Here is a 72089-nt window from a genome sequence, read left to right as displayed (position 1 = left end):
CCTCTGTTCGCACCAGGAAAATGTCTGCAGCAGCTCTGACCCGAGGCTGCGTTCCTATCCAGAGGCCATTAAACGCTCCGGCGCTTCTTAAACACTTGCAATTAAAAGTTGTTTTTGTCCTGTTTTTTGCTTTCACCCGTCTGATAGATTTAAAATCTGGTTCGGTTTTGCCTTAGAAACGCTTTCTTCAGGGTCGTTCTTGAGAAACCAGCTGATGTCGGGTCAGACTGAGCGGCCAGCGCCGCCCTGCTGGAGGCGAGACGCTGCGAGCCGAACAGCCAGCTGGAGTCAGCTCGGCTCTGAACGCAGCCAGCAGAGTTCACGTCAGTTTGAGACGAAGTCCCGACTCAATGTGTCTGATTGCAGACAGCCGCTTGAACAAATACGACGGGGAAATCAGATTAGTTCCCCCCTTTGACTGCTCCTGTATGTTTGTTTTTGTGCTGTTTGCCTTCGTTAACAAGCCGGGCGTCTGTACAGCTTCCCGGAAAGCAGAGACAGAGATCTGGTCGTCAGAGGGAGGCGGTCATGACGAGGGGAGATTTAACTGATTATACCGAAATGTGATCGAGAGTGTGGATGGATGTTCACTGAATAGAGTCGAGTTACATTCATGATGTTTGCTTTAAAAGAAGGCAGAGTATACCCACGTCTCCAGGGAACACCACACCACTGCTGGATATGCTGGAGAATATGTGACTTTATGCTGAGTTTGGATATTTTCTGTAAATCTGACAGGAGGTGGTGAAATTTGAAATGTATTCATTGTTACCAGTTTTGTGGGCTTCTGCTGGAAACTTGTAAGAACTGGTCGGGTTTACATTCTGCCTTTATGAAGCTCAGTCTGTGAGTCAAAGACAGTATTAACAGACGTAGCAGCATTCAGTCTCATACAGTGACATCTAGTGGCCGCGGGTTGTATGTACCCGTACAGTAAAGTGCATTGTTACTTAAATTAAAAAAAAAAGGTGTGATGTACAGTCAATAAGATATCGTAATTCAATGTAATCATTGTTTATCGGCTTGTATTCTTAGCAACAGTGTTGGAAAATTAGAAATTTTGGCGAAACGTTCCAAATCGCCTTGACACAATTTTTCTTTGTCAAAACAGTAAAAATTGTACTTTCTGGTGTTATTAAGTCCTCGTAACTGTGCGTAGTGTCAGGAAGTAGCTAAAGGTTAGCTCTCGTACTTGATATCGGTGCATCGATCATGATTTTGCCGTCACTGTTGCTGTTGCTGAAGCCCTTCCAGGTACCAGGCGCTCGCCGAGAGCCGCCGCTGACCTGACATTCACTGAAACCTGCGTGAAAACGTGACCTTTGGTCCTCCAGAGGCAGGTCAGACCTGACATTTCCCCCTCGCAGTGCTCTCCAATTACCGCTAATCTGCGCCGCCGGGCGCGGCGGGAGGCCGCCGCTGCTCGGGCTGAGCGCACATCGCTCAGTCTGCTGGAACGTGAAGGCACAGCGAGGCGCGGTGACTCAGCACCCGGCGTAACGGCGGCGGCGGCGGCGGCGGCGGCAGCTGCTCGCAGCCCACAGGTAGGCCGGGAACACGGCCAGACTTTGTGTCTGTGAAACTGAGACGAGAACAAACAATGAGAGGAGAAAAAAAAAACAAACTGCCCCGGGACTCGGCTTTCTTTGTTGTTTCATGTCTACAACTTCTTTTCCTCATGACCTCCCTCATAAAAAAATAAAAAATAAAAAATATGACGGTGATAAAGGCTGACATTTTCATATGAATAACCATCTGTTGACACAACACAGCCGCTCCTCAGAACAGGTTTATGTGTTGCAGTAAATCTCCCAGCAGTGTTATGATCCTGCTGAAGCCTTTAACAGGAATCTGTCATTATTACCTGCATTACTTCTCAAGCCCACCCAGGAACATGAATGACAGAACACATCCAGAAACACTGGAATAACATAAACAGTCTCCTCTGGATTGTTTTGATAAACTTGAACCTGCTCCTTCTGGGCTGCTGCCTGTGGAGTCTGCATGTTCTACCTGAGCTGTTCAATCTATTGGTGATTATTTTAAAGTTCCGGGTCTCCACATCTTCATTTCATTTTCTCCTCCTGAAGTTTCGTTCCTCCCTCCCCTCTCATTTCTAGCCTTCCTCTTCTCACCTCTCTTATTCCTCCATCCCTCTTCCACCCTTCGCTGCCTTTTTTTTTTCTCTTCTTTTTTTTTTTAACTCTATCACTTACTTCCTCTCTTCAGTCCCTCCTCTATTCGTCTCCCTCCCGGCCTCTCATCCCTCCCGTCAACCATGTAATTTTTCTCCTCTTAGCCTTTCTCTCCCCTCGTCCCTTTTCCTCATTTCTCCCTCCTCCCTGCATTTCCCCCTCCTGTCTTCTTCCCTTCCTTCCATCTCATGTCACTCTTCCTCCTCCTCCTCCTCCTCCTCCTCTCTCCTGCACCGTTGTTCTGAAGGACAATGACGGTGTTCTCGGCCGCCTTGGGAAAATGTTTGTGACGCTCCGGAGCGCCGGAGCGGCGAGGAAGAGGCCGAAGAGACGGACGGAGCGGGAAGGGGCGAGAGGCTTCTCTCAATGTCACCCTGTAATCCAACACACTCCATCACCCCCCCCCCCCCCCCCCCCCACCTCTTAATATTCCACGGCTCCCTCCAGCAGACAGGTACGGGCATTTTTCTCCCAGGAACGATACTGTCACATTTATGAATGTTCCCGGGGCTGCGGGGCGGCGAGCGGGGAAGCGGCCGAGCCGCTGAATATAAATGTTGTGCTTGTCAGCGTGAGGCTGAGGCCTCGTCCCCCCGCCGCCGCGGATTGAGTTATAGCCGGAGACCAGGCGGCTCAGTAGACCCCCCCACACCTGGATTTACCTGTCTGGGACCAGAACCGATCGTTAGGAGTCTAATTCCCATCAATAGTGACAATTCTGTCACTTTATACCAGATGAAAATCTTCACGTCAATCATTAAGCTTATACACTATTTATGTGGTTTTGCTAATTTATCTGTTTTAGCTTTTGTAGCTACTTTTAAGAGTTTGAATCTTAATAGTTTGGATTCTTATAATCAGAGTTGATTGTTATAATTACAGTTTGAATCTTTATAGCCTATTTTAAATGATTCAGCTAGTTTTCTTCTTTTAATTATTTTGGATTTTTGACAATTTTTTCGTCATCTTAACAATTTTAAAAGATTTTTTTTTGCTCCATTCTTGACAATTTCAAATAATCATTTTTTTTATTTTTTTTTTATTTTTAGCCAATCCTCCTTCTGACACTTTTCCAAAATCAAAATAACAATTCGATGAAAATTGTCCTATAGGGCTGAATATCACGTATAATCCTGACTTTGATGTCAACATGAAAAATGACACAGTGAATGACGTTTCAATGCGCAGTCCATTCAAACTTTTCAAATGTGGAGGCAGGAGGAAGAACACTGTTTTTTGAAATAACTATCAAAGCAAAGAGACTTTAACATCGTCTGCATACGTGTTGATAATAATGATACGTGTTGACAAACACAAAGAAAGTTTGCATGTTCCCACTGGTTTTTCATGGATTATAAATTGTGAGTGTGTCTGTAGGTGTTTTCCGTCTCCAGGGTCTGATCTGCCCTCCAGGTCCCTCGGCAGCCTCAGTTTCATAACGCCTTATGGAGGACGGATGAATAGAAGTTCCTGTGAGGATATTTTGTTTTTCACTGTGAAACTCAGCCGAGACAATTGAAAATGCTTATTTTTCGCTTCTGAATGAGATTCAGTTGAATAGCTTCCTGAATGCACTGAAGATTCAGTCTGTAAGGGCACATGTCCATGATATTAATGCTGACAGTGTGAAATTAAGAAATCGTACACACCCTCAGCCCCCATCTTTGATACATTCTCTGTTATTTCTGCTTCCTCAGACTCAAAAAAACTGAAGAAATCCAGCTCTCAGCGCTCCTGTCTGCTCTAAAATCTTCCTTTTTTTTGAGTCTCCGCTTGCTGTAACCTTTTGAAACAATAATGACTGGAAATGGAAATGGCGTTTCTCCCTCCCAATCCGAACACTCGGGAGCCGGAGACGCTCGGAGTCGTCTGCATCGCAAACCCCGAATGTATAATTTATCAGCTCTTCTGGAAGCTTTTCTGAAACTCTGTACGTGGTTTTTAAAGACGTTCTGATGGAGTGAAACCAGAAAAACCGATGTGGGGAGCAGAAAACTCACTCTTCGCAGCTTCTGGGCTTTGTGGCTCCGGCGGCGTGGAGGACGAACGGAGGCGGGTTCCGCCGCTCTGGGCTTCGCCGCGTCGCGCGCCGCCGCCACATTTTTCAGTAAATGAGCTCCGGGCTTCACTCCTGGCTGCGAGCGTGTGATCAGGATGAAGCCGGCACACGGGGGAAACAGAGACGAGTCATTTATTATTGATGATCCGATCCTTGTGAAGATGCCCTAAATAGACTCGCGCGGTTGCATAAGATGCGCCGAGGCTTCGGCAGCTTTTGTGAATGAGAGGAACAGCGGCGTAACGCCGTCTGACGCCTTCCCTGCAAAACCTCCTGGCTTTCAACAGACACATCCAGGACGGCTGCAAGCCCAAGATCTGCAATAGTCCTCTGCGCTTGTTTCACCAAAGCAGAACTTTCTTCTGAAGAAGAGTAAAAAAAAATAACAAACCTCTGCTCAAGCCTCAGTCTGAAAGACCCGACGTCGCCTGCAGTGTGAGGATAAATGCCTGAAAGTGGCTCCCACTGCTGCAAAACACTGTGGAAAACTTAATGTAACAGGTTTAAGCTCCAGCAGCAGGACCGGAGGATGTAGAACAAACGCCACACGTCGCTCTCCTGTGAAGACCAGCACGAAATCTTAAATTTTGAACTTCTCAACAGTCAGAGTCCATCACATCTTGAAAAGCTGTTAGTAACACACTCATGCAAATAGCTTCCCCTTCCTCTTCCTTTGGCAATTTGATGGTGGCAAACTAAAAAAAAAACTAACTGTGATTAAAATCAAAGGAAATGAGTGATTTTTATTCATGTTTACACAGGAAACGATCTGCTAAACGATATTGGTTCCCCAATTCAATGAAGTTCATTATGTCTTGAGTTTGTTGAACGTATCCTGATTTGTTGTTTCAGTAAAGTAGGGTTTTAAAACACACTTTTGACACGTGTCAAGTCAAAACACTAATAAAAGCTGCGGTGAGCCAGTTGAACAAACGTCTCTCAGTAAGAGAAGCGTCTCTGCTGAAGGCTCAGCCGGTTTTCCTCCAAAAAACAGACACAGACGTTAACCCACTGGACCGCTGTGTGTTAATCTGTTACCTACGAGCTTCAAGACGTGCCCAAAATTCCACATTCATGAGAGCAATGCTCACTCTGATCACGTTATTTGACGCTTTTATTCATCATTTTGGTCCCAAAGTGTCTCTAATGTGATCCAAGCTGACGGTTAGATGTACACTTTGTTGGAGAAGTGCTGTTAAACTGAAGATGTGAGCTACACACACACACCACACACACACACACAACACCCACACACACACATCACACAACAACCACAACAACTGCGCTCATCGCTGTGGATGAATCCGTCTCTCAGAGCAGTTCTTTTTTCACACACCAGTCAGTCGGGAGTTTGACTCAGTCTCTGCTCTGAAGTTTCAAACTTTCCCTTTCATGAAGTTAAAAGAGCTCCGGGGCCTCCGAGGGCCGGTTTTTTTAAAATAAAGCTGCTGTAGATTTAGACGCCTGGCATGAGTTTCTCTCCCTTTCTCTGACAGGAGAACTTGAAGTCAGTGATCTGCGTCTGCGAAGCGCCCTCAGGTCTGCAGCAGGTGAGTTTTAGAAAACGCTCCTTCTCCGTTCTGTGAAGGGAATCAAGCCGACGACCCAAAGAGACAGAACCATGTGAGAATGAGAATACATTTTAAACTTCACATGAAAATAAAGGCTGCAGCCAGCGCCTCCTCCTCCTCCTCCTCCTCCTCCTCCTGTGTTTGGTCCTGATTCTTTTCCTTGATTCTCGGTCAATATGATCAATGATGTAACTAAATAACAGTCTGTTGGTTAATTTCGGCTTGCGTATGAGGGTTCGAATCCCTTCTGACTTAAACTCTTTTCACCTGTCGAGTCATCCTGAGCGACACAGGAAGCGTCCCGGATTTCAGTACCTTCAGACAGTTATTATTCCCCTCATACAGCTGATGTCTGAAGCGTTATTTACAGCAGAACACGTTTCCACACGGCGGATTAAGGCTGAGTTTAAGCAGGTGATGGGAGAGTAGAGGACGGTGGTGTGTGTGTGTGTGTGTGTGTGTGTGTGGTGTGTGTGTGTGTGTGTGTGTGTGTGTGTGACCGCCTGGAGTCACTGACAGGCTGCATGGCGTTCGCAGCTGTTTTCATTACGTGCAGCAGGTTTGATCTGCAGATGTTTTGTTTGGAGCCTCCTCTAATCAGCCTGTTTCCCGTCTGATCAGACTCTTTAATTCCCACCTCAGCCTCTAGAAACGTACGGGTGAAACAGCCTGTAACCGACAACAAAAACATCTTTTATACACTGTTTTATATTAATTTACCACCTACATTAAGAAAAAATTACAACAAAAAAGGATGCAGTCAAAACTGTTGAATTTATTTGCAGCTACACGTCTCAAAAAGTTGCGACAGGAGATGTTTTCTCTGACTTTATACTAAAGAATCTCAGATCTACTGCTCCTTCAGGTGATCCAGAGTTTCCCCGTCCTCTCAGATTCCTCCGGTTTCCGCTGGCCTACCTTGTCTCACAGCGTGTCTTCACCGGACCGCCGCTGGTACTTTTCCAACGGCCGTCGGTTTCCACAGCAACCGGGGACGGAGGGAGTCTGCGGGCCTGACGGCGCCGGGCGGCCGGGATGCCGGCGAGGTCGGAGAGGACCGGCGGGGAGCAGAGGAACGGCTCAGCGTCTCTTCAGTCTGAGACGCTGCGGCTTTCAAGGCAGATTAGACTGACGGCTCGGGAGGGAAACCACCAACAAATCAGCCACCGGCGGCTCGGAGCGCCGCCGCTCGGCTGATTATCGGAGCGAGTCGGGCGCCACGGGGGCCGTTTCTCCTAACCGCCATTCTCAGAGCAGCGATTTGTTTCGATAAATGATCATTTGAGTCGACAGCTCCTTCAATCCAAACCCGTCAAACGGCTGGAGCGGCAGGAACGCCGTTCCTGAGCCCCACAGGTGAACCTGCAAATTAACAGGACAATAAGAGCGATTCTCATCTGGTGATTCTTACTCAGGCTCCGTTAATACGACAAGGTTTTAAGAGAAAACTTGTTTGTATTTCAGGAAAAGTTTTGAGTTGACAGCAGCCTTACACTGGCTTTGTTTACACGTTTAATTCCAAATAAAAATGAATTCTGCCTTGAAACTGCCTTCGTAATGAAAATGATTATTCCGAATTAAACTTAATTCTGATTTTAAAACTGAATTAAATCATTCCTCCATCATGTAACCTTCAGTCCACTTTAACTTGTCCTGTTGTGACGACGCACATATTCCAAGATGGCCGCCCGGAGCAAGCGCTGACTTGAACGGAGAACTTAGAAGAGATGGATATCATGAAAAGAGTGGATGATGGAAGCATAACAATGCAGACCTTTTTAAAACTGCAGCATAAAAGTTAATCGAAAAAAAAGAAGACACAGGAAGTGGAGTTTGTTTACTTCCTGTAGACGTGAACGTGTCATTTCCTCCTCCTGTCCAATCAGAACCCTTCACAACCCCCAGAGCTTAAGAGTAATTAAATATCAGCAAATTAAAAAAACCAAACATTATGTAACCTTAACACTGCCACCAACAACCCTTTTAAAAGTTCTGGATAACCGATGAAGCAGCTGCCAAACACTCACGGGACCGCTCACCTCCATGATTATTCTCTAATATCCTCACAGTGCCCACATCAGAAATTGCCTTTATGTTCCTCAAAAGTTTAATAGAACAAAGTTGAATTATTTGGAATCGGTACAATGAGAAAACCACTTTATAAGTTTGATTCTCTGCAGCTTCTCCAGCATTCAGCGTGCGTAATTACAAAACTCACCCTGTAATTTAACTGTTCGTAGTGATCTTTCACAGCTGCGGTCCCTCTACAATTAACTTTTGCCTCAGTGTTCAGTCATGTCACAGAATTTTAAAAACGCTGCGACCTACAATAGAGACATTATGTTACTTTATGGAATAAAAATGTACTTTTTGTCGTTTTTTTCCCTCCTGCAGGCTGCCTTAGCCTTCAGTTGAGCTGGTTTTAAATAGAACTAATACTTTTCTAATCAAACCTGCTGTTTCTGAACTTCTCTTTCCCTCTGGTGTTCTTCTTATCATGAGACAGTTCTCATGCGTTCTCACATAGGAGCTAATCACTGAGACTTGCCTTTTGCATTCACACAAGTTCGGAATGTGAAGTGAATAAAGAATATCTCTGTAGAAACGCCTTGAAATGACTGCGGTGATGATTGGTTCTACAGAAATGGAAGTTAACTGATGGATGGATCATGGGTGGATGGATGGATGGATGGATGGATGGAGGGATGGACAGACGGATGGATGGATGATGGATGGATGGATGATGGATGGATGAGGGATGGATGATAGATGGATGATAGATGTTGGATTATTGGATGATGGATGGATCATGGATGTTGAATGAATGGATGATACATGGATGGATGGATGGATGTATGATGGATGGATGATGGATGGTGGATGGATGATGGATGGATGATGGATGGATGGGATGATGGATGGATGATGGATGGATGATGGATGGGATGGATGGATGGATGGATGGCATGAGGGATGGATGGATGTTTATGATGGATGGATGATGGGAGGGATGGATGATGGATGTGATGATGGATCATGAATGTGCATGATGGAGTGATGGTTGATGATGGATGGCAGGTATGATGGATGTTGATGGATGGATGATCGGATGGAGATTGATGATGATGGATGGATGTGGATGGATGGATGGATCATGATGATGATGAATGGATGGATGGATGATGGATGATGATGGATGGATGATAGATGGATGGATGATGGATGGATGGATGTATGATGGATGTATGATGGATGTATGATGGATGGTCATGAATGATGACTGATGTGATGGATGGATGGAGGATGGATGGATGATGGATGATGGATGTATGATGGATGGATCATGAATGATGACTGAATGGATGATGGATGATGGATGGTGGATGATGGATGGATGATGGATGGATGGATGATGGATGATGATATGGATGGATGGATGATGGATGGAGATGATGGGATGGATGATGGATGGATGATGGATTGGATGGATGGATTGGAGGATGGATGGATGATGGATGTGGATGGATGGATGGATGATGATGGATGGATGGATGATGGAAGGATGGATGATGGATGGAGTGGATGGATGCTGGATGATGGATGATGGATGGATGAGGGATAGGGATGGATGATGGATGGATTGGATGGATGGATGATGGATGGATGGATGATGGATGGATGATGGATGGATGGATGATGGATGGATGGATGATGGATGGATGATGGATGGATGGAGATGATGGATGGATGATGGTGGATGATGGATGGATGGATGATGGATGGATGATGATGGATGGATGATGGATGGATGGATGATGGATAGCTAGTCAAGCCATTCGGTGCTGAGATCATTCTCTTTCCCGCCTTCGATCACAGCTGATTGTCGCCGACGGCAGTTTTTCGCTCTGTAGTGGAAATAATTCACTCTGCAGACAAACAGCCTCCTATCAGCTGAAAATAAACCAATCAGACGCAGATATTCTGGGCAGTTTCACAACCACGCCAATGCAAATGAAGACCGTCTCCAAGGAAATGGTTCTGAGTTTATTATTTAGCACTCAACAAAAAAAAAAAATAATAATAATAATGGCGAACGGAGGGAAAGAAGCCAGGAGGGCTTGAACAAAAGGTTCCACTCCTTTATTCTCACGAAGGAACAGTTTATTTTCCCTTTTCTAACATTTGAAGATCAGGGTGGATGGATGTCATCTGTCAGATTTAGATTTTCTGTGGTTTCGTTACAGAAACACCAACAGCGCCAACTCCTGGCCTGGCATGCTAACTACAGAGCTTTCAGCCATTACGCTGTTTCAGTGTAAACGGACGTCGCTTTCAAGACGCTGCTCCAGAAGTGTGTAAACAGGTCTTCAGTAGTGAACATGACAAGGAAGGTGAGGCGAACAGAGTCACTGCAGGAAAACCTCGTCCTGCGGCACAAGCAGCGATCCCACCCCCAATCCCCCCCCCCCGCCCAATCCCCCACAACCGCCCCCCTGCTCGGGCCTCCAGACCGGTTGTGTTTTTACATGAAGAGGAAGTGAAGGCAACATGTGACAGCCAGCGGCCTGCAGGCAGCTGTCAGAGAGCAGCGCCATCCACGTCAGAATTAGATCAGACGGAGGCAGCACACACACACACACACACACACACACACACACACACACACACACACGTGCTCAGAGAAGAAAGGAAGCAGAAGGCCAGTTCGAGCCATTTCCTCTCATGCTGAGTGGGCTAATTGGGAAGTAAAGTCGTTAATCTGTTCCCCGGCTCTGGTTGCACCTTCTATAAACAGTCCTCTCCGAGTGTGTGTGTGTGTGTGTGTGTGTGTGTGTGTGTGTGTGTGTGTGTGTGTGTGTGTGTGTGTGTGTGTGTGTGTGTCTGTGTGTGTGTGGTGTGTCGGTGTGTGTGCGTGTGTGTGCGCTCACACGTTTTGTATTTCCACTACAGCTGTCTCTATCCATCACTACCAACCAGGCGTTTGTGTTGGCTGGTAGCGGGGGAGCGTGCAGCGCTTGACAGGTGGGGGGGGGGGTGAGAGAGGGAGGGAGAGAGAACGAAAGAGAGAGAGAGAGACACACGCAGAGATCTGAGGAACACCTCTGCGGCTGGAGCGCTTGGCGGGAACGTAACCCGCGGCGCTGGAACACCGGCTCACAGCACTTTGCTGGCAGTCAGGAATACAGCCTGATGCATCACGGATCGGCGCCGCGATCCCCGAGGCCGGCGCCGGCGCTCGGTTCGGGCGTCTTTAAAGGGCCTCCTCCAGCTTTCTATTGAGGGATCCATCATTTAGTTACTGCTATCTGTGCGGCGGTCAGCCGGGGCCGCCGATCGATATTTCTCCACGGCCGTCCTCGGAGCAGGAAGGCAGGCCGGGTAATGCAATAAAGGAGTGGTTTGTCGACTCTTTCATCTCTGCTTTTGTCAAATGTGATCAAACTCAGTGGCCGGGAGATAAAGGAGTGGAGACGGGCTTTAACGGGTGTGTAACACGGCCTATTCATTTAGAGAGGAGCCTCAGCAGCTGCACGCCGCCAGAGCGCCAACACGGCCCCGTAAAAACCACGGGAAAGGAGGGGAAGTCTGTTACAGGCGACATGTCTTTAGAAGCAAATGCAGCTTAAATTTAATAAGATGAGACAAACTCACGTAGGACATCCTCTCAATCTTCATGAAAACATATGGAAATGTGGAACTGTCCCTCAAAAAGCAGGGCATCTTCAAGTCTTGATAGTTGAATTAAATAAATGAAAAGAGAACCAGCAGATCCTTAAAATCCGTCTCTCCTGATAGGAACTGCTCCCTGACAGGAGCTCCTTGTTTACCGCTGTGTAAAAGAACTCCCCTGTATGATTATAAGCCGGGGAAGGTTCATTTATCTTGTCGGCAGAGTGGAGACAGTCCTGCTATTATTTTATTTTTGTCTTTTATATTCAGAAAGTGCAGATAAGAGAAGCGAGTGTAATGAGACGATCTGGAGCCGCTTCCTGTTCCAGCCCGCCATCAGCCGGCTCGTCTCCCGCTCCCTAAAAGCCGGCAGCGAGCGGCATGTGTTTACGGCGGCTGTCAGCCGGAGTCATAAAACATGTGGACGGCAGGTGTCCCCCGCCGCGGCGGCCTGGACGCCACACCGCCCAACACGTGTCGACGCACAGGAACCAGACCGGCTTGTGTTGTCACACGTCAGAAATCAGAGCGAAATGTTTCAATGATCTCCAGAAGCGGGAAAATCCCGTCAGATTCACCGAGAAGCCGAGTGCACGGCGCGGTGACTCACGCTTTGATCAGCCAGGAACCTGCCGCTGCTTCACGGCCCTCGTTAGATCCAGATCTAATTGGGGGGGGGGGGGGGGGGGGGGGGGGGGGGGGGCGTTGACAACGTGGAAGGATGTGGTCAGCGGCGCCCTGGTGTGCGGTTTGGTTTCTGGGAAGCGGCTGACAGTAACGCTGGGTGACTGCTGCAGAGTGGGGCTGTGTGGGGGGGGGGGGGGGGGGGGGGGCGGCACGTCTGGAGAGAAGATACACAAAGTTCCTCCAGGAGGACGAAGGGCCGTTCACACGACAACGCTTCAGGAGAAAACGCAGAGTCACGTCCGACAGATGAGCTGTTCTTTGCCTGAGATCTCATTTTACTGAACATTAAACGGTTTCTGTTCACTTCTGAAGTGTTGAAGGAGATCAGCGTACCAGTGGAGTGGATTCACCAGGAAGCAAACTCAACAGGACAGGAAACATAAACACAGAATTTCTAAAAGACTCAGAGTTTCTGCACATTTAAATTCCTCAATATTAATAATAAGCTTTTATTTACAATCAAACAAAAAGGTTTTGCCAAATCACACTTGGGCCAGAAGAAGAAGAAGAAGAAGAAAAACCCAAGGATTTTAAAGAAAACAACTTCTCAGTTGTTTTCTGGATTGTGGACACTTAAAGTTGGGTTGATTTAAATTATGTCTCATTTAGAAAGTCTGCTTTTCATTCGCAGTAAAACTGCAGCGTTTTTCAGTGAAGGAAACAGATGGAGCATAGAATTCTGAATTTGTGCCACTTTTTACGCTTGAAAATGTTTTATTAGCCGCTAATGATGTGAACTGAAAGATGACTGAAAACAGCCGGATTGGATTTATGACTTATTCAACTTTTACTCAAAGTATATTTTAGATGAGGAAGTTTTCGGCTTTTTATCAACAATTTAACAGGACAGAAGCATGAGCCTGATATGCTGATTAATCACCGCTGACACTTAGACAGGCTGCAGGATTTATTTCCATGTTTGTACTGAAAGCAGGAAGTGAAGGTGAAGTTGAGGAGCTCATTAAATATATCATTTACCTTCACTGAGTCATTTCATTCAACTTGATATTACAGCAAGTTACTTCAGTATCTAATCACACCCATCTATCTGTTATTGCTTCTCGATCCATGTGTTTTATTATGAGAATTCAGGAGGTCTGGAATGTCTTGCATGTGAGTTTAGAGTCAAAAGCTCACATTGTGTGTGAGCTGATGTGTCTTCTTTCCTTAGAATTTAGCTTTGCCTTTTCTGCAACGTAGCTGCTGCGCATTAATTTGAAGAGCCGTTTCCTTTCTTCTGCTCTTTCATTTTGACGTTCAGATGGGATTCAACGCAGCGTTTCGTAGCTGTGTGTTGATTTTCAGCTCAGTTCGTTAAACGCTGAATAAAACTGGTGAATACTCTGAATTAAAAAAAAAAACCTCCTGAGAATAACTTTCTCCATAATTGAGGGCTCACCTGCACCAAAGCTTCCCTCTGAAAACAAATCTGCTCCAGAAGGAATCGCCCTTCTGTCTGGCTGACAGCTCTTCAGAGAAACTTCAGCATTTCTATTAAACGAGGTGATTTCTTTCGGCGGTTTCTCTTGCTGCTGTGCAGCCGCGGCCTGCTGCCGCCAGTGAGGAGCTGCCTGCAGTTCATTACGGCTCCGGCAGCTCGGCTTAGCCCTGAGCGCTAGCCGCTGATGCTACGGAGACGTTAATCACCAAAACCAGCCGCATTCAGCGCTCAGTCAGTCACACACACACACACACACACACACACACACACACACACGTCTCAGAGCTGCTGGTGTTTGGTGGATTTCAGAGGCGGTCCAGACACGGCTTATCCAGCAGGTCCAGAATGTTCCAGAAACATCCTCCCTCGCTGGAACCTGTTAGCGGAGAAACGGCATTGTTTTCAAACGTCACTTTTGCCATTTGAAATGATTGTGTGACACACTGTTCTTATTTCAGGCTGGATGTTTATTCTGTGCCCCTCGTCTGTTTCCTCCGCGACTCCTGACGTCAGGTCTCACTTTCCAATCTATCATATTCACTGATAAACGATTTAGCAGAGCTCGGTTTATCTGAAGGTGACCTCCTCCTCTCACTCTCTGCTCTTATCAGCCTTCCAGCGGACAGGATCGTCTTTCAGCCTCCGAGCTGCCAGCCAAAGAGAGAGATGTCACTGCTTTCTCTTTTTAAATCTCATTTCAAGATATTCGGTGGGAGTGTTTCGGATTCACGCTCGCCAAATAAAGCTCAGCAGGGCCCTGCAGTTACACACCAGGTCCTGATTTCATCTCTGATCAAAGACGTGCTGAAGAAGTCCTGATAAAAGCCAGAAAGCTCAAAGCTCCGAACATTCACAGATAAATTAGATCGTTGATGATGCAAAGATTTCAGCAGTTCAGTTCTTTTGCTTATCGAAAATTCAATTGATGCTGTTTTGATAAGAAGAGCTAAAACTTTCTTCACTGCTCAAACTCACCTAGAACCATGTTGTTGTGGTCAGGGTCAAAAAGTGAGACAGTGGACTCAAACTACAAAATGGGATGTCCTTCACAATGAGAGATGCTAGTTGAGGTGGTTTCAGCTCTGATCTCATCTCTAAATGAAGGATCCAACAGGACAACATCATCTGCATAAGGTGGAGATTCCACACCTGGTTCCTCTTCGTGATGCTCTCCTGGCCTCCATTGTGCCCAGAACCAAAAGAGCAGCAGCTCTGGACTCACCAACGAACAAACCTGTCTCTGATTCTGTTGAACATGCCAGAGTGAACCCCAAACGAACAGGAGCTGAAAGAATAAAAACCTGTGCAACATTTCTGAAATGCTGCAGCCGTGCATGTGCAGATAGTTCTTATGCACACATGCATTTAATTTAACATTTCTTGAGGAAATTTCCAGTTTTTCATCTCAGATCTTACTGAAATTTAAGTATTTCTTTTTCATTTACATTAAAACTGAGGGAAAACTGTTTTTACTGGATTCACTATTGCAGCTCCTCACAGATCTGTGTTCCCTGAAATGAACTGAACTGCAGTATGAGTCGTGCATAGAGCCGCTCAGTATCAGTAAAACTGTTGGTATGTGATCATATTGTCAAGTGTTGAAATCATTATGGCTTCTGATAAAATAAACTGAAGCTGCCTATAAAAATAACTCCAATGCTAGTTAAGCCAGAACTTGGTGTACTCCCATCAACAGCAAATTACTTCTTCAAATCTCTTGTTTTCGATCACATGGATCGTCCCAACCAAGTAATCAGGTTCCTTTTAACCTCAGTAGCTTCTAAAGAAACCAAAAAATACCAAAAAAAACCAATAAATACTCTATTTTTTAAAGAAGGAGCTGCGATCTGTTGGTATTTTTCAGCATTTTGTGGCGAAGGCACCAGGCCGTAAACACCTCCCTCCAGTGGGAACTGAAACGGGCAGCGTTGTGCATCAGTCGGGCTTCGGATTCTGCGCTCCCTGGTGGGTCGGAGCTTTGAAACAGGCCCCGAGGAAGGGAGAAAAACAAGGTGGCACATTCGCCGGTTCCTGGCTCAAAGGGGGAATTCATCGTTCCTGTGGGAAGCCGTGTTTACCGCTGCCTTATTACTCAAAGCGCCGCGCTTTGAACAGATACAAAAGGACCTGGCTGCCATTTTTATTTCTTTATTTTTTAATAAAAAAACTGAAGCTTCCTTATCGTACTTCCTGCCCCCCCCCCCCCCCCCCCCCCCCCCCCCCCAACAGACTGCATTTCATAGACATCTGAGCGTTTTAATTAACTGAAGCAGTGCCTGGTCCAGAAATGCAAAACAGTGTGTGTGTGTGTGTGCTTCAGAATGGAGGCTGCTGTCAGACTCCAGCCGTCTCCCCCTCTGAGGGCCACGCCGCTGCCTCATCATGCATCATCGATCGGTCGAGGGGATGAAGCCGTCGGGGGACCGCCCATTCCTTTCCCTGCTGCTGTTGTTTACAATCAGTACACACTCTCACACACACACACACACACACACACACAGTCCCCACGCTTCAGCAGCGACGGGGAACACTGAGCTGTGTTTCCTGTGAACAGATTTCACATTTTTTGCCATCAACACTCAGTTTTTCAGTAAAATCTGTGTTTTCTGTGTTTGTTACGACTTCTGTGATTAACCACGGTCAAAATAGTCATTAGCTGTTTTCTGCATCCATCGTGCCTCCAAATGTGATTGATTTAAAATAAACAGTTTTTCTGTGTTTAGCTGTATTTATAGCAACAAGGAAATGTTCAATAAAAAAAAAAAAAGAAAAAATAGCTCAAGTTCTGGAGTCAGTAGATTAAATTAGATTAGATATTAGTTCTTTCCAGGGAAATCCCAAGTGTTGAGGTAGGGAAGGGGGAGAGCATACAAAAAGCAAAAAGGCAAAATATTTACACAATATAAGCTAAAAATACTTGATAAAGCTAGTAATATGAGCGATATGAGGTGGTGTATATATTCACAATATGGCACAGAGAAGAAAAAAGTGGATGTGATGGGTCACAGAGTCAAAACAGAGAAATAATCATATGATAAAATCTGCAAACAAAAGTCATGTTGAGCCAGCTGAGAAACGTCTCTGCTACCAGAAGCTAAATGCTGCACCTTCTTTTCAAACACAATAAAATCATGAAAAATGCAGATTTTTTCGTCAGATCGTGACTCTGTGTGCTTGACAGGCTAACAGACTATTTTGCAAATCTGTTAAAATGCTGTAATAAATTAATGTATAATATCAATAGGAAGAATGGAAGGCGGTTCACAATGAATTATTCCTACAACATTTCCATAAATACATATTAAGAGTGAAATGCTGCAGAAAGATCTAATTTTAAACATCCATGCATGGAAACAAAAGAATTCAAAGTCCAGTTTGACTTTAATCTGTGAGCATGTGTACATGAATTACTGTTGTGTCCTGTTGTGTTGTTCTCTATGCAGGTTCGGGGGATGGAGGCCTGTTTGTTCGTGTTCATCGACTGAAGGAGTCTAGAGAACCGACAGCCGAGCGAGGCCTGAATGGAAACGCCGGGCACCGAGCTGCTTGTACATTCAACACACAGAAACGCCTCCACCGCGCCGATGCAGCCGGATAACCTCGTCCCGTCCTCTCTGATCCGAGCGGCGGCGACGCTCCGTGCCGGTCCCGCCGTCCTGGTGCGTCTCACCGGTTCGGTCCTGGACAAACCTGACAAGGATAATTGGATGGATGTGGGAATGCGTGCGGCCATCGGCTCCTTATTTAATTCTTCCGACTCACTCATTAGACTGAGAAGCAGGTCTTTAATTATTTTCAGCGCCTCCTAATTAGAGATGGAAGTGTGGCGCGAACGGAAATAAACGAAAGGTGGGCTTCAGCTGGAGCTGGCTGATGGCGCCATAAATTTTCCATTTCAAAAGAGGAACTTTAAATTGCAAAGTGTGAAGTACAGTAATATTTATGCTCGGTGCACATTAAAAAGGGGGGAATCCCACCGACTGAACCAAGAGCACAGCTTCTCCTGCAGCAACCAAGGAGGCGCTGGAGGAGGTGGATCCCCTCACCTCTGAGCAAGCGGGGCAAATGGGGCAGGTGGAAGGGGCTCCATTTAAAAGGGGCCATTCTGAAGGTTATTATCCCCTTATTCCCCTCCTCTTCAGGTCTGAAACACGGTTTTACCTCCCCGGTGGCTGCAGCTCAAGACGTGTCAGGATTTACCTGCGCGGGTCGGGGAATCAGTTTCCCGCCGGTATCAGTGACTTTGTCAAGTAAGATCTCTCCTCCGCTTCTTCTCACACAAGCAGAAAGAAATCCAGCCGCAGGCTCGGTCCGCTCTTCGTAAATCCACCGCTGACTGACGCGTCCAAATCCCTCCTGATGTGATATTCACATCTGCTAAGCGTAATCCCCTGAACGCTATCTGTAGAATATCTCCTCCCCAGCCGCGCCTTAATCCAATCTGCTGTTTAGAACAAAACCTTTTTGCTCCGGGGCCCCAATTAGGCAGCTTAGCCGGCTGGTGGCGAGCAAATTAGCGGCCACAGTCTGAATGGATTTTCATTTTCTGACTCCCAGATTGGGTTTCGCTGCTTCGCCGTGGTAAATAATTGAGGTTGTTTACCTATCAGTTTGTTTACTTCAATTTATTCTGCTGGGTGTTCTGACCCACCGCTCGCCTTGGCTTAACATTTCCACACAGCGGCGGCTAAAAGTGTAATTTATCCGGGGTCAGTCGAACAACACCGGTGCAAATACCGCCGGGCGGCGAGGTGGGAGCTCGCCACCGGCCTGTGATTTCATTTTTCTCCGAGGTTACCGAGTGACCGGCCTCTTTGATTCAGACCTGTAATCGTCGGAGCAGATGGCGCCGGTGTTTCTCTGAACGCGCTCGGCAGGCCGCTCTCGTTTGAGGCGTCGCGCCGCGGCGCAGCTCGCCATTTGCCCCATCTGTCAGAGCCGCCGATCAAGCCGCAAAATAAGAGAGCCATTGTCCGTTTCATCAGGCGGGCAGGCGGGCAGCACGGGGCCTTTTTATCGCCACATCCTGGGGTGAAACGCTTTCATCGGGCCCGGCAGGCCGAGGTCTGGTTAATTCTTGGAGGTACAAGTAATGTCCTTGTTAAGTCAGACCTCAGTGCTCAGAGCCGGCTTCACAGACGGGACGGAGAAGGCTGTGAAGCTCAGCCTTATTATCCCTGCTATCCTGTACAAGACCTATTACAGTGCGATAATAGCCTCGCACAACACGAGCTGTTAATGTTGGGAATCAGGTTACAAGAAATCAGAATAATTTGTCACTTCCCCCTTTACACCCGTGGCAATGGTGTGAAAACCCAATATCATTGAACATACAAGAGCAAAACAGCAAAAAGAAATGTAGGTTATTTAGGCAAATATGTGAGGAAAGCCCTCCCAGCATGCTCGCTGATACATGAAACATGTTAAATTACATGTTCACGCAAATAGATTATGCTTCCAGTTTGCTTTTCTTTAGCAGGAGAGCAACTAAGAAACATCCAGTGCAGAGATGAGTGTTCAGATGAGGGTTTTACATGTATTAGGCCATGTTTACACCAAAAATGATCCACAAGAAATAGATTCATTTCAGTGTTTGTTTGCTTATATTCAACATGGAGATACTGGCAGCAGCGCTGAGCCCCAAACACATTAACAAGTTAAATACCAACGAGATGGATGTGTTCGTGGAGGAACTGATCAAATATAGCAGAGCAAATATGGCAAATAGTTCTCAATTTGTAAGCAACAACAACAACAAAACCTCCAAATAAAGCACAATAATGAGAAAAATAAAACCGAAAAGACAATACAAAACATAAAGAAATCTTAGAATAAAGTCAGCTAATTAGAGTTGTTGAGGGCCAGTTGAGGAATTGCATCAAATCTAATATTTCATGTTAATGAAGGTAAATCTACAAACTTTATGACCAATACAGATGTTTTGGTCACATTCCATCAGTAAAATACAGATGTTACATTACAAAACATGATTAACCTGCAAAAAGTCAACAGAGGGACTGAAGAGCCACATGTGGCTCTACGGCACTCCATCATCACTCTGTGGATACAGTGAAAAGGAGACACTCTCACACAGTATTCTATGGTGTTTTCAGCTGTTTTTGGTATTTTCAGCTGTATTCTCTCTGATTGATTTTTTTCATGCAGTCCACTTCAATCCCTTGCTGTGCGGGCGCCGGCGTTCCCTGGAGCGTGTTTGCATGCGAGCAGCAGAGCCGGCGGACACAGAAACCCTGCGGTCAGCCTTTCAGTTCTGGGTCTCCCTGCGTCGCACCTCATGATGAGGCTCCGGCCCGACCGGCTGATTGTGGGCTCGGGCCTCTGCAGGGGTCTCACCATCTGTGGAGGGAAGACGGCTCTTTATTAGCCCATCTTTATCGTGCCGCGGATTGAATTTAGGAGCAATCAGACCCCTTCCTGCCGAGACTGGCCGGGACACAAGCAGTGTTTATCGTTTTTCAGGCTCAGAGCCTCTAATTCAATTCAAAACTGGGTAAATGTGGCCTGGATGAAGCCAGAGGTCGAAATGACGCCCTCTAATGACAGCACTATATAGATACTATTACTTTTCAAAAGAGGCCACATGAAAAATTCACAAACCAATAATTTATAATTTGAATCTGTCAAAATGCCACAAAGAATGAAACATGTACATTTACAACTGTGATTGAAAGATTGCCTCAAGGAATGAAGATGAGGACTACAGCTGTATTCTCATTAAAACAGTCTACAAATGACCAAAATTATTCCATATTTGGTCAGGATTTCATTATTGGTCATTAAAAAAATTCAAAATAACAGGAAAGCAGTGGTGTTGGGTGAACCATCTGGTAACTGATAATCACTATTTTGAGGAACAAGAAAAACAATCTCTATGCATCTTTTCACGATTTATACGTGTAGACGTGAACAAGATGCAGACTGATACAAATAATGGATCTACCGGTGAAAACAGCAGCTAAAAGGAGGCCTCATGTGGCTGCTGGTCGACCTTCACACAGTCCCTGCTGGAGGGCAGATCTCTGGTTTCTGGAAAGTTCCAGATTGTCTGCGACATTTTCTTGGAGGCTGGAAATATGAGTCCAGAGATTTTACAACATTAGCCAAACATTGGAAGGGTCGAAAACCCTGTTTTCAGAGGAGAGAATGTGAGTGTCAGAGGCCGTCTGTAGACTTTAGGTCCTGTTTTCATATGAAGATGGACGTTTTCATTGTGTTTTTGTTGTTGAAACTCAGTGAGCTTCGTTTTGCAAACAGTTTAGACGCTGATGAGGTCTACGGTTGTTCAAACAAAGCCTTTGTTCTGTAACATTTAACACACTGTCATCTGCATACATGGAGACATTGAGAGGTGATATTTTGCTGTTCTCTACCTGTAAACTACAGCGTTCCAGTCAGATTCTGTTAGACGACTGCAGTCATTCGTTAAAGGCAATCTTAATGATTCGGAACAATTACAACAATAAACTTCTTCTTTCCTTTGTCATCATTTTACTCACATTGAACATTAGTTCAAACCTCCGGAGAACTCGGAGATCACGTCACCCCGCTGTGGGACCGCCGCTGACTTTGCCTTTTCCTTCGGTGCTGTTTTCCAGCTGATATCTCGTCCGGCGGACCGCAGCCTTGACGTCACGCCGATTGTGTGCCCCCCCCCCCAACCCCCCACCCCCCCTCCCTGGGGAGACACGCTTATGGAAACACTCTCCCACAATGCTCTCTTGTTGTGGAATGGCCCGGAGGTAGCTGTGATACAGTAGCTTCATCAAGGCCGCTCTCGCCATGCCGTGACACAAACACAAGCCAGCTTTCAGGAGCCGATTTGATTTAGGGGAGCTGTGAACGCTGACTCCGCTGGCCCGCTGCCAAACAGAGGAATAAATTAGATATAATTAATGTCGTATGAGCATCAATCAAAGGCTGACTTCAGAAGAGACTGATTGCTCGTCATATTTGTCTCTTTTGTTCTTTCACACATTTCGGGCTGTGTGTGACAGAGTGTGTGTGTGTGTGTGTGTGTGTGTGTGTATATATATATATATATATATATATATATATATATATATATATATATATATATATATATATATATATATATATATATGTATAAATTCTTCAGATATGCTGGAATAATTATCTTTGATACTTTTTAGATTATTCATTAGATTTTTCTACCCCCACCGATTTGGCACAGATTGATAACCAGAGAGGATTTGGCATTTGGATGGAAGAGCGAAAACGGAGGGATAAAAATAGATGTTGTTGATAGAAATGTGCTGGAGAAGTGCCGCTTTTGAAAGAGCTGAAATCCATGAAAATCTCAACAAAGAATACAGAGAGCGTCTATAGCAGAGGAGCGTTTGGTTGGTAACAACAGCCCGGGTTGTGCGGTGCTGTGGAGCAGCGTTTAGCTCTGCTGCGGACAGATGGACGCACATTCTCCACGAAGGCTGATTCAGATCACAGCGCAACTCCAAGCATATTTGTTGTGGGATTTTCTACTGTGATATGAACATATAACACACTAGAAAACTGAACCCTAAACGTCAGTGTTTCACTTTTAATCATTTGGATTTTTCAGCTTTTGCTATTAATGTAACATATGTTGAAATTGTTCTATATAGACATTAGATCCGTTCCTGCTCAAGTCAACAAATCAGCTGTTATATTTTCAGGTTTTATCTAAAACTTAATTTTTATTTTCACATGATAACAGATGATTTTCACCAAAATTTGTCCATTTGCTAATGTCAACTATTTCATTTAACTAGGAAATAATTGCCCTGAACTGGACTGAAATCATTAAATATGAACAGTGTGTGGAGGTTGAAGCTGCAATTTGTGAAATATGAGTTAATTTCAGTCAGAGTTACACTTTAAAATGCATGGCATAATCTTGACATTTAAATGCTTCTTTTGTGTCTTTTTAGAACTAGCTGATGGAAAAAATTGGATTTTGAGTGTAGTGATGCTCATGTTCTACATTTTCTTGAGTTTTTACATAATGCAGTCCTACTATCCTGTTAATTAAAGGTGGATAAAGCAGTAATAGATAGAGAAAATGGATGTGGGCCCTGTTTTTAAAAGCGCTGACTCGTCTAGTTCATTTGCTGTAATTTGTTTGTCCTGTTCCCATTCTGGGTTCCGCTGTCTTCCGGGAGACTGACGGCTCTGACAGATCCCTGCAGCACGTCTCGGAGGACGTAGTTTAATTATAACCTCTTCTGATCGGCAGGTTCTGGCAGAACGGGGCTCTCTGTGGAGGAGAGTTCCTCCGGCTCTCCTGCCATCGGTGCCTCGCTCATGAGCAGCACAGATTTACTCCTCTAATTCAGTGTTTTAGATGAACAAACAGAGAACGAGAGGTTTTGGACAAGCGAATAGGATTCCACCAGACGTGGCTTCATTAGAGTCGAATCACAACAGAGTCGGAAAAGTGACATTTTCTCGATGTTCTGTTTGCAGTGTGGTTCATGTCGAACTAGAGTTTGCTTCTGTTTGAAAAGGATGTTGAAATCAGTGTTTTGCAGGAATATTGCGGTGAAAGACATTTCTTCCCCTGGCTCCCCACGACTTCTAATTTGGACTTATATAGATATTTTCCATGTTGTACCCCTTCTCATTTAAAACTGGCCCAACTAATTACATTACTATTGCATTTAAAATGGCTCAAGACATTATATTCTCAGCCATTATTATGTTATTGGTTGCAACAAGGCGTCTGCTGGCCGCTGAACTGTCCACGAAGTGTTGTGTTTCACAGTATAAATCGATGGGTAAATCAATGTTTCGATCTGCACTGAGCAGGATGTACTTGCTGTCATCTGAGACCGAGACCACAGACTTTAAAACTTTCTGTGCTGCATACAGGCTGGAGATGTAATCTTCAACAGCCTTCAGTCCATCAGCACCATCATGACCAATCACAGCAGCGCCTGCCGGAGATTCAGCACCACTGAAGAAGAGGCTCATTTCACCAGAATGAGCAGCATTCCAGGCTCTTAGCGGGCTCGGTGTATAAATTCACTTTCCTCCTGCTCGGTCCTCGGTTTGCTGTCAGTTTGGGGCTTCTTTTTTTCTTCTTCTTTTTTTTTTCACCTTTTCGCCTGTGTCCTGTCGTCTTCCAGAGACCTGTAAGCAGCAGCCATCCATGAAATTGTAAAATTGCTAATGACATTTTCCTTGCATAATGGCGTCGCTTGAAATGGTGCTTACAGCTGCCGGTGCTTTGATTGAAGAGTGTAGAGTATGTGTGTGTGTGTGTGTGTGTGAGAGAGAGAGAGAGTGAGAGGGAGAGCGAGCTGAGAGGCATGCTTGAGGACACACAACCCCCATTCTTCAATTTCTGCAACTCAGTCTGCCAAACGTGCTTAATGTGGGCTATAAATTTAATTGGATGGGTAACCGTGCCCTCTTTAATGCCACCTTTTGCCTTGTCCTTGACTGTTTCCTCCACCTGGAACCCATCTATCTATCTATCTATCTATCTATCTATCTATCTATCTATCTATCTATCTATCTATCTATCTATCTCCTCTACAACTGTATTTTTTGTACTAGAAGACACATTTGTCCCCACACCCTTAACAATGTTCCCTTATTTCCATAAAAGCTTAGTTTTTCAGTTTAGCGTAGCTTCACTCAGTTTTCTATTAGATGTGAATCAGTGAGGATGGACAGTACGAAGTCCAGCCTATGAGTGTGTGTGTGTGTGTGTGTGTACACGGCAACTTACACAGTGTGCTCATTGTCGGCCAAACTGAGTTTAGTGTTGCTTCGCATGAACAATGGCACTAAAGAGCTGCCGTCAACGCCATAAAAAGACAGTGGACGATAAAAGTCTCTTTCACTGATATAAATAACTGTTGCTATTTCAGTTTGGACATGTGACTGTTGTGTGTATGTGTGTGTGTGTGTGTGTGGGTGTGTGTAGATTCATGTGTAGCGTGGTGTGTTTAAACTACACAACAGTGACCTGAACAATACTGAGAGATTGATACTGCTATGTTTAGGGTGAATTCATCCAGTTTTCTGTGTGTGTGTGTGTGTGTGTGTGTGTGTGTGTGTGTGTGTGTGTGTGTGTGTGTGTGTGTGTGGCGGACAGCGCTGTTGTTGTGCAGCGTTGTCGGGGTCGGCCCCGGCCTCGCCTCAGGCTGTTCCAGCCACAGTTATCAGACTCAAAGAGGAGCCTCTCTTCACACGAATAATAATTAGGATACTCTGCGCCAGTCCACAAAGCGGCGGACCATCTGTGTTCGATTCCTCCGGCCCCGCTCGGTCCCTGCTGCCCGCCGGCCGGCCGGCCGTCTGAAGTGCCGCAGACCTTCGGCCACGTGGCGGATCCCAGCTTTCACAAACAAGCTCCACCGCTGCCGCAGTGCATCATGGTCCGAGCTGCTGTCTGTGTCTTCAGAAAGAGGTCAGAACCTACAAGAGGCTCTAGAAATACCGTATTTAAGTAAAAGTATCTTCATTTTGCTGAAATTGTTCTTCAGAAAGTACCCATCTAAAAATATACTTGAAACAGTATTTCATTTAAAATGATTCAAAAACCTCCCTGGTTACTGAAACATGAGTAAATGTAACTCATTACTTTCCACCTCTGGCCACCAGAGACCTTTCAAAGGTGCAGCAGTAGTAAATTTGATAAATCAGCACATTTATCACTTTAAAAGACACATTTTAAATACAATACTTGTCGATTAATGAGAATTCAGTCTTCCTCAGTGGCTTTGGTGCGTCTCTCAGATCAGAACTGAAATCATCAAAACTACTTTTTCAATCTTCACATCACTTGTGAAGATCAAAAAGGAGTTTCTCATTTCTTTGAACAAGTTTTAACTGCTATGATACATCCATGCAAATGGGATCAAAAGGTATCATGTTTGTTACAGAACAAACAAGTAAAAGTGTGAAGTGAATCTTGTCCCGTCTCTTTCAGTCAATCCCAAAGGTGTAACTTTTTACTATTTTACAATAAGTGTCAGAAAAACCTTTCCCATGCTTCCCTCAGATCATCCCTCCAGAGTCCACTGCCACACCGACAACATGACTGAGCCGTTCGACTCTTTTATCCAGACACGCTGACACAAGATGAGCGAAGGATTCTGAGAAAAAAACTGGCTTTTGCAGGTAATCCAACTGTCTTGCTGTTTAGTAAATGTCGAGCATGATTCCAGAAACGTACCAGTCGACTCGTTCTCTGCTCCTTGAGTTCCTGTCTTGACAGAATCAAACCGTGGATTTCCTCTCGGTGCTTCAGCACTGCAGTTCTGACACTATCAGTGGTTTTGTGCGTTTCTTTTCATGCATCACACGAGTTAAAGACTACATCCTCTGGTTGGAAGGACGACTGTGGCGACGTCTTTGACGGAGGATTAAAGTCAGTCTGCTGTAGTCCAGATGTTCACAGATGAAACCTGGGTGTCAGAGAAAGACGACGGGACTAAACTCTCCTGTGTGGAAGCGTCGACCCGGAGTGGATCACTCTTCATCACTCCTCTCCCTCCCCTGATCTGGAATCAGCCGTTGTTGCTGACTGACTCTCAATGCTTCATTTCCATTCGTCCGCCGATCGTTATCAAAGGTTGCCTCCTGCACGTCCGACTTTCCATTTCCAGCAGATGTTTAAACAAAGCCTCCGTGTTTCCTTCATCTGTCTTAACACCTAAAACCATGATAGAAATCCTCCTCCTGGGTCCCATATCCTCCAGCTTATTGAGAGATTCGGAGGCGTTTGAAGGCCAGATCTGGATCTATAATCCCCGCCGGCGTATTCCGGGCCCGCCCGGAGGTCTCCTGCCCAGAGGCCCCCCGCGGGGCCGCATGCAGGCGGGGTGGCCCAATCAGACGAGGAGCGCTCGACAAACAAGCCGCTCCTCCACAGAGCGCCGGCTGCCTCGCCGCGCTTTTAAACAGAGACATTAATGTGGAGTCATGCCGGCTGAGGGGAGAGCGTGTCGCCCTGTCAGCGTCCGCCTGCGAACAGCGGCGGCCTTCCTGAAGCCGCACGCCGATGATTCATCCTCCGGCGCGGGCGTCCATACGCCGGCGAACACGCAGCGGCGCCGGGACTCTCCGTCAATCCGCCTTCACCCGCAATCCTTCAGCGGAGGATTAGAGCGGAAACAGAAGGAGGTGTTCAGTTCCTGATTACAGAATGTCACATCTCCACCGAGGGGCCCGAGCTCATCTTCCCCCGTTAAATAAATCCCTCTGCCTCCCCTCACCTCGTCGGCTGCCTGCTGGCCCCGGCGCCCGTCGTCTTCTCATTCAGCCCACGTGGCGGATACCCCGACGGCCGCCGCCTCCCCGAGAAGCCCCCGCCGCCTCCGCCGCCTCCCGCCGATTACACCGCTCCATTCGTATTCATGCGGAGCTTCATTTTCTCCACTCATTTGTCAGAGTTTGCTCCTGACATCTTCACAATCCGTCTGCCGGAGAAACTGCTCTCTCCGCTCACTGCAGCCTGCAGTCGGATACGAGCGTTCGCTCTCTGCTCGAACAGGAAGCAGACCCGGGATGACCTCCTGACCCAGACTCATCTGTGCAGCCCGACTCATGCATCGCCTCCATATTGCAGTTTCCTTTCTTCTGCCAGATTCAGATTTATTTATGACAGACAGTGAGGATTCTGCCCAGCGGCGGGTCTGGAGGAGCAGCGAGCAGAGCTCCAAGCTCACACCTGTCTGCTGGTTTTAATCAGTAAAATGTCTCCTGGATGAGCTACGAGCTGCCGTTACTCGCCTAAAATAATATATCTGGATGTGTAGTGTTAAAAAAAACCACCATCTGTTTGTGTGTGTTTGTGTGTGTTCCAGTGTACCAGCAGGTCCTGCTTCCTCCTCATTGGATGAACATGAGACTTAGTGACCTTGACACACTTTAACATGCGTTCCCCCCCCCCGGCTGTTCATCCTGCAGCAGATGACTGAAGGACTTCCACCTGACCACACCCCCCAGAGCATTTCCCACCGTGCTTCGTAAACAACAGAGGACGGTGAGAGGACTGCCCTCGGGCAAGGCACCTGACTGCACCACACACTGACTGGAAGGCGCCAGTGTTCAGGTCTGAGATCTACTAGCTGACACATGCAGATTATACTTTGAAATTCATTCATAAAATCGTGTATTCAATATTTACACCTTCAGAATAAAAGCAGCATTATTCCAGCAGGCGGGGTCTTGACACTGTAACACTGGTCTTCACCTGAACAGCTGCTGTAACCTTGACTGAAGAACAGAGGCGTCTTCCAACGAAGCGACTCCTCGACTGCAGCTTCAGTCGTCTGTCTCCGTGACTCTCTGGGAAATCTCTTCATCTCTATCAGTGCCGTTCACTCGGAGGAGATTGAAGGGGATTATCTGAGCGTTGCTGCAGAAGAGAGGAGAATCAAACCCTGGTTTACCTCTGAGCCTGGCGGGTGGCCAGACAGCAGAATATTATGACATATTGCTGATGGCTGATCAGTCCAGGACGTAAGAGAGAGTGAAAAATCACAGCTGGAACTCCAACTTCAACAACTGCCATTAAAACTGAGTGAATCAAGACAAAACTCTTCGCCCCACAGGATTGTGGGAAAGTTACTATATGGTCACTTTTAGGCGTTCTATGTTTCTGTCATTGTGACCAAATGAAGAATAATTACACAACACATCCCTTTTCTGATGAAAAGCATCCCTTTGGCAGATCCCTGGCACCATGTGGGGATCAACATCCTGAGACAACAAGATTATTCAGTTTGAAAAGAAACATTTAGCCTGTTTGGAGACTAATTTTTACCAATAAATTGTGAAATAATAGTAACTTTGATCAGTTTTAAACTTTCCAGCAGATTTTTATCACATGGAAATAAAACTTTTGCCCTGTTTTCGTGACTTTTCAACTGAAAAGGTTGGCTTTTGTGTTAAATAGTATAGTTTTAAGGTTTCTTCTCCAGTCTGGCTGTCTTGACATTCATTCATGTTGCATATGGCCCCAGTTTGACACACCTGTTCTCCGAGCCTCCTTCTGACTCCACTTCAAGAGTCAATCTACACTTTGCATAAAGCGAGTACAGAAGGGTTTGAAGCCCCCCGGGGTTTCTGAGCCACACTTCCTCTGCATCCCCTTCAGCTTCATTCTTTACTCCGAAGATGACGAGGATGGAAAAACAATCTCCTCTTTCTAAACACCTCAAGTGTTTCTGACCGGGAGGGAAAAGACGAAGCAGAGGTTGAGCTCGGCTGAAACTGGACCTCAGTGGGAAACAAAACCAGGAGAGCAGCAGAAACACAAGGAGACAGAGTGACGCTTTGATGGAGCTCTTTAATGTGGAAAATGAAACTAAGGTTAGCAGACAGAGGTCGGTGAGAACGATCCCACGCTGGAAAAACGAGCGAACAACCTTCAGGAGATAAATAAATATCAGAAAGAAAATCATTCTCCACACATCTGCTGCCAGAGGCTGCAGTCTGCTCGCTTGGCAGGAGAACGCCGGAGCGTCTTCACGGGCGCCGCTGACCCTCCCGAGCCCCTCCGCTCTGATTGATGCTGCGGCCGGTCGGCCAGCGGATAAAACCGGATCAATGTGACAGTGATGGTGTTTTATGGCGCCAATAAGGCGCTCTGCTCATCTCTCTGGCGCCGCCGTAAACCCGGCGTCCCGGTAATGGACTGGGCTGGTACTTGTAAACCCAGAACACACTCGCTCTTAAAAACGACCAGATTCCCTCGCCTCTCTCGCTGACTGCGGTTCGTATTTTCTGCTTTTTGAAATCCTCCACAGCGAGCGTGGATTCCACACCGTGTCCTAAAAATGGAGTCCGTTCTCCTCTCTCCGCCTCCTTCCTCACACACACGATAAATAATGGATCACATTTATCTCCTGCTTGACTATTTTCCATCTCCCGGGGCTTCAAGTGTCTTTCGGTGTGTGTGTGTGTGTGTGTGTGTGTGTGTGTGTGTGTGTGTGTGTGTGTGTGTGTGTCTGTGTGTGTGTGTGTGTGTGTGTGTGTGTGAGTGTGTGTGAAGTGCCTTTTATGATTCACAGTTATAAAAATATTCAGATTAGCGCTGCACTTTCACTGTACACTGCACACACAATGGAAGTGCATTAGCAGCCTCTTGTTAAACGGACCGGCGGCGCTCCGCCGGCGCCGCGGCGCTTCGACACCTGCCTTCGCTCGCTCGACCAATGAGCCGAGGGCCGTCCTTCCGCAGTGTGTTCAGGGATCGCACACACAGGATGGTCAGAATCCTCCAACACAAAACTGTAACCCAAGTTAGAGAAAAGAAAAACACACTGAAGAAACAAAACAGTTTCCTTCTTTCCTTCCTTTCAAAATAAGAGTTTTGATTTCAGTGACAGAAACATAACGGAGGGAAGCTGTTGTATGTTTGACATGTTCAGGTCATTCAGTGCTGAATGGGGCTTCTGTTGAGGTCAAAGGTCAAACGGGGACAGTTCAGATAGTTTCCTCTGGATGTGAACTCTTTCCTCTTGAGGAGAAGTTATGAATCTCGACCCAAAATGTTCGGACTATGCAGCAGATCGGATGGATCAGCCTCCAGAGCGCTGCAGCTTTTCATCAATAATGCCCACATAATATTAATCGGTTTAGACTGGATGTTTTCTTTCCTTGTTTACTTTATTCACCTAATTATTTAACAAAAACCTGCAAAAAAATTTAAACTTTTACCCAAAAGCCAGTTATTTCCTCGCATAAAGAGCATCTCTGGTCTATCCAGGTCTAGAACTGAGGAAAATGCAGTTTCCACCCGAGATGGAATGTGATCAAGAAGAGGCGGATGTTGTAACATCCAAACAAATAAAATCCGAATGCAGTTGCTTTTTGAAATGAAAGTTTTGAAAATGTTAAAAAAAAAAAAGACTTCTGAAGGTCCGGCTGTCAGCAGTGTTAAAGCTGCTGTAGGCAGGATTTTGCTAGTCAATGCTAATTTTTCTGTGTTTACTTTGGATTAAATGTTAGAGTACCCATTGATAATCCTTTAGGAGTGTAGCATAACTGCTCTACCGCGAGGGCGCAGCGTTTCCATCTGTCTCTGTTCTGAGCTGAAAAGGAATCTCGACAGCTCCAGGTATCTTTGACCAATCAGAAGAGCCCATGAGGCTCTAACCGTGATTGGTTGAGGGGCGTTCGTCACACGTTCTTGTGGGAGGGGCTTAACTTGCGTAAGGGCGTGATGTCAGAGAAAACAGGACAGGATTGGCTGTGCTGGGTTTCAAATCGCCATCTTAGATGGGTCAAATCGCCATCTTGCTTAGGTAACCCTAAGCAAGATGGCAGAGATGCTGAATCCTGCCTACAGCTCCTTTAAGGGTTTTTTGTTCAGATTTTCAGTCTGACCCTCAAGATAAACTCACAGTCATCAAAAGAAGAACATCTTCACTGATGGAAACCTTTCATTTTATTGTGTGAAACGTCGTCAGTGTGTCTGAGGAAGAAGAGTTTCAATGTTGAGACGGTAAAAACGTCGCAGAGCCGATTATCCAGAGCGGAGGATTCTGTCTGCTGCTTTCAAACTGCGAGGAAAAGAAAAGAAACCCGAGAAGAGCAACAACTCACATTTTATAAACCGTCAGCTTCATATCGTCTCCCTTTTTCCCACAAATTCAGATTTACTTGCTGTGAAGCTTCAACACTGAAGCATTTGGAAGCAAAACCCTCATCTGAATTCTAACAATAACAGCTGCCAAACATAATGAAGCCAAAAGCATATCAATGTATAAAAAAACAACCAGAGTTTAGGAAACTAATTATCATCAGTGATATCTTGCCAAAAACATCTTTCCTTTGCCAAGAAATGCTGTCTTATAACTCTTATAAGTTTCAGTAAAACTGGACGGTTCTGGGACTTCTGGCCTGTGTGTGGAGGAAGCTGCTGGCCGGCGAGCGGCGGGTTATTCCCCCATTACCAGCTGACAGTGTTTGGAAATCAAATATTCTCTTTGCATGAAAGGGAGGGAAAAAAAAAAAACTTCAAATGTTTAGAAGTTGAGAGCGCTGCGGAGCATTATAGCTGCTTCTTATGCAGAGATGATTAAAGATTTAAGACAAGTATCTTCCTCATTGTATCTCTGTCATCCTGGCTCCAGTTTTCTGCCCTACTTGGTGCGTTTTCCTTCCCTTTCCTGCGCTCCTCTCCCTCTTTTCCTGCCGCTCAGGTTACGGTCCACGCCTTGAATTGCCGGGGCGTGCACGGCGCGTGTCAGGAGGCTCGGCCGGACGTCAAAAGACCTTCATTCTCCTCAGCGTTTGTTTGCTGCGGGGAAAAACACAGCGAGCGCCTCCGGGGAAATAACACACAGTCTGCAGATCCCACGTAACGTCAGTAGTTCCACGCCACTACATTCATCCATGTGCCGGAGAGCAAGCACCTGTCAAAACACCTTGACAGGGTAATGGAGGCAGCCAGCCCGTTAACTCGCACAGAAATAATTCGATCCCAGCTTGATGGCAGCAATAAGCCGGCTGTCAGGCGGCGGGACGGGCGGCCATGTTGGACGTCCACTTCCCGGGCCAGTGGATGACTCATCCAGCGGACGTGGACGTCTCAGCGTCTGCAGGGGACGAGGTGTATCCAGGACATGCTGCTGCGTCTCAAATCATTATCAAACACATCCATTAATCCTCTGACAGCTTGAGACCAAAAATGATTAAAAGAATTAATGTAAACTATATATGTTTCAGACACCATCGAGTTGAAGAAAAAGAGCTTTTATAGAATTACCTCAGAAATTGCCATTGAAACAGTTAAAACATTTTTTATAATTGTTACAAATGTTGGTGAAATGAATAAAAACTTAGTGACATTGGGTTTTTAAAACTGTAAATTTCAGTTTCCTGTTTGATTTTCATTGAACTCTTCATCTCTAAATGGTTGTTTTCTATCTTAACCTGTCTGCTGTGCTGCTTATCCTAGTTAAATGACGAATAATGCAAATAATGGAGGGATGATGATGGATGGATGGATGGACGGATAGATTGATGGATGATGATGATGGATGCAAGGATGGATGGTGGTGCTGGGTTAATGTCATGGAGGGATGAGGGATACTTGGATGGATTCCTGTGGAAAAAACATTCTTCACTGAAAAAAAAATATATTTGAAAGAAGTAAATTTAACTTGATTGAATCTGTGAAATCAACGTTAAAATTGAAGTTAGTATCTTTGAACAAATGAAAATAAGTACTTTAAATAAATAATTTTGATTAATAAATAGCTTACATAAAAAGTGATAACATTAACACTGATATTTTGCTCAGTAACTTGTCATCAGTCTGTGTTGATGTGGTGGAAGATTTTATTCTAAGTTGCATCAAAAGTTTCCCGGTGTATCGTAAAGATTAAGGAAATTGTGTGATTTTCCTTCAACAGCCAAAAGCTTAGAGGCATTAAAAACCAGAAATCGTACCAAATCTTTAGAAATCTGCGCATCTGTCACTAATCAGACTTTTCTTTGAAAAGCGGCTCCTCAGTGCTCGACCTGAGCGGCTGAACCGACCAGGAAACACGTCCAGCGGAGGAAGAAACACAAACCCCATTTTCTTCACAGCAGCTTTTCTTTCTCCGCTGATCAGCCTGACGGCGGGTTTTCTCGTGTCCTCAATCATTCGGATCGTGGCTGAAGCAGGAAGGAGGAAGCAGCCGCCAGCAAAGAGCTGCTTCTCTATTCTCCACACGAATCCTGGAAACACGACACACGGAGCGTCGAGGCGGCGTGTTCGGAGCGCGGTGTCATCCTTGAACACCGGCGGACGCCGGGGCTCAGGTGGAGGAACAGATTGTCCCTCCGTCTCAAGGTCGGCGTCTGGCCCTCGTCTCCACGGCGTCTCTAACCGTCTCTTATGCGTTCCTTCAATTATCGCTCCACCGTTACCAGCTCCTCTTTCTGCCCGTCCCCGGGGATCCAACCGCAGTCATTTCATTTGAGCGTGTTCTTCCTTTTCTCCTCCTTTACTCTCCAAATATCCCCGTAGAGTCTAAAATCTTTCCCGCAGCTATAAATGGAAGTCTTTCTCCAGACTGGATGCATTATTCAGCTGCCGGCCGGCCTGTGGTCAGACGGGTGAGAGAAACTGCTGCTATCATGTTTGAGCTCAAAGACCCTGGATTTATTCCTTCATATATCATTTAAAATGTGAAATTAAACTCTGAATCCAAGTTTGTTTGGTTTTTTTTTTCTCACAAGACATAAAGACTCCAGAGAACCTCAGACCAGAAAGCATCAGGCTGCTCTTCAGAGACCGCCTCACGATTATCAAAGAAAGCCTCACGACCGCAGCGCATCGCTCTATTATTTCCTCAAAGAGACTGGAAAAATCAGCCGCGCTCGTCACGCAGTGGATCAAACCAGCGGCGTGAGCGGGAGCGCCGTGGCAGGTCCTCGTCCGTCCTCTCCTAATTGTGTCCTTGGGCTCCGCCGGGCGGCGGGGAGAACGGCGCGGCTTTTACTTCCTGATCGGAGATGGGTTCGCCGTTTGCACTCGCCGCTTTTATCATAATTAAAAGGCAGCGTTGGGGCTTCGAGCTGCGCGTTGCCGTCTTTTCAGTCAAACACCGAGCACCCAGGAGGCTCTCACCAGCGCAGGAATAATATTCTAATATATGTTTCCTGCTCTTTGAACATAGAAGATCAAATTGACAATTTAGTGTCAGAATAAAGGCCGTCAGTGGAAACCATTAAAGAGACTGAAAAGCTTTTTTCCTCCGAGGAAAGAGGATGAAAACTTTTCTCCTTTATTTTAAGATTTAATTTCTCCCCCATAAGACTTACAACAAATTCAAGATAAAAATTTGCGTTTCAGAAAAGTTGCGTTTTCCACAAAGTTCGAACATTTTCGAAAAGTCTTCAGTGTCACCGTGTAAACCGACGCTCAAAACGCAGCAGAAGTGTTCTGTTCCCGTCGTTTTAAATGAAATCCCGGCTGAACTCCATCTGAATCCATAATGTGGAGGAAAAGCCGGCGATCAGCTCAGTTTCTGTGCGGATCATACATCATCCGCGGCCGAGGCGACGGTTCTGACTGACGGAGATAATCTGTTTACAGACGACGTCTCTGCTCCTCTCTGTGGATTTAATCACTTTACAAACCAATCTCCTTCCCTTAAGTGATGATTTCACTCCGACACGCTGAATCCACACTCATGTTTGTCTGAACGGATTCCACTGCGACTGAAGACAACCAAATGTTATTCATGTGTGTGTTTTAGATAAATATGGTAATGGGGCTGCTGGGAAAGTCACGCATGCAGGAGACACACGAGGGAAAATGACTTTCTGGTGATTCTCTGCCTCCATGTTTGTGGAAGAGTTCAGGATGGTTAAAATGGAGGTATTTAAATAGACTCATGAAATTATAAAAACCCAGGAGTGAATTAATTCACATTTAACATTAATAAATGTAAAATTATTCAGGGGAATTGCATACATACATTTTATAAGAGAAAAAGAACGAAATCCTGAGACCCTCTTCCAGGTATAGGAACAAATTGTGTATTTATGAAGCTTATTAATGATCAGTCTCAACATTATGACCACCTGCGGAATATGTGGCGGAGATCGGCCTCCGGGTTTCTTTCGCCAAGACACCAGCAGAAATCCTGCGAGTCCTGGACGTTGGGAGGCGGAGCCTCCACCTGCGAGAAGACAGACTCATCAGGGAGCGAATGGCCGGAGCCGCCTCTGCCTCGCCGCCGCGTCTTTAAAATTCATCTCATTTGCCTTTGAGATCAGAAGCATGTTTATTTCACATGCCGGCCGCGCTCGGCTGTGACCCTCCGTGAAATCCGGGCTGCATTCACAAACCCTACAGCCGCCGCCGTGCATGCGGTTGCCATGGAAATCGCAACACTCAGAGGTTGCGGCGAAGCCTTTTGTTTTATTAAACGGCTGCTGGGAATGACAAAACGCACGTGGGCGTCTGGCATGAAGGATGTTCGATCAGGTTCGGGTTTATCCCGCTGATTCCCCTCTAATGGAGACAAATTGCTCAGAAGGATTCTCTCCGGGGAGGGAGTCCGTCTCACGGACACGGCCGGAGCCTCAGTACCTCTGAATGCTGCTACAACAGAGAAATCCACGGCGGCTTCCAGAAAACCTGGAAAAACCACGTTACTGTGAAGCCAAGCCGTCTTTCTCTCCGCCTGTCAATAACTACTTTGTCTTCCATTCTGAATAAAGAAAGACATTTCTTTTGTTCGCCGGCGATGCGTTTGTTTCCCTTTATCTTTGCGCAAAAAGACGAGGAGAAGACGCGTCTTTGGAGAAAAATAGAAGCTTGCTATGAAGCCTTTGTTAGTTTTATGTTGCTGTTAGAGTCTCATGTCCTGGATGAGAGACGCTGGTTTCCAGAGAACCAGAGGGAAAAGTCCTGAAGGCCATGAAGCGCAAGAAGCCAGAGTTCTCCTCTTTGGTCCAGACTGAGTCTGGATTATCTCTGAAACCTTTGAATCGGACTTCAGTCCTCTAATAAAAGTCACGGGGAGCCAGTCAGGAAGCAGCGTGAATTGCTTTGTGCTTGTTTTCATCCATCCAACCATGATTCCCAACCTTTCACTTGACCAGCCACCTGTTGAAGGAACCTCGTCGTCACTCTCTGGGTTTTCACTCCGTCTCTGGCTGCATCCAACTTTCATTCTCTAGTTTTTCATCACAAAAATACACGATGAGACTTTCTGAACGCTGCTGGAATCTCTGTAACTATAAAACCTGTTACTCCTCTGCTTGTTTGCTTGTCTTTCAAAGCACATAACACTTCCAAACCCCGTGCAGGATGTTCCCTTTCATCATAATTCGCTGATAATAGAAGAATCGTCTCTGCTTTTTTTTTCTCTCTCCACAAATTGCACCCTGGGTTTGCGGGAAGGCGCAGCATCTATTGTCCACGTTTTGTGACTGATTCACGGCGGACGAAGAAGAGTTCTCCACCGCCGTGCGGTAATAGCAGCCTTTTATTAGCCGAAGCACAATGAGCACCTGATTACCCAGGCAGTGAGACAAGCGGCTTAACGCCGAAGGCTGGCCGAGCTCTTCCCCTGACCTCTCCCGGCGGCCGCCGTCTGCGGCGCTGAAGGAGCCATAATCACAGTAAAGAGGGTCCCGGAGGAAAATAAGCTTCATTCAATCGTTAATCATCATTATTTTCCTCCGCTTGGTGTGCAGCTGTACATAAAAAATGAAAAGGAGCCGGTAAAGGTCAGGCTCCTTCCATAATGTGACGTGATACATCCTGTCGACTATAAAAAATAACTTTATCGTCCGTTTTTATCCTTCTTACATGTGTCTCACGTGTCTTGAAGCTGCTCTATACGAGTGAGGAAGCTGTTAGCTGTATTTAAAATGCGTGTCGCTGCCGTACAGTCAGCACAGTGCGTGAGAGGACTGAATAAACACCGCCGGCTTCCCTCCTCGTTCTCCCCCATAGTTCAGCTCTGAATAAAACATGGAGCGCCTGCTGGGCTGGACGGTGCAGGGGATGGATGCGAAGGTCTCATTAAAACCTGCAGAATGTTTCCCGAACACGTTCGGCGTGACCAACACCAGAATAAGATGTGTTTATCTCATTGGAAGCACGTCTCAGCTAATTCAGCAGTAACAGCCGATGCGTCGTTCTCCGTCCCCTCTGACCTGGAGTGAAGTGATCACTGCAGGCGCCGCTTCATTTTGGTCGCTCTGCTCCGGCGTGACGACGCAATACGAGGGTGTACCCAAAAAAAACCGGAATTTGATTATAACTTTTTATTTATGACATTTCAAAATAAAACACCACCGTCGCCTTCAAAATAATCCCCATCTGCATTCATGCAGCGCTCCAGCCGTGTCTCCCACTTCACGAATGCGTCGTCAGACCCGCGCGTAAAAGTGCCATTTTTTGCCGGCTGTGATTTTTCTGTCACCTCCTCCACATCTGCAAACCGCCGTCCCTTCAGCTCCTTCTTCAACTTGGGGAACAAGAAAAAGTCACTCGAGGCTTCATCTGACGAATAAGGCGGATGGGAGAGGAGATTCATCTCATTCTTCGCCAGAAACTGCGTGAGGCGCAGCGCCGTGTCCGCTGGCGCTCTGTGGTGGTGGATCAACCGGGCTCCGCTCCGCCACTCCGCGGGCCGCTTCCTCCTCACATCCTCACGGAGCCGTCTGAGGACTTCCATGTAGTAGTCCTGGTTTACAGTCTGACCTGGAGGGACAGACTCGCTGTGGACGATACCCTGGACAGCCAAGAAGCAGCTCAGCATTGTTTTCACGGCTGAGCGGACCTGACGCGCCGACATCTGGCCCTTTTTAAACCACCTGAACCACTCATGGACCTGAGTCTTCCCCAGAGCATCATCCTTGTAGGCTTGCTGCAACAAGGTGAGTGTTTCTGCTGCTGTTTTTTCCCAGCAAAAAGCAGAATTTAATGTTCACGCGCTGCTCTGGCTTCCCAGTCAATGTCGCCATTTTGGAAAAAATCGCAGACTGCCTCTGCACTCTGTTGCTATAAATAGCGCCTGACAGGCATCAGTGTAACTCTCGGAGCTCAAATTTCTCACAGATGTGCATGAGGCTTACCTGCAGCACATGTGACGGCCAGAAGTCGGAACTCATTATTATTATTGTTTTCTGACCAAATTCCGTTTTTTTTTGGGTACCCCCTCGTATTCCAAGATGGAGGCCCGTGTTTGGACTGGTACTTATTTAATGGCAGTTTTAGAAGAATTGGGTATAATGAAACGAGCGGAACGACGGGCGCTTCAGAACGCGGATAGTTTCAAAGCTGTAGCATCAAAGTTAATCGAGAAACAAAAGACGAGAAAATGCTGTTTACTTCCGTGAGACGTCAGAACGTCACGGCTGCCCCATCCAATCAGAACGCTTCACAGACCCCGGCGTGAGAGAAGATTTAATCCTTCGTTTTTCCCATGAAAACACGACGCTCATGAATATAATTTCCAATCACTTCATTCAGAATAAACCAATTCTGAATTAAAAACATGTAGCCACACTCAGTCTTCTCTTGTTCGACGTTTATTCAGAGGTTAAAGCAGTTCCTCTATTGTCCTGTGGGTGGCAGCACAGAGTTACCACATACATCAAATCAAAAGCAAAATCTTTTTCCAGGATCCATGTTTGATAAAGCCTAAATCGACTGAACTGACCGGAGTCAAACCGGGTCTGGAGCAGGTTAAGGAGCAGAATGTGATGCAGGGTCGGCGGTGAACCGATGAGCTGGGAGGCCGGCGCGGTGGAGCAGTGTGACTGCTGTACCTGAGGGACGGAAGCACTGAGCTGCTCTGATCAACTGCCGCTGGAAGGAGGCAGATAATTCATGTAGTTTAATCACAGCGCAGCGTTCCTGATTGAAGCCCCACTAATCTTTATTTCTCTTTTTCTCTCGGCCGGCCGCTATCGGCCTCAGACAGGGTTGTTGTTAATTAGTTTGCTATGCGATCCCCGCTAAAGGAAGACCGACTCGGAGAGGATGTTCCTCATTACCGAGGTCAAAGTTATTATGCAGTAAAGGCAGGAAGAAAGGACGTTTTGAAGATAAATCATTTAATAATGCGATGTCGTGCGAGAGCCACGGCTGCCATTGATATTTGCTGAAAAATAAAGCGGGGTCCCGTACCTCCGGAACGAGCCGCGACTGATTCAGATCACAGTCCTCCTCTGATGAACAAAGGTTCGTCAAGTGAGGTTTAACAAGTGGCGAGCCAGCCGGCGCCTCTCTGAAGTCATGGACGGGAATCTCCTGAGTCACTCCGTCGTGTTTTAACTTCTCCCCGTCCAACAAGAAAGAAAGGGAGTCAGCACAAAAGTACCTGAACTCAGAGCGGTCACACATGGCGGGCTGCGCCGGGCGGCCCAGATGGAGGAACTGCAGCGTCAGCAGGGAGAAGTGAAGAGTGATGGTCTGACTGGAGAGTGAGGCGCTCGGTCCCTCCAGAGGTTTCTACCTACAGCTCTCCTCTGGGTTTTATTCAGACTTCACTAACATGCAGAAAGCGGCTCTGGCTCCATGGCTGCAGCGGAAACGAGACGAGGAGCATCCGGACGCTTCAACCGACTCCAACCGGCTGGCCAAGACAAACAAGTGGCAAAAAGGAAACGTTTGTGTGAAATGAATTTAAAGCCAATAAACCCATGTTTTTAAGAAGAATAAAGCAGAAACGTTATGATATTTCATTGACAACATCAACTATATCCAAACCAAGGTTTGAATTCCTTTAAATCAACACCAGCACCCACAAGAAACCTGAAGGAACCCCATCATACTCAAAGGCCACTGTTTGGGTTTTGTGTCTTTCTCAATCAACATGTGGGACGGTAGGAGCAGGATCAGCACTTGGCCTTCAGATCCTCTCTCTTCTAACCTGATATTGAACACAAAAAATTAAACCCCAGGGAAAGAGATGATTCAGGGGAGGCAGGGATATGCAGACAGGAAGAGGGAGAACCTCCCAGAGCTTCTCCCTGCAGCAGATTACTTCTCATTACCGTCAACACATTTTCAGACTTTCTGCAACTCTCATGAAAAAAATTCACAACAGAATCTGAATGAACACGCGGAGCTACAAGAAATCTACAAGGAAACAGTAAAAATTGTCACATTTGTAAATTTGTCGTCTCTGGACTGGATTTTGGAAGTTTGACAATCAAAAGATCTTTGATTTTTTTTGAGAGGCGCAAATGAAAATGGGAACAGAATTGATTTTTATTTTTTAAATGAAGGAGGACTCGCTTCTCTTCCCTCGTCAAATACATCCTGGCTATAATCAGCACAGAGCAACACACACACACACACACACACACACACGTGTTCCTCTCACACACATCCTGGTCCAATCAACGACAAAAGATGGCCGCCGATCACTGTGAGCGCTAATGCTGCAGATCAAAACCGCCGATCTGGACGTGAGCGCGGGATATTTCTCGGTCAATACGTGGATCAATAGTTTATTCACGCTCCGCCGTGCGAGCGCCACGCTCTGCCGAGCGAGCAAACACACGCTCCTAATGGCGCATCTTTAATGGGATTTCGGCCTTTGAAGAGCGTAATTACGATGTGTTTCTGGGTCAAGGTAAACTATCAGATTACAGCCCACACACACACACACACACACACACACACACCTCAACAGAAGAGTCGGTATAGCAAACATCCATGTTTACTCAGATGAGGACGCAGACAATTAGTGGAGCCTGCCGCTGCGGGTTGGAGGTGAAAATCCGCCGCTGCAAAGTAAACAAGCAGAGTTTCTCGTCCGGAGCCGAGGTGACGCATTGTTATGCACGGAGTGCCCTGTGCTGCTTTTTTTTTTTAATTAACCGAGGCTGCAATGGAACGCGCTGTGCATCCAAACCCCGGCCTCCCCTCCTCCCGCCTCCATCACCGGGGCAAGAATGATGCAATTCCTGCAATTTTATGAGCCACTGAACGCAATTACTGGACCTGTCGGTGTTTTGGGCGTCTGTTGTCTGTGATGTATGCGCCGTGCAGACTCAGCCGCCGACGCGCCGTTTGTATTCGCCGGTCTCGCGCTGTCCGCCGCGCGGCGTGCGGAATGGCTGCGGGCCGATCGCTCGTAATCAGTGACGTCTCCACGAAGCAGCAGGCTGAGCAGCAGCCGCTCAGCACGGACCCGTCTCCGGACGGTGCTTTGATTTGTTGTGAGACAGGATGCATGTTGCTGGTCTGAGTCAGGAGTGGCGTTGTGTGTGTGTGTGTGTGTGTGTGTGTGTGTGTGTGTGTGTGTGTGTGAGGGGATGAATCCTCTTGGGATTTCTCCAAATAACATTTGAGGGAAGATCCAGACTCCTGGACGTTACAGGATACGAGTGCAGATCATGGATGAATAGTCTGAGGACAGATTTAATCTGATTCTAAGTTCACAGCTGGAATAACAAACAAGAGTCACCGAGTGTGAAGAGAATCTTCCTCCTCTCACATCCAGACTATAGAGCATCTTCCTCCCTCTCATATTTTGTTGAGTCTCTCAGAGCATGCAGGAGGTGTTTCATTGTCTCTTCTGGTCATTTGGCTTCTCAGCCATGGCCCGCCCACTCCTCGCCCCGCCCACTCATCGCCCCGCCCACTCCTCGCCCTGCTCTGCTAACACACCCTGACAGGCCTCCATCGGGCCTCCGCCCGCCTCATTAAAACCAGCCAGCGCCGGACGGTCGGCCGCTCCGCTCGTCCTCGACGTTCCCGTACCCGCAACACTTCCTCAAAACGTTGTCATGGAAACTGTTTGACAGGCAGCAGCATTGTAGTGTACACACACACACGCACACACACACACACACACACACACACACACACACACACACACACACACGCCCACCTACACTCCATCCCGGGAGGGGAGAGCCGAGATCAGACGCAGGAGCCAACTTTCCGAGTTCAATCCAATATCTGAAGGCGGGGAGGGCGTGTGAGGAGGAGGAGGAGGAGGAGGAAGAGGAGGAGGAGGAGGAGGAAGAGGAGGAGGAGGAGGAGGAGGAGGAGGGGAGGAGGAGGAGGGGGAGGAAGGGGGGTGTGGCTGTGCTCTCAGTCTTCCCTCTGTCTCTCGTTTTCACACACTCTGAGGTGTGAACACACTTGGAAAGCGAGCGGACTGATCGCTGCCAAGGCCTCCCACCATTTCAAATCAACGCCTCCCTCTCCGACTCGCTCGCTCTCTTTGGGGAAGTGGAGAGAAGCCAGTGTGACAGAGAAAATAAGATAATGGGGGGGGGGGGGGGGGAGTGGAAATATCTTGTTACTGCCCATTTGGGAAAATGAGACAGAACAGACTCAGCAGAAGAAAGACGGGAGAAACGGAACAATTCCTCTTTTAAATGAGGAAGTGGATGAAATTTTAATTTTCTAGCAGTTATTTATGGACACGTGAGAAAGAAGGAAGCTTCTTAACAGACCATCAGGATGAAAGAGAAACATGTAGATTTCAGTGAAACACCATCGAACTGCAGGGTCGTCAGATGGTTCATCAACAGAAACACCAAACAACCTCACAGGCATGCTTCCTTCTATTTTCATGGACTCTGAGAGGAAACCAGGATGCATGCGGAGGGAGAACATGCAAACTCTACAGAAACCCCCCCAGCCCACCCAGACTCAAACCGGTGACCCTTCCATCATCTGGAATTCCTTCCTATCGCCTGCTCTGATTTCATCCAGGTCCCTCCGCCCCTCCTGGGTGGTCCGGGGCCTCATACCACCCAGACGCTGGAACAGACCCCCCAGGACCCGCCTGGCCTCCACGTCCAGACCCTCCAGCCTCGTCTGCTCTCACTGGCACCGCTATTTTAACCGATAACATCTCCCACCTCTCTGCCTCTGCGTTCACGTCCCTGGTCGCTCAGCCATCAGTCTCCGTCTCATCAGCAGGATCTTTGCCCACTTTAACTTTCGCAAACGACACGTCTCGGCCGCTCTCTGTTCAGCGGCGTCCTCACATCCGTCTCCGTCAGAGCCGTCGGTCTGATTTGTGTGTTACCTTGTTCATTATGCGACACTCTGACTGGAGGCCTGACAAATCCCTCTGCAGCTGCCGGTCCGCCACTGCTGTGTAGGTCGAGTCGACGGTTTCCCACCAGTATAAAGTCTCCCGTCCCGGGCGCACATGTGGGGGCGGAGGTATTAAATAACCAGATAATGGAGCGGAGATGGGTGCAGACCTGCAGGTGACTCAGCCTGCCGTCATTCTCCCTCTCTGCGCCGAGGGTCTGGGACGTGAAGCTGGGTTTCTTACAGGAGAAAGGTCATAGTGTCGTGTCTGTGAGTCACTGAGGAGCAAACGCTGTAAATGACCACAATTATGTTCATTTAAAAAGCCCAGAAGGCTCCAGGAAGAGTGTGGTCTACGCGGCTGCGCTGTACAGCGATCTGTTCCTTTACACCGGCGGAGGAAAGAGGCCAAGTTACAGCAGTGACTGTTTGGGTGAAAGGCTTCAGATCAGGGGCTGATCAGGTATCAGCCATGAAAGCGGGATATGAAGACGGCGGCGTGCAGCTGTCGGCCTCCCCCGTGGCCCCCGGGGCCCGAGGAGGCGATCCGGCAGCGCAGGGGATCCGGGACGCCGGGAGATGAGACGCCATTGTTCACATGAAAGGCAGGGAAACGTGACGCCTCCTCGACTCGTATTGAAGCTTTCCTCCTTTACAGCGACGTCTGATGTTCGCTCCTGTCACTTCAGAGGTCTTCGTTCAGAGGTCAGGCTTAAGTACTGTGAAGAACTCATGAAATGATTCCATGAAACTGCTTTAAATGTTCGTCTTTTCGCGTGTCGAATTAATGAGATAACGATCTATTCTCGTGCAAAAGCAGCATCCAGTAGCTTTAAGGAGTCTTACAGGACTCTGCTGGCAGATTCTGCTCTGTGGAGGAAAGCCGAGCTCAGATCATGAGAAGAAACTGAAACCGTGTCTGGGAGGACGTTGAAAAGGAATTCTTTATTGGGATGTGGAGCCGGTGGAGCAGCGGCTCGTCCTCACATCCAGCAATCAGCGCTTTGAAAACAGAGGAGTGTCCTTCGTCGAGACGTTTCCGGCTCCTAAAATCTGCAGGAAATCAGTTATATAAGTAAAATTTATTCCTAGTTATTGCAGAGCTGAAGTAAAAACACTTTTTTTTTTAAATATTTTTATTGTGACCCTGAAAGTGACAACAACAAAAAAAACCGGATGAAGGAAGTGAAATAACTGATGTGTGTGTTAGAGTTTTACGTCGAACAGAGAGGTTTCATCTTATCCCACAGCTGAGACGCGGAATCTTCAGGAAGTCAAATTCACTGTCAGTCTTCATCCACCTTCAAGGATCAAAATCCTGATTTCTTCTGGTTAGCACCACCTGACGGTGAAAACTTGGCTCATAAATAATGAGGAAGTGATTACTTTGGAGAAAACACAAATGAATTCATCAACTGAGGTTTAAATTAAGTCCTGTTCCAATTCAAAATTCAATTTGAGCTCACGTAAATAAACCTGCTCTGCCTCATTTAGCGTAAGAGACGTCTCAGTAATCTGCTTCAGACATAAATATTACTGGAGTCCATGTCTTCAGGTGGACAGAGCAAGATCAGGATCAAACCCAGAATTAAACAGGATTCCATCTTAAAATAGCAGAAGGATTTAAACATGATCGAGTCTCCACTTCAGATTATTTTATCTTTCTCTTCCTTGAAAACGACTTCCACTGAGCATGTGAATCTTTGTCCTCTCTGCTTCACAAGTTTATTTAATAGTGCAGCTCATTATTTAACTCTGGACACTATGATAATGACACACAGTGGAAGTACTGGAGCCATACAGCATCATTTATTTATATAAAGAAAAACTCAGCAATGCGAACACTTTGTGTGAAATGAGAACATTCTTACATTCCTGTTGGACTAAAATGGAAAATAACAGTTGGATAACTTACATCACGTTATGAATAAACAGCAAATAGACGTTTCTCCAGATGCACTGAGACCCTGTGTCTGTCTCCAGAGAGTTCTGTTTTCTCAAGAACTTGGTATTCTAACTTTATATATAACTTTATATTAATCCTCAAATCAGACCATGACGTATGTCTTAATTAATTTCATGGAAGTGTCTGGAAATGGGACTTACGGGGCAGATTCATCACTATTTATTACAAAGTACATATTGTATCACTAAATATAGAACATTCGTAATGTCTCACTTGGCTCTTTATTGGACCCTGACTCTCAGCTGGCAAGTCGTGGTTAAAGTGACTGTTTAGTTGCTGTTGCTTCATTCTTTGTTCGTTACACTGCAGTCATGTTCACTGATGGGGAGGATTTTATATGAGCTTCTTTCCTGTCCTGCACAGTTTGGAATTTCTGGTGCAATTAAAGCAGTAAAAAAACGACATGATTGCCATTTTTACTTTTAAAATTTGGAAGAAATGTGAAGAAATCCTTCTGTTCCGCTCTCAAAGGCCCGTTAAGGTGAAATACAAGGTCTGATCATGTGAAGACTAACCGAGTCCTCGCTGTGAGTTAGAAACATTGTCCCTACAACGTGTGCCAAACACACACACACACACACACACACACACACACACACACACACCCAGGGTCACTCTGGATGCCGTCGGTAAGGACACCACAGCGAGGGCTGGCATTGGCCCAGCGGAGTGTGATGTGTTGTGATGGCGGCTCAGGGCTGAACAGGGCCGCCGGTGGGCGGAAAACACTTCAGCGACACACACACACACACATGGCTGGCATGTGTGTGTGTGTGAGCGCCACACCCGTCTCTTTGATTTTCTGTCAAGCGTGCGGCGCAGCCCGGCAGTCCGATTTCACGGAGCAGAAGACGACTGAAAGGCGTGTGAGATGTTTACTGACCGTAACACAGAGCTGATCAGAGACACCGGGAGGAGGCAGGCGATCGATGGGCTCGGCCGGGAAAATTACAAGACCAGTTCTTTGGAAAAGACGAGAAAACTGACTTGTATTTTGGATTCATACCATCTAATGCCTGAGTTTCTGTCCCGGGGGGGAAACACAAGCAGACGCTTCGGCATCGTCCAAAAGCCAAAGAAATGATTTTCCAGTTGATTTAGTCAATATTAAAGGTGAAGAGGTGTCTGATAAATCAAGATAGACTAAAATAACAGAATATTCTATTAAAAGAAGAAGTTTTGATTCACTAATAACGTAAAAATATCCAGTAATGTCACGAATTTGACTTTTTTCAATGTAATTAAGACATTTAAGTGTTTTCGAAACGAGGTCCGTTTACACGGAAACACCATCAACACTGAAAATGATGAAGTTACCAAATTTTTCTGAAAGAAAGACAAACTGAAAATAAAACAAGCAAAGCTGCTTGGAAAAGAGATAAAATGGCTAAAATGTCCTTCCTTCCTGTCTTGTGTTTTGGTTCAGTTCATCTTTTCTGTGTTTCAGTCACCGTTAAGCTTTCCATATATTAATGTTTAAAATAACTCATTGAAATTCACCGTTTGATATTAAACTTTCTTTCTGTTCATCCTGTGGAGCGATGCTTTAAAGGTCAATTCTTCTAGGATTCATAAAATGTTTCTATTCAATTCTAAAATGCCAGAATTTTCTGAAAAATGTTGGAAAAGAAGGATCAAACCAGTAAAATCAGATACAAAAACAAACTTCTAGCATTTAAATTGAACCTTCATGAACGTAACATATTGTTTTATAACTAGAAGATATTTCAACATGCTGCATTGACATTTAAAGCTTAAATTTGATTTACTGCAGTGGCAAATCACTAAAAAAGTCTCTTCCAGTCAGGAGTGGAGTTTCCAGGCCATGTTCAGAAGTGAGAGAGTTCATAAACACTCAGTATTTTCACATATCTTTGATTCAGACCCGTCTGGTGTGTCGGCTGGCAGAACGCCAATATACAGCACCTTTATTGCTGCGCAGCCACATGGGTGTTAAAGCAGGCTGGAATCACGAGATAACAGATGTAAAGATAACACAGTGCAGGCTGAAAACATGGAGGCTGTTCCTCTCAGTCACAGACGGGACAAAGCAGAGCGGAGCGGTGAGGAAAACACATTTCTGTCAGGAACAGCTCAGGTACAGGATCCTCAACAAGCATCTCGTCCCTGCTGAATTATTCATGCGGCGGAGGTGAAAGTTGGTTCAACAGCAGAAACTCAAGCAGCAGAGACACTGGGAGCAGCAGGGTTAGAGCCGTGTCGCTACTTTAGGATAGTTCATGGGTTAAACGCTTGGACTTCATTCAAAACTCCAGCATCTTTTTAATTTAAGCTGCAAACACTTGTTTTCCTTCCCCCTGTGTGTGATTGACGCGCCTGCCCGTCGGCTTGTGTGCCGACCGTCACTCACGTCACGCTACACAACAATCCTTCGGCGAAAACGTGCAGCTGTGCATTTCTAACCAATCCATTTCCCCTCGCCGCCATAACGCCGATAGATTATCTGCCAGTGGCTTTAAGCTGTGTTTGCTATCGAGTGTTTACGGAATGCGCAGCGGAGTGGCTCGTCTGGGTCTGATACCTTGCCGCTGATACACGGGAGGAGCGTCTCGTCTCTCAGAATAACCACAGTTACTCATTATTCCGCCGAGACGCCGCGGATGAGCAAGCTTGAGACGGACAGTTCAAATAAGCTGCATAACAAGTTTAGTGGAACGTCGCCGTTAACTCCTTCCCCACCGCCGCCGCGGATTCTTCGTTAAAGGCTCCAGATCTGGACGGTAGCGAGCGCTTGATGATTTATAACCACAGCTCCAGCTGGAGGACTGCTAATTGCTTAATTGCTTCTAGACTGGTAGAAATGCAGAGTGTGCTGAAGTGTTGCTCTGTGTGTGTATCACTAATTACACTCTCACCAACGGGGGGCGGGGGGCTTGAATGGGCTGTTGGTGTGTATTTGGGCTGAGCTTCTTCAAACGTCTAAGAGCGGGCGCTCCAAGGCATCATTTACATGACGTTTCTAGGAAAAATGCATCATTTGCAGGAAAAAGGTTTAGAAAACGTCAGAGCGTTCCGCCTTGGAAAAGCGCAACGAAGGTTTTCTGTTTTCACTTGAAAACGTTGTGGTGTAAACGGAGAGAAGGACAGCGCTAATCACAACGGTCATCCATTTCCTCACCTCGGTTCACCTTATATCAGTAAATGTTGGTGTTTTAGGTTCTGCTCCATATATCTCTAGAACATCAGTGAACACACCACTTCAGACTGAAGTCGTCTGACTCTTGTTATCTGAACCCAGTTTGGTCATGATGAGTGTGAAACTAGCTGTTTACTTGACCTTTCAGGCTCAGTTTTGGTGAGAAAACTTTGCAAACATAAGATGACCCCAGTCTTTAGGACGCATTTCCAGCAGAAAAAATGTACAGCATCATTACTGTTGGTCAAAACTCTGAGAAAACTATAGTCACAGCAAAATAAGATTTTCATTGATGCGCGTTTAAATCTCATGAGGTCCAATTCTGCTGCAAGAAAGTACAAAAAAAAAAACAAAAAAAACAGCAGCAGCCAAAGACAGGAAGTGCAAAGAAGGAGCTGCAAACACAGAGCTGGTGGCCTTGACAGCTCTCCGCCAGAGAAATGTCCTGAACCCCGGGAGGACAGCGTGTCTTTGAGTGTGAGTGGAAGCTCGGTGCTCTTCATGGCTGACTCCTCCGCCCTGCAGAGGCAGGCGCTCTGATTGGCCGGCAGGATAACGAGCTAATCCTTGTTGACAGATTGGAGCATTTGCGAGTCATTTTCCTTCAACCTGGAGCGGCGGGCCGCAGCTGCTCGGACCCCGTATTAAAATTCTGCCGGGCTCGGAGTGCTTACCGACATGATTATTCCACATAAAGGGGAAATGGCCTCGTAAACTAACTTTATCTCAGGCTCCATAAAAGCGCTGGCCTGTGGGACTGCGCCTCATGAGCGCAGCAGTTAACTTGAGGAGCAGCCAGGTGCACCTTGAACCGTCTCCGCCGTCTGTAAAGCGGCTCGGGGCCTCGTGGAGGGGCCCGGCGTCCTGCTCAACACAGATCAGCCTGATCTGCCGCCGTCACCTGATGGCTCTCAGGGCGCTGCTTCCAGTGGCGACACAGAGGCTACAGGCCCGAATACTGAACATATTTTACATTTTTGTAGCACTAACACAACTTTCTTCAGGGGTTTCGTATTTATTTTACAGTATTATTCTGACACCAATGATGCTTCTGAGCAAAAGTGTGCAATTCTATAACAAGTACAGCACTTGTGGACACCTGGTGATTATATAGAGGTTCTTAATTTGTCCATAACACATAGAAGATACATACATTTAGGTTGGGGTTCGATTAGAGTTCATGAATCTCACGTAGGTCCCACTTTAATCCTACGAGAAACCAGTGCTTGGTAAAGGTTCCTAGATCCATATTGAACATGTCCAAAGTGGTATTGGGTGGATGTCTTCACTATTTCAGCTGCAATCTGAATACAAGAGGCATGTTGAGAAATGGTGACAACAGATGTCACGGGGTTAGAGGTGTGATCAATGCATTGCTTGTCGTGGTGTCATTACTTGAGGTCCTAATTTCTCAGATCATGAAATTAGATTTGATCCTGTCACTTTCAATGTAAAAAAAGCATGAACAAATGAAAAAAATAAATCAAAATGATATTGGCTTGTTATTCAAGTCTACATTTTGAAAATTTGTGTTTTTGTTATAAAGGATTTAGTAAATTAACATAATAATGCTAAAAAGAAATCAGTTCAATATTCTATATGTAGATAAAACTTTTCAGGAAAAGTTGAGGCATTTTCCCTCATTTGCGCTGAGACAGAGTGGAGGCATTTTCAAAAACTTGCATTTTCCCCATTTCTGAGTCAAACTGTTCCAGCTTGAGAACCGTCGTGAAAAAGCTGCATTTCCAGACGCTCCGTGTAAACGAACATTTCATTTTGTTTATGGTGTGCATCTTGCATTATTATTAGACTGATGAATCAAACTTCAATATGTCAAAAGCACTTCCTCTCATTGATAACAGGAACACATGAGCAGTATGAACTCTGCCTCCTGTGGTGTGTGAGTGTAATTAAGACTGTGAAGAGCTCTGGGTGCTCAAGTGCTGGAAAAACACCATCTCAGTGAAATCCATTTAGCGTATCTATTGAAACATGAGATTTTTAAACCTTTGGTTTTAATAGCATCTATTGAATTCTTAAAACTCTACTGGGCAAATCCCCTTCCTCTGCCTTTAACTGGAGTTAATCCAGTCGCCGCACAGCCGTATTTAGCAGATTCCTCTAATACGGTCAGGTCTTGGTCCGATCCCACGGGCAACACTCAAGTAGAGCTCCCTCTGTGTTGACAACAGCTTTTATAACCGCCACAATTACAACAGATTGTGAGTTTTACACATAAAACAAAAACCGCGCGAGGATATTCATTTTTAATTGCTTACTGTGCGTATTTCACAAACAGCTGCTCCCGATAGTTCAGGCGGGGTTAAAGCTGCTTCACGGGGTCCTGGCGCTCCTGCTGCTGTAGGTATTTGGCTCAGTACAGTAAAGATGCCCTCTCCAGTGTGATCGTTACAGTAAAGCGAGGCGAAGCGGCGCTCTCTTCCCACCCGCCCACGCTTTCTTAACACATAAGCCTCCACTCAGAATTACAGCACTATTTTTTTTGTGATTTATGAGCAAATTGCACCGTGGTCTACCGCCCGAATTTACGCTGAGGGCTCTTGGGACCAATTCAGTTCAGGTTGGGAAGGAGGAGGTGGGAAAGAAAAGAAAAAGAAGAAGAAGAGAAAAAAAGCTGCTAGCTTTCCCATTACATGGTAAATCTCCGGAGAATGAGACAGAGGCCTGCGAGTCAGCAGAAAGCCAGATCTTCTGAAAGAGGCAATTTATATGCACATGCTTTCTGTATCATGGAGCAATAAAACAGCTGATTAAATGACTTTTCACTTTTAATTGCCACTTGAATGGGCCTGGGAGCCAGAAGGAGCCACTGCCGGAGAGCCTGGCTGCTTCAGACCATATGGAGGAGCACGACTCTGGTAATGAGGAAGCGCTGAGGATTCTGGGTATTTCTGCAGCGATAACAAACTAAAAATACTTAGTTACTTTAGTTTTTTCACCTGGATACTGACTTTTTTTAATTTTACATTAGACAGAAGATGTAACGATACAGGAAAAAACAGAAATAAAGAGTTTTTTTCCCGTTGTAACTTTATAAGGCACCAAGACCACTTATTCATATAAAGAGAAATAAAAACAATGATTGTTAGCCTTTGCTGCCAGTGTTCATGCTAAGCTAAGCCAGGCTAAGCTAATGATTCACTGATTTCTTCCCGCGATGCGAGCGAGCAGCTAAACCGGTGAAACTTTGCTCCTGTTGGGGTCGACTTGGCTTCTCGCCGTCTGCTGAGTCGGCAGCGCCACAGAGAGGAAGATTAAAACGTGCAGCTGCTTTGTTCCCAGCGCAGTAAATGGCCGCTCTTCCAGCAGTTCGTCCTCCGTGAGATCGGCCTGCAGCGCTGCGATGTGAGATAAACGAAGAGCCCAACTCAATGCAAAACTGTAATGAGAGCAATGATGTGATATTTCCACCAAAGGCCTTTCTGCTTCGCTTTTAATCTGGGAGATAAACAACAGCGATCGCAGTTTCATCTCATCTCTCATATCTGCCCCTGAGCTTTTACCGCGTTCAGACAGATCTCAGCATATGCGCCGGCGTTGCTTTTTATTCACGGCGCCGGGGGCGACGCCAGGCGGGAGAGGAGGACGACGGAGCAGAAAGACAATCGCTAGAGGAGCAGAAATGTCCTTGTTTGTTTGAAACTTTGAACCTCTTGATCCTCCAATATTTTCATGTCATATTGATCAACTTTTAACTTGATTCAGAGTCTTGAATAATCTCACTCCTGTTGCCGTACGATGCTAATTGTGATTGTGTGTCAATCATACAGGGAGTGCAGCATTAAGACTCAACCGTGAACCAAGGATTAACCCTGAAAAGCGGATTAAGATGCTCTTATTGAAGCATCATCCCAGCAATAAATCCACCAAACTGTGAGCCTTTATTGATAAGTTTGGAGGATTTGTCCAGAACTAACACGACAGTGTGCTTTTTCTCCGCTCTTGAAACAATCGGTGTATTTCCCACCTCGGTCCGTCGCCGTCCAGCGAGTCCCATTCATTAGAGGCGGGCGCCGGTTGAGCGATGTGCCGCCAATAAGAGCCGCCCCCTCCCGCCCTGCAGGACTCAGACCGGTCTGAGCACACACAGAGCTGTCATCCCATTTTTAATTGCGGCCTCACGGCGGCCGTAATCAGATTTTACAGGAATGCGAGGGTGCAGCGCCGGCTGACAGATCGACATCAGTCCCATAACCTTTCCAAAATGATCCGGGCGACAATGAGGATGGAGTCTCTTATCAGAATAATGAGTCGTGTCGGTGGGAGGAGGCGGGGGCAGTTATAGGTGGGGGGAGCTGCGATTGATTAGTGCGGCCGTCTCAGACAGCCGGGCCGCGGCGTGCGGCCCGCTTTGATACGGGATGACAGCTAAGTAAATGTCTGCGGCAGTAATGAGGTGGCCTCGGCTCTGCGTCGCTGTCAGCACTCCGCCAATCGATGCACAAGTGCAAAACGGCCGACGGGATGGGACTTGTGCGCGTGGCTGTTATGTCTTACATCTTAATCCTGAGCCAAAAGACAGAGGACAGCTCAGAGCGGCGGCGGCGGGGAGTGACAGGAAGAGGCCGGCGGACGCCTGGAGGATGAGGGAGCAGCACCACGACTGGACGTTTCCCAGTTCCGCTAAACCAAAACAGACAAAAGAGAACCGCTCCCAGCTGCTGGTGAGTCATCTTTAGAGTACGAAGCTGCAACTGTTCTTCTGGAACTTCTGCCTGCGTCGCTTCGAGGTGATATGATACAACTGTTTCTGTGAATTTTTAATATTTGCATCTAAAACGCGGCGAGCAGCGGGCCGGGCTAACAGCTGTATGAAGACAAAGCACATGCCAGAACCTCCCTACTCTTCATGGGGTTTTCATCAGATTAAAGCAAAGTAAATCACTTCAGCTGGTCTCAGTCTTGGAAGACGTTCCGTCTCTTGTCCACGTGACTCTTTCTCTGTTTGTATGACAACAGTCGACTTGAAACGGAATTCTGGGAAGGTTTGGCTTTCAGATGGCAACGATCAGAGTTCAACGTGGAGGTTCAGACTCGTCCAAACCGTCTCTCTTCATCGTGGAGTCTCAGAATCTCCTGTTTCACACTCAGCAGGTTCTCCACTTATGCAGATGATGGTCTAGTAAATCGTTTTGGCGGTTTATACAAAAATGGAGACAAACAAATAAAAGTATGGAAATCTGGACCCAGCAGATGCTGCAGAACTGTATTTAGACTTTTGTGTCTTATTAGAAGCTGAGGTCCCACCAGCAAACAGAGGTCTATGTGAGTATCCTTATATTTTCTCCAAATTAACCAACTACAGAAATATACACATTAGTTCATAGAATTTATTGCAAATTTATTTTCTAGATGTTTTTCTTCTACTGCTGGAACTACTTTTTCTTCTTTGTCTGCTGCTGCTGCTTTTAACACTTTTTAAATTGTTTTTAATTATTTGAACTGTGAAATAAATGGTTATTTCAATTGTGACAACAAAAAAAAAAATCAGGATCCAAAGGAAGGGCATTATACTGTAGGTCTTGTGACTCCTCGATACTCTGTGGTGTTTTAATCTCATTCGTTGGAGCCACATGGAGTTAAGAGGTAATTTTGATTGATCATGACCGTTTCGAGCTGAATTTAGAGAATTCTCAGTAATTTCTTTCCCATGAAGCGGCTTCATAATGGCCAAAAGTCCTTCAAGTCCAGTCGACCGGATTCTTTAGCTTTGAGAGGTTTCCCACCTGGATAAATGAGCACATGCAGAAGAAGTGTTGTGCAGATTGCTGAAAATTAGTTCCTGATTAGAGTTATTAGCTCTTTAAAAAAATCAGTGGACTGGAAAGAAAATGCTTGAAAAAATTGCTCATTCAATACTTTGTTACATATTTATGCAATATTTTCAAGTGTAAATGGAAAGTTTTATACGTTTCGGGACACTGAACATGGAACGTTTTGAAAACCCTTCGACTCAGTCTCTGTGTAGACGGCAGAAAATGCAACTTTTCTGAGACAGAAACACAAAAACGATGCATTTTTACTTGAAATGTTGTGTAAACAGGATGTTAGCCTTTTAAATAATGTGCACATATAACTGTACTGAGAACTTCCACAGTTTAATTCTGGCTTTTCATCCTGGACTCACATTTCCTCCCACAGTCATTCATATAATGAACAGTGAGGGGTTCTCCACCAGAGCCGACTGTAATCAGGTTTCTGTCCAGCCATCCCTGCATGGGCGGCAACTTGTCATATCTACAGATGTGAGATTTCACTCTCTTCCATTCATTAATGGGTGTGTTTCCTACCAGATGAATCCTGTTAATTTCCAATGAACAAAGGATTTCCAGGCAATCCGGGGTAAATCAATGAGAGTCCAGAAACGATGGCATCAGGGATGGAAGCCTGTTCAGAGTCCCTCCAAACCCAGGAAGACAAAACGACCCCATGAGCAGAGGAGCCCAATCAGGTCTACGATCCATCAAAACCAAGGAGACACAATCGCACATGCACACCCCCACGAACTCCAGAGGAATCCAGAGGAATCCAGAGGAATCCAGGGGAATCCAGAAGCCCTGTTTTCTCCTGACCTGCAGGTTCCAGGACGTCTCTTGGTCTCAGCTGGTGTTTCATGGGGTTGAGACCTTGAGTGTGTGGCAGATTTCACAAGATAGCAGGAGAGATTTTCACACAGGAATGTGTGAATCTCACCGTGGCACTAAATGAGAAGCCATTGCCAACAGCGGCACGCTTCAGCCAGAGCCACAGATCTCTGGACCGACTGGTGGAGCTGTGGAGTCCTGAACCTGGGAATCTTTTGCACGGCGGTTTACCGTCATTCCGATCACATCTCGAATGATGCGTTCTGTCTATAATGGGACAGAAGAGGTCCGTATGACGGAGTGTGTGTCATATCCACAGGATGAAACACTTCCATGTGAGCGGCGGCGGCGGCTCGGAGCCGCACTTGTTCCACATGGAAGGTCTTGCTTTCCTCTGTCCTTGGGCTCCACTAAATGGAAAACACTTCAGCTGGAGTACTCCAGAAGGACCAGCTGTAGCAAACAACAAATATTCATATTCCTCCCCCTTACAAAGCTGAACTATTACGGCGGCCTCCATTGAATGCCATGGAGACGGTTCAAAGGCTGAGTGTGCTGCATTAATTACCGGAGCTGCAGAGACGGGGAGACATTACGCCCTGATTAGAAAAGACCAACAGCATTTGCACTCAGGCGGCTCGCCCTCACCTTACTGGACAGGAATTTGTCACATTTCATCCAGGTTTTATATACGATCCTCAGTCTTTTCCCTGTTTCTGGAAGGTTAAGCATGTGAGACTGCAGTGTTTTACACACGACTCAGATTTCAGTTTTTGGAAAACCCACATTCACATTTTTAGAAAAGTGAATAAATCCCCCTCAGCTTTCCAGGTGATGCAGTGTCTCTGTCGAGTTTTGACGTCCATGAACAAGTCGAATCTATTGAACGAGTCTTTTTCATAAACGACTGGGAATAACTCAGATATATCACAGTAGCAAGCTGTCCTTTCTTCCATTAAAACTGGTTCATTATCTGATCTAGCAATCCTTGGGGGTCAGTATGTACCATGGTGGTCTACAGGTTGAAGCCTTGTTATCGCGGGTTGAAATCCCACTGTGCCCCCCGACCCCCACCAGCCCCCCAGGTTCTGCACCGCCTCCGTGTTTAGTTCAGGTTAACTAAGAACAGGATGAGTTTAAATCACAGTCGTCCTTTCCTCAAGTGGATCAATAAAGTATGGTTGAGTGTGGGTAGAAACAGATCGGCTCCACCGCCGGTTCCTCTAACGCTGCTCCGTTTCCAGCTCCGGTGTTTTAATTGTGTTGAATCACACAGAAAAGAGAAGTACACAATAAACCTGCTTTTATTGATTTCTGGATCGCTGGCAGTGGAATCACAATAGCGACATGTTTCACACAGTATCAGCACAATTTATTGATCGTTTCCAATCCAATAACAACAGCGTAACAACTCCGATTCCTTCTAGTCCGCAGAGTTTATGGTCGCCTCATCAATGTATTGATAATTCAGTCATGTTATTTTTGCTTACTGCGGCTATAATTCTGCTTGTTAGCATGTTTATGTTTCATAAATCCAGATTATCTGCTCAGTATTTCCTTGATTCAGCCTGTTTACTAGCTGACTGGGTGATTAGCACTTCTTCACTGGGAGATGATCGATCGATGCCGGGTTTCTTCAGACCGAGCTACCCGTAGATGCCCAGTTTGTCCCAGAAGTCACAGATCTGGTTCCTGGTTCCCGCCTGAGCGTGGGAATGCACGGTCAGGTTCATGAGCAGCCAGCCGCTGGTGTCGGCGTAGCGCGGCCACGGCGGCAGGCGCTGCTCCCGGCAGAACGCCGTCTGCTGCGCCCTGGAGGACGGGTTCCCGGCGTGGGCGAAGGCGCCCCAGTAGCACAGCATCCGATTGGACAGCAGCTTCTCCGGCGGCGAGAAGGTGAAGTTGGCCACCGAGGCGGAGTTGAAGAGGAAGGGCAGCTCGGCGCCGTGGCAGGCGTGCTGGTAGCAGAAGGTGAGGCCCGACCAGACGCGGCGGTCCGCCGGCACGTGGTCGAACACGTACATCCACACCCCGCTGCCCGCCGCCGTGCCGGCTCGCGCCGCCCTCCGGGACGGACACAGGAAGATGTAGTCTGTGACGATCTGAAAACAATTCCAAACAAATGTTAAAAGTTTAGACTGATGAATTCCGATCATGGACCACTTGTTTTCTTGACTCCAATCAGATTTTTCAGAAGGAACTTTTGTTTTTCTTCCAGCTCTAAATGTAAAAGACTGAAGCCAAAACGCAGACGACCGACACGCAGAACTGTCCTTGAACGCCTCTCCAGACTGACCTAAATCAAAGATGGCCGGGACTCCTAGCGGTCCTTGAACGCCTCTCAGAGCGCTGACAAATGGCTCAGGCTAAATCACCAAACACATAAAAAAGGAGGGAAAACCTTGACTGGACCCACATTTGAGGCGTATTTCTGCTCGGCGCCGTTCTGGAGCCGTTTATCGAAGGTATGTCAACAAGTTCCATCATTACTGCGCGATCGCCTCGCTGAACATTTAACTCTCTGACGTTCACACATACAAAGTTCACATCAAATACTGTTTGCTTACAGTGACAATAGAAACAGAAGTAATGTCCCTTTAAATGTAGAAATGATGCACTCTACCTTTAACTCTAAACTCTCCATCAATCTGAACTCAAACAAGACAATAAAAAAAAGAAATTCCTGAACAGAATTGTTTGTTTTCTTTACAAAGAGAAAAGAAAATGAACAAACTAATAAGCATGACATCATGAAGAAACTATTTATGCACAATTAAAGAAAAAAATAAATAAAAAGAATCTACTGTTCCCTGCCGGCGTAAAGGAGGAATAAATAAAGAAGAAGGCAGCCTGTCTTCTCCTTGCGCCTGTTACCTGGAAACCAGTTTGTCTTTTTCTGCAGCGCCCACACAGCTGCACACATCTGACACCTGAAAACAAACGCACCCACAGCAGACACACACACACACACTCAAACCCCTCGTTCCCTCAGATGTACATTCTGAACCTGCTCGCAGTCAACGGGGAGACGTCGGGTTACGTAACAGCTGCCGGGTCAGCGGGTGAAAACACAGCCCTGGAAACAAAAACTCACAATCAGCCTCCGAACAACCTGCCATCAGTCAATTTTTGCTTTTTCACGGAGTCAGACAGCCGAGCCGAACACACCTGACCCCCTGGCACTGCGGTTTTTACACTAACTATCCCCAATCATGCAGCTCCTGCAGCCTTGAACTTAGCGTTTGGATCATAACAGCCATTCTCTGATATCCTCCAGCATCAAACACGCATCGCAGAATCAAAGGTTCAGTCCTGATCTAACTGGATCAAACCCTTCCATTCACTCATTCTCCTGCTTTTAACGAGAATTCAGGACAAAATGTTCATATGCTGCTTAATCTGTTCCATCGGCCTGAAAGGAAGAGATCAGTCCTATTAATCTTTACAACAAATAGTGTTCGGAGCAGTTTTTTATCAGGGGATTTCTGCTTTCAGCACAGTATTGAGCGCCGCTATCACAACCTATAGCATAAATATGAACATGAATGGTATTAAAATGAGCTCTGAAAGTGGAAATGGAAACTTTTTGACACCACTGCTGCTTGGTCATCTGTCCATACAAACGTTTAAAGCAAACTGTTCAATAACGATTTGGCCGACAGCGTGAGATTTCACAGGATTTCTGCTTCTTTGGACCATGTTGACATGACTTTAAGCAGTAATCTCAGCCTGAGGTGGGTTCTCCTGGTCTGACCGAAGCGCTGCAGAAAGCCTGATAAAGACGGGCTTCTTACGATCGGGTCTGATGGAGCAGGAACACTTCCTGCCTGCCTTGAGGTCCACTAAATTAGATTCTCTGCATGTGATTCATACACGGAAGCCAAAACAAGACAGTGTGTAGAATGTGGAGCAGATCTGGGAAACAGCCCAGTACTTTTACTCGTCCATCAGCATGTGAGAGATGGTCTGCAGCAACCAAAAATTAAAAAAATAACTAGTAATCCAATGAGTTTGACACTGTTGAAGCAGCATGAAGAAAATGTCTTAGCTTATCTAATAATGCAATGATTCTGAGTTACCTGGAAATATGTTTCAGTTTTTGCTGTCTGAGTTCCTATCAGGGTCTGTGTTTCAGGGTTTTGTCTCTGCAGTAGGAAGGAGGATTGTTTCAGGTTTGTGTGAAACTCAGAATAAAATGTTCCAAAGGAAATGGAGCTGAGCTGTTCCACCCCGGCCTCCTCGGTGACCTGCCGCTGGACATTAGTGCTGAGCGGCTGTGCTGCACAGAGGTGTGTGTGTGTGTGTGTGTGTGTGTGTGTGTGTGGGTGTGTGTGTGTGTGTGTGTGTGTGTGTGTGAGACCCTGCCCTCTCCTGGAAGCCCCGTCAGCGGTGACTGAAAGATAAATAGGCGCAGCAGTGACACACCGATCCCCTGCAGCGCCGTCCGTCTCTCCCTCCACCTCGGGGTTTTAGTCGTTCAGACCTGAAAATGGCTCCGAGAGTCGAGGTGACTGTTGAGTCTGTTATAGAAATGTTCAACTCTGCACCAAACTGAAGCAGACTGGTAGCAGTTATTTATGGTGTTAGTTAAAGCATGGCCTCATTACCAGGCTCTTCTCGTCAATATAACAGCCTCTTTCTCAACATTGTTCAGAAGTGACTTTAAGCATCCAGCAGATACCTAAGAACACATGTTTGTAGTGGATCATTCTCTGTATTCCCAGCTTCATTCTTTTTTAAATCTCTAGGTAAAAGGCATGACAAAATGTTCAACCCATATGATCACCTCTGCAGCTCGTCCCACACAGTCATATTTTGAACAAATCTGCAATCATTTAAAAAAATTGAAAAAGAAACATTGCTATTCCAAAAAAATCCACCAAGTTTCATAACAGGCTCACTGGAACAGCCTACAAAACAGCTTGTAACTTCTCGATGAAGAACTGACACAAGACCTACGTACCTACCTACCAGCCTACCAACCAACCAACCAACCAACCAATCAACCAACCAACCAACCAAACAACCAGTCGACCAACCAACCAACCAGTCAACCAACCAGTCGACCAACCAACCAACCTGCCAACCAATCAACCAACCAACCAACCAACCAACCAGTCAACCAACCAACCAACCAACCAAACTGCCAACCAATCAACCAACCAATCAACCAACCAACCAATCAACCAACCAACCAATGCCAACCAATCAACCAATGCCAACCAATCAACCAACCTACCAACAAACCAACCAGTCAACCAACCAACCAACCAACGAACCAACCTGCCAACCAATCAACCAACCTACCAACCAACCAACCAATCAACCAACCAAACAACCAACCAAACAACCAGTCGACAACCAACCAACCAACCAACCAGTCAACCAACCAACCAACCAGTCAACCAACCAACCAATCAACCAAACAACCAACCAAACAACCAACCAACCTGCCAACCAGTCAACCAACCAATCAATCAACCAACCAACCAATCAACCAATCAACCAACCAATCAACCAATCAACCAATGCCAACCAATCAACCAACCAATCAATCAACCAACCAACCAACCAACCAACCTGCCAACCAATCAACCAACCATTCAACCAACCAATCAACCAAACTACCAACCGACCAACCAACCAACCAACTAACCAACCAACCAACCAGTCGACCAACCAACCAACCAACCAACCAACCAATCAACCAACCAAACAACCAACCAAACAACCAGTCGACAACCAACCAACCAAACAGTCAACCAACCAACCAACCAGTCAACCAACCAACCAACCAACCAAACAACCAACCAAACAACCAACCAACCTGCCAACCAATCAACCAACCAATCAATCAACCAACCAACCAATGCCAACCAATCAACCAATCAATCAATGCCAACCAATCAACCAACCAATCAACCAACCAACCAACCAACCAACCAACCAACCTGCCAACCAATCAACCAACCAATCAACCAACCAATGCCAACCAATCAACCAACCTACCAACCGACCAACCAACCAACCAACCAACCAACCAACCAGTCGACAACCAACCTACCAACCAACCAGTCAACCAACCAACCAACTAGTCAACCAACCAACCAACCAAACAACCAACCAAACAACCAACCAACCTGCCAACCAATCAACCAACCAATGAATCAACCAACCAACCAATGCCAACCAATCAACCAATCAACCAATGCCAACCAATCAACCAACCAATCAACCAACCAACCAACCAACCAACCAACCAGCCAACCAACCAATCAATCAACCAACCAACCAACCAACCAATCAACCAACCAATCAACCAACCAACCAACCAACCAACCAACCAACTAACCAGCCTGCAGATCAAGGTACCTACCTATTTACTTACCTACCTCTCTACGAGTCTTTCTTGATTTTCCATGTCTACTGAATTAACCACCATCAAAAGCCAATTAACAATCTCCATGGACTCCAGTGGATTCCAGATTTTCTTCACACCACTTGATCCTCAAAATCGCACATCCAACCATTGGATTTCTCTTGAAGCTTTCTTGTATCTGGTGACTCTTGTGTTTGAGGAGGAGGAGGAGCCTGGGATTGGTTTCCCTGTTGATGGATCAGATGATACCTCCAGTGTAGACATACGTCAGTGGACAGTCAGATCAGCCTCACTGGCAGCAGAAAGTCCTGAATCCTCGACCTTCATGATTAAATGAAGATTTCCCAGTGGAGAGAGATCCCAGTGCCTCCATCAAAGTAGGCTTTCGATAAATTAAACCACTTCTTCACGACAGCATGTTAAAGAGATTAACACCACTGTCCTAATTAGCCATCTATCATCCTGAGGAAATGATTGCAATCCTGAAATAAATGACGGATGTTACATTTCTAACTTGTTATTGGTTTCTCGAGCTGTGTTCCATTTTTCTGGGAGAGCTTTTCATTATTCACCGCTCCCTCATTAATACAAATGGGATGTCGATTCGTCCAATCGGCGGGCGGTTCTGCGGCTGCCCTCCTGTCTGCCGCTTCATCTGGGATTCCTCAGCCGGCCCCGGCTGTCACTGCGGATGTTCAAAAGAGACGAGTCGCTCCTTCGTGGAGCAGTCAGGCTGCATCTCAAGCAGACAAAGTCCCTGACTCCAGGTGGTCCACATGCTTCACCCATACAAATGATGGAGGACCGAGGAGAGGCAGGAGCTGCAGCTCCCTCTGCAGGACAGCCTGAGCTGCTGGAGACGAGGGGGAGCTCTGGAGAGAAAAATGGAAAAGTTTTGCACCAGAGCCCGAGGACATGCAACATCTTCCCACTCGCAACAAAAGAGAAGAAGAGTTTTGTGAATCCCCATTAGAGAGGCTGCAGACGGTCCTGGACTCAGCTGGGTCCTCGTTACACACAGAGCTCCATCGATCCACACGCCACAGCCGGCCTGGCACCACCGCTCCATGACTGCTCACTGATGCGTGTGTGTGTGTGTGTGTGAGTGTGTGTGTGGCAGGCTGTGTCCGAGTGTTCACCTCTCAGCCGGTGAGCGGGGGGATTAACACTGGACCGAGAAGTGAAAAATACTGACATTTTCTGGGTCTTTTTCTGAGCGCGGACTCGTGTCTTTGAGGACATGTTCCACATGTTTCCCCGATTAACTGTCAGAATTTCCGCGACAGGACAAAGCCACGCCAACAGGAGGATAATAATTATATGCAATTTGTCTGATCAAAAGCGGCACGCTTCAGTGAAAATGCCCCATAAACACTCACGTCCCTCAGCCTAAATGAGTGTGGCAGACAAAAGGCATGAAAGGGACGGTGGGTAATTAGCCTTTTGTCTCTTCAAAGCTGGCAGACATTCACGTTCAGGGTTGGGTTTTTTTAAAGCTAAAAAAATAATAGGAGCAACAGTGGTTTTCAAAATAGTGTAAAGAATTTACAGCCCTGCTCTGTGGCGTTCGTGCTGATGCTCCAGTCCTCTGGAGGACGGCCCTTCATACTGAGATGCAGGACCTCCGTGCTGCACAGTCAACTGTGACTGAATACTAAATAAATGTGGAAGCGTCACGTCCTCCTGACCCCCTGCAGCTCCCCGAGGCTGCTGCGCCGCTCTCCGCATTGAAAGCAGCCGCTGGAGGCGTCGGCTCTCTCTGCTGCTATCGCCAGCTCAGATCCACTCCAGAGATGAACTGCGATAAAACTGCGATAATCAAAGCGTCTAGCGCCCCGGCCGTCGCTCCTTCAAGAGAGCTGTGAGCTGAATCTTAACAATACAGCGCAAAACCTAAACCCTGCTGCGGAGGGCGACGTAAAAAAAAAAGGTTTTCGCAAGTTTCTATCCTCGATCCAAGCAAGAAAAGGGCGAATGCTGGGCTAATATCAAGTTACAGAGCTCTGAGTTCACCACAGGTTGTGTGAATGTCAGCGTACTCTGGAGGCTGCTAAACCAGAGGAAAAAAGCAGCATGTAAGCGAACTCCATCCACCATATTTATTGATTGTTTTTCAGGTTTTCCCAGCTGTAGCTGTGCTGCAGCAGATTCTTCAACTGCACCTAATTTCTCCTCTCTAGAGTCTCATATTGATGATCCCATGAATTTCTGATGAGATCAGCACATTTAGGGCAAGATCAGCCAACATTTAATGCATTCCCATCAATCCTTATGCCTACAAACCTGGAAATTGTTTTGTATTTCTCTGAATGTTGAATGATTTGCATCAGCTGACTGGATCTATGAAGGATCGGGTTTAGAACCAGCTTTTGCCCCATGCTGACCCCGTGGAAGCTCGTACCTGAGCCAGCATGCCCCTGCGGTCGGCGTCCCGGTACAGCGGCAGGTACTTGTGCAGGATCCGCAGGGCGTGCTGCTTGAAGATGGCCGTGATGTACACCGTGGACTCCACCGCCGACACCGGCTTCTTGAAGACCCCGTAAACAAAGAGCACCCCTTCCTCTGACGTGGTACCTGCAGGGCAGACAGAATTTCCACATGAAATCATCGTATAGAGAGAAGCCATAATGACACATAGATCCTGAACGATTATGTCTCTCTCCAGGTGTGACTCTCTCACCCAGCAGGACGAGCTTCTCCTTCTGCCAGTGGCCCTTCAGGAAGGCGGTGACGGCCTGCTCTTTGATCAGATCCCCGTCAATGTACGGACCCCAGGTCTCAAACACCTCCAGGAAGCGGAAGGGGTTCACGAGCCTGGAGCCTGAGGATCGAAAGCAGCTTCACAGTTCACACGAAGCAAGAACATCTCTGAGTAAAGGCAACAGAAAGAAAGAGGTCGATCCTAAAGGGCCTTCTACACTGACATTAACCTTTCCTTTCTGATGTTTCTTTACGGCATATTTAAACTATATTTCAACTTTTGGCTTTATTTTTTGAGTAAACACGCCGACCAGGCCACTGTTCTGATGTTCACAGCTTTTCTGCAGGTATCAGGAGCAGAAACACGACAGCAGGTGAAGTGACGGTAAAAGTAGCAGTAAATAAATCCAGACACATCACAGCAGTGTTTTGTTTCCTGGCTTCAGGACCGAGAAGCTAAATGAAGTCTTTCTCTCCTCCCTCAGTGAATAAATCAGTAAATCCCCACAGATCTCCACTTTATGAAGAAGAAGTCAGAAGAGTGCTGCAGCTGATGAAATCACAGACTAAGTGATCGGATCGATAGCCCTGTCCGCCCTGCAGATATATTACAGTCATTTCTTCTTTAACTTTGATGCAGTAAAACCTTTTATCTGCCCATTCAGAGGCGTATCGCTCAGTCTGCTCAGCCATCGGGGGGTAAATATGTTTTTCAGCATCTTTTAAACAAACTGCATCTCCTTACGTAACCGTGTGGGAAGACATGAGCGCGGCTCTAAATCCGGGGCCGGCGGCGGCCTACTTGTTTTCATCTGGGCGTCCAGGACGGCCTGCGGAGCCAGAGACAGCAGGCAGACCACGTCGCTCACCGAGCAGTTGGTCTGCTTGGCGAACTCCTTCCCCAGCCGCAGGGCGTCGTGTCTGCTCAAGAGACGCCGCTGATTAATTCCCGCTCCGACGCCTCGCTGTCTTCTGAGGCCGAAGTGATTTGTTTCTCCGGCCGGGGAACAAATGGGCCGTGCTGGAGAAAGCGGCTCCCTCACCTGGTCTTCAGAGGGATGGAGAAGGGGAGGCTCTGCAGGACGGCCTGCTGGAACAGCGGCTTACTGCTCTGGATCATCAGGTGGAGGCTCACCGACTGGGCCCCGGCGCTCTCGCCAAATATCGTCACCTACCAGGGATGAAGACCAGAATGAATCCCGAATACGAGTCTGTCCTGCTAATTTTCACTTATTTAATGAAGGAATCACACTGAGAGAATCAGACACATGAGGATGAAAGTTTCCTTCAGCTCACTGCTTCAGACAGCAGCAACTTCTCCCAGAGTTTCTCAAAAGTGTCGACCAGTGTGGTCAATTTCCAGAGTTTTCCGCCTCTCTTCTCTTAGTCATACGTGGCGCTTTGAAGAACACTTCAAATGTTCTGTTTGAGCTCGTCACCATTGTGAAGCCCCCCCTATACACCGCCCCCCCCCCCCCCCCCCCCCCCCGCCCCCCCCCCCCCCCCCACTCCCACAATCCAACGCTGTACGGAACAAAGAACACAATAAAGAGACGTCTCAGACTTTGAAGTCGGGAAATTGAAAGCGGCGCTTCACCAAAGTACAATGAATCGGCGTCTTTATCGTGGGCTAATTAGCTTGAGTGTGTGTGTGTGTGTGTCTCTGTGTGTGTGTGTGTTCTCGTATTTCTATCCTTGTTGGGGCCAAATGTCCCCACAAGGATAGCAAAACGTGAAACGACGTGCCTTGTGGGGACCTTTTTCCGGTCCTAAGTAGGAGAAACAGTGTTTTCTTGACCATGTTGTTGTTACTGAAAAAAGTAAAAGTGCAAAAACATTTCTTTAGGGTTAGGCTTTGTTGTGGTGTGGGTTAGGGTTAGGGTAAGGGTCAGGGTTAGGGGCTAGACATGAATGGGAGTCAATGGACGGTCCCCACAAGGATAGAAATACGAGACTGTGTGTGTGTGTGTGTGTGTGTGTGTGTGTGTGTGTGTGTGTGTGTGTTTGTGTGCTCGCCTTGCTGGGGTCGCCGCCGAACGCGGCGATGTTCTGCTGGACCCACAGCAGAGCCGCCTGCTGGTCCTGCAGCCCGTAGTTGCCCAGCGCCGAGGCGTGGGGGTCTTTACCCGACAGCAGGAAGCCGAAGGCGCCTGCGGGTCACATGACCAGCCGGAAACACAAGACAGAGACGGTCAATTCTGACATTCACACATCGACGCTCCTGTTTTCCTTAATCACCAGCGGGCTGGGTCAGTTAGCGGAATGGCATCCGCACGAGATCCGCACTGTCACACACACACACACACACACACACACACACACACACACACACACACACACACGGTCCGCCATGAGGGCGCCATTATTTTGCACTAAGTGATTGCACAAGATTTCTACTTGCTGCCTTTCTGTATCTTCTTGCGAGCTTAATGCAATTTAGAAAAGGTCATTAATCGACATAACTGAGTTAAGTCCGGAGACAGGAGGCCCGTTTCCCAGCGCCAACACACACATCACACACTTCTCAGGCGAGAGGCCAGCGGACGCTCCTACCCAGCCGGTACTCCAGGCTCACCACCACCGTGTTGGTGAAGTTGCTGATGAAGCGTCCGTCGTACAGCGGCTTGGAGGCGGAGCCGGCGATGAAATCCCCGCCGTGGATCCACACCATCACCGGCAGCAGGGTGCGCACGGGGGGGTCAAAGTTCACGTCCAGAGGGACGAAGATGTTGAGGTAGAGGCAGTCCTCGCTGACCTTCAGAGAGAAACAGGCCACCTGACCCAGCTGGACATGAAGTCTGGCAGGACCTGACTCTGCTGTGAATAAACCGGAGAAACTCGCCTCCTACTTTCACTGGATCTGCTTGATTTGATTATTCAATCCCCCGTGGAGGGGATTACTCTCATTTTCTCAAGATTGGACGACTGTGATTCGATTTTGTTGATAATAAACCGAAGACTTCGCTCCAGCAGCAGCTTGAGTTCTTGCTGGTTTTAACCCTTTCATCACCGGACTGACGGGATTAATTCGGTTTTGACAGCTGTAGGATGGCCTCACTGGCGGATCTGGTCTGTGATTGGACGATCAGGGTGAATTTCTCTACTTTCTGGTCGTATTTTGATTTTCTCCACATCATAAACTGGTAATTACACCACCTAACTCCAGTTCCAGCCTCCAGATTTCACTGATCGCTGATTAAGGCCTTTATGAGCCTGTTTCTCACTGCATTTCACTACTTTATCTCAAATGATTTTTTTTTTCTAAATTCTCTTCTGAGCTTATTCACTCTGTTTGTGTCTGTTATTATTTATTGTGTTTAATCTCACTAAGTTTTTTAAAATGTATCAATAGTACCATTATTAGTCCCACAGACAGCTTCATGAACATTCTCTAACATATTGCACAACTTGAATGAGTCTAATACACTGTTTGTTGATGTATGATGTATAAACTTATCCAAGTTGGTTCATTGTGACTTTCTCCTACTTTTTTATCTACTTTAACTTTTCTCTCACTCCAGAAATCAATTTTGCTGTTTTTGATAACAATCAAACAATTTCAGGACAAAAAACAACAACAAAAAGTAAATTTTACACAGAAAATTCTATTTCAGAGAGAAGTTCAATCAAAAATGTAGAGAAATAATCCCTAATTTGAATTCCTCTGTAGTTTAAAGCTGCTCTGCAGGCTGCAGTGGCCAGAAACACACCATATTCCCTGGAGTATTGTTGGACTGTTGTAGTTATGATGTAATGAATGAATCCAAAACATAGACAATTGAATGATTATCAAGATTCATGTTATGTTCTGTACTTGTGTCAAACCCATTTTAGTCCAGAAGCCACAAAAAGTCCAAACTGATCCTGAATGAGTCAGTCCAGGAAAATACTTCCTGTGATGGACTGGAGGTTCAGGCTGTTTTTAAACATAGATCAACTCGACTCTGACCTGTTCTCAACATAAACATTCACTGTTGAATTGTCATAAAAAGCAGGTAAACATGTAAATGAAGAGAAGCGTTGCTTACGGCGCGGGGGCACTCTGCGACCGGGCCGCTGCAGACCTGCATGCACGCCGCCCGGGGGAACGAGGCGTCGTACACTCCGGGCCACGGACTCACGGGCCTGGGGGGTTTCCAGCGATAGGCCCCGACGGGAGGGTCTGCGTAGCGAACGCCGTAGAAGACGTGGGCCTTCTCCACCCGAACCCCCCTGACCCGCCCGTCTTTGGTCAGCACCTCCGGTCCGGGGGTCCCTCCGGCGTCCCGGCGGACCGCTTCGTCCTTGGTCGGCACAGTGACTGCGGGCCCCTCGTGGCCCCTCAGCTCCCTGGGAGAGTTCATCTGGAAGTCTGGCCGGTCTCTGACCAGCAGCCCCTGGAAGACGTTCCTCAGGAAGCCGACCAGGTCGAGGCCGTCGTCGTTTCTTGTCGCCTCTCCGGAGGAAAGCCTGAAAGTTAGCGCACAGAGCAGCAGCACTCCCTGCCAGCCCTCCATCCCTGCTGCAGACTACCTCTCACTTCCACAGACCCTGCAGCTCAGACCAGGATCTCCAGGTGGAAGGCTGGAAGCCCCCATGAGCCGGGGGCCTGAAACTCCCCCTCTGGCCGGCTCTCCTTGTGACTCCAATTTAACTCGTCCCCAGTTCGGATTGATCGGACAAAAGCTGCTCTGTCTGCGTCCTGCAGGACTCTGCACGGCCTGGCAGAGACGCGGCCGTCATGCAGGACGTCTAATGGGGGACAAGTGGTCTCTGCTTTGCTTAATGCCGTCAGGGTGGATGTGAAGGCAGACGGCTCGGCCAGCAGGCTCCGCCGAGGGGGAGCGGTGCTTCTGTGTTTCAAAACTTTGACCTTTTTCAGGTTCTTCTGCCAGTTCCAGAGTCTTCTCCCTGAGCTGATGCAGTGGAGACACAAGGCAGACGTGCTGCATTCAGGTGCATGCCGCCACCTGCAGGCCGGAAGCAGCACAGCATGCAGACGTCAGTGTTCAGACACTGAAGAGGAGGAAAACTAATGATTCATCCAAGCCATCCAAACCACATCGCTCATTTTTTTCAATGTGTCACACAAAACGTAAAGCTGCACTTCAGCAGGAATCAGGAGTGTTCAGGGAGCTTGCATCTCAAATGTTTGGTTCAGGAAACTTTATTCCATCAATATCCTAAAGTCACAGGAAAGGATGAAGAGAAAGCAGAGATTGAAGATTTATTTGATTTGTTCTTTGGATCATGTTACAGCTTCCACTCTGTCACGGTGAGATAGGTCAATAAACACTCTGTGAACTAATGAGTCCCTCTTCTCAGTGAGCAGAGGCGATCAGACCCTGAAGAGACCCTGGCGTCTGACTCTACTGCTTCATGCTGTGCTGTTGAGCCCAGACAGGTAGAAAAACACAGCTGAGAGTCGTCTGCATAGAAACACAATCTGAATGAAACCGTCTCCACATCAGACAACAACATCTAACAGCATTTCACTCAGCCTGAGCTGAGGTTTAGAAAGTCCCTCAAAGACCATTTTCACTGTTTTCATTCCAGTTTAGAGAGAAAACCGCTGAATGGAGGCAGTGGAAGCTCTGGAGGAGGAGGGGAGGCTGGAGGAGGACCGCTTCACCCAGGAAGAGGAGAGGACAGAGGACCTCAGGGCTCCGCTGGAGCAGATCCTCCAGAGGACAGGAGGACTCAGGAGGAGCAGGGAGAGATGGAGGACAGGCAGCAGGAGGCTGACATCCAGAAGAGAGAGACAGATTTAATGAGCTCCTCAGCTTCACCTTCACTTCCTGCTTTCAGTACAAACACGGAAATAAATCCTGCAGCCTGTCTGAGTGTCAGTGGTGATTAATCAGCGATCAGTATGTCAGGTTCAAGCTTCATTCCCGTTAAAGTGTTGATAAAAGTCATTAAAACAGACTTGGTTGTAATCAGAGGGAATATTGATGACATGGAGACTGTTCAGTCGTGTTCATCTATTCATATGGTCTGATGCTCACTGATAAACCAAGGACAAGAGGAAACCTCCAATACTTCAAATTCTTCTAAAGTACCCGTCTAAAAATCTACTCAAGTCAAAGTTTTTCATCTAAAATACACTCTTGAGTAAAAGTTACTTGAGTAAAATAAGCAGCTTGATGGAGTTCACTCATAACCAGTCAAATGTAATCCAGCACAAGCTGATTTTGATCCAGTTTTGTTTCACATTAGAATCAGGAGCTTTCAGGAGGTAGAAGGTACAAACGACGTTCAAATCGTCCCATAAAAACAGTTTCAGGCATAAAATCTGGATTCTACGATCCATCTGCTTTCTTCACTGAATTGAAGACTGTAAAGCAGATTCTCTAATTGAGAATTTTCTACATGAATTCGTGCTCCCGTCGCTGTGACCAACAAACCAGCAGAGCTCAACAGACGATCAGCAACACAGCCGTCTGGGTTTGTTTGTTTTCCACGTTTCATTTTTCATTCAGTAACAGGAGGGTTTGTTTCCAATGTAGGAAAGTAAAATGCTTGAGCCAAAATATACTCAAGTAACAGTAAAATTATCTATTTCAAAAGCTTTTTAAAGCAATCCAAGTTACTTTAAAAATTTACATATTAACAACAATGTGAGAAAGTACTATATCTATTTCCCACCTCTGTGCTTTTGCTACTCTAAAGATTTATTTTCTTTTAATCATTGTCTGAATTTTTTACAATTTGACCGGATTGCAGCCTGCTGCCGGCCGGTTTTGGACCGCGGGCCTTGTGTTTGACCCCCTCCAGCAGGTGAATCCGCACACCTGCCGCTCATTAGCAGGCAGCCTGCGTGCGGCTGTAAAGACACCAGAGCTGCCTCCTCTGAGCGAATAACACAGAAAAATGTGAGCTGACAGTGACCGCGGCCTGGCTGGAGCTCTGCTTCTCCTTTAACCTCCTTGTCTCGTGTTTTTCAGGAACTCTTTGGAGTATTTGTTCCTCCTGTTTGTTCTGACTCCTCACAGCATTTCCCTGGGTGAGAACCGCAAGTGTTCATTACGTTTGATGGATTTCCTCAGACTCACGCTGACTTTCCTTTCAGGATTCTGTGAAGATATTTCCTTCTCAATATGCTGGATGAGCAAAGAGCTTTCAGAGAGGTAAAAACTCGGAAAAAAAGGCTGTTTTTAAAGCCTCCGCTTTATTCCGCCTGTCAGCATCACTTTAGGCCAGACTCCGTTCATAAAATCAATAATTCATGTCGTTATCGATTTGGAGGAAGTCTAAAACTTTGTTTGAGTCGTTTTTCGAGTCGCTGCAGTTTTCCGCGTATTTCGGCTTCAGATTTTAATCTGAATACCCCGTTTTAGTAGTTTTAATCCCTGAACACGTGGTGGTGAATGTAAGATGGAAATGTCTTCATGAATTTTTTTTTGTACATGATTTTCATTATATACAAAAAAAAAACATGAGACACATAAATATTTCACGTTAACATTATACCATATTGAACTTACAGATGAATATGGCAAAGTTAGATATTTTACATATATTATTTTTTATTTTTGTGATGATTGATGAAATCGCGAAGAGCTGTTTTCCTTCATGGTCCTGGGATTTTTTTACTTGTAGTTCAGGAATTGTGCCTGAATCTGATGGAAGTTCCTGAAATTGCCATGCATTGCTCCATATCTGTTCCAATATCACAGTGAATATGACTTTACTTTTTGTAGGAGCTGTCAACTACATTTGCACCACAGCCTCATGATATAATCTTTATGGTAATCTTTATTTAAAACAGTGTGATTATTGGCTGCAAGCCAGTTAAAACATTTTTTCAAAGCTCAATTAATTTTGATGTGAAGTTTTATGAAATCCTCTTCTAGTTGGATTAACTTGAATTAATATAAATTCTGTGTGTTTGTAAGTTTTGAGCTCAAATGAAGAAAATCAGATGAGATGAGGCAATTTTCTTGGACTTCACCAGACTTTAATTGAAAACCGCTGTGCAGGTCACATCAGCGTGAAATAATCCGAAGAGAAAAACCTGGAATGGACGATAATACAGTCACACGAAGTTACTTTATTCATCATGTGGTGAAAATGTCTGGAGCTTATTGGTGTGATCTGAGGAGGAAATGGAGTGATTTAAATTTTTATTTTCCAGGCAAAATGTGAACATTTGGCTCAACGCC

At 46.5% G+C, this 72089-nt stretch overlaps 1 protein-coding gene across 1 annotated transcript; it reads right to left on the bottom strand.

Moving 5' to 3' along the window:
• Positions 1 to 56273: 56273 nt before the first annotated feature.
• LOC115404699 (cAMP-regulated D2 protein) lies at positions 56274 to 68441 on the bottom strand. The gene is made up of 8 exons (XM_030114095.1): positions 67974 to 68441; positions 66499 to 66700; positions 65962 to 66095; positions 64989 to 65116; positions 64748 to 64866; positions 63926 to 64066; positions 63647 to 63819; positions 56274 to 56968 (listed from the first exon to the last, which is right to left on the bottom strand). Exons 1-8 carry the CDS (start codon positions 68439 to 68441, stop codon positions 56513 to 56515), a joined length of 1821 nt encoding a protein of 606 aa, XP_029969955.1. The 3' UTR covers positions 56274 to 56512.
• Positions 68442 to 72089: the final 3648 nt, after the last annotated feature.

The sequence above is a fragment of the Salarias fasciatus genome, chromosome 17 (assembly GCF_902148845.1).
Source record: "Salarias fasciatus chromosome 17, fSalaFa1.1, whole genome shotgun sequence".
Classification (NCBI taxonomy): Eukaryota; Metazoa; Chordata; class Actinopteri; order Blenniiformes; family Blenniidae; genus Salarias; species Salarias fasciatus.
This window is presented reverse-complemented; position numbering and strand designations above follow the sequence as displayed.

Coding starts and splice junctions, on each gene's coding strand:
- LOC115404699 (XM_030114095.1), bottom strand. CDS start 68,441: ATGGAGGGCTGGCAGGGAGTGCTGCTGCTCTGTGCGCTAACTTTCAGG. Junction 64,867..64,988: donor TCCATCCCTCTGAAGACCAG/GTGAGGGAGCCG, acceptor TCTCTTGAGCAG/ACACGACGCCCTGCGGCTGG. Junction 63,820..63,925: donor GGAGAAGCTCGTCCTGCTGG/GTGAGAGAGTCA, acceptor TCTGCCCTGCAG/GTACCACGTCAGAGGAAGGG.